The sequence below is a fragment of the Oreochromis niloticus genome, linkage group LG22 (assembly GCF_001858045.2).
Source record: "Oreochromis niloticus isolate F11D_XX linkage group LG22, O_niloticus_UMD_NMBU, whole genome shotgun sequence".
NCBI lineage: Eukaryota > Metazoa > Chordata > Actinopteri > Cichliformes > Cichlidae > Oreochromis > Oreochromis niloticus.
This window is the reverse complement of record NC_031985.2, coordinates 6,586,989-6,658,039: the sequence shown is the minus strand read 5'-3', so window position 1 is coordinate 6,658,039 and position 71,051 is coordinate 6,586,989. Positions and strand designations below refer to the sequence as shown.

The 71,051-nt window shown below is 39.0% G+C and overlaps 5 protein-coding genes across 12 annotated transcripts; all 5 read right to left on the bottom strand.

Annotated features, from left to right (window-relative positions):
• Window positions 1–23,734: 23,734 nt before the first annotated feature.
• Window positions 23,735–31,665, bottom strand: LOC100690051 (formyl peptide receptor 2). Of its 3 annotated transcripts, none has more exons than XM_013276077.3 (3): window positions 31,459–31,665; window positions 27,211–27,397; window positions 23,735–25,491 (listed from the first exon to the last, which is right to left on the bottom strand). In XM_013276077.3, exons 2-3 carry the CDS (start codon window positions 27,388–27,390, stop codon window positions 24,661–24,663), a joined length of 1,011 nt encoding a protein of 336 aa, XP_013131531.1. In that variant the 5' UTR covers window positions 27,391–27,397; window positions 31,459–31,665; the 3' UTR covers window positions 23,735–24,660. The 3 variants fall into 3 exon arrangements, with proteins under 3 accessions (XP_013131531.1, XP_025757945.1, XP_019206001.1); XM_025902160.1 differs by lacking the exon at window positions 31,459–31,665 and adding an exon at window positions 27,798–28,580; XM_019350456.2 differs by lacking the exon at window positions 31,459–31,665 and having other exon boundaries at window positions 27,211–27,496.
• Window positions 31,666–38,982: 7,317 nt separating this feature from the next.
• Window positions 38,983–46,680, bottom strand: LOC100712403 (C3a anaphylatoxin chemotactic receptor). Of its 3 annotated transcripts, XM_025902513.1 has the most exons (5): window positions 45,772–46,680; window positions 42,893–42,948; window positions 42,445–42,518; window positions 42,192–42,323; window positions 38,983–40,377 (listed from the first exon to the last, which is right to left on the bottom strand). In XM_025902513.1, the coding sequence occupies exons 4-5, from the start codon at window positions 42,306–42,308 to the stop codon at window positions 39,559–39,561; spliced, it is 936 nt and encodes a 311-aa protein (XP_025758298.1). In that variant the 5' UTR covers window positions 42,309–42,323; window positions 42,445–42,518; window positions 42,893–42,948; window positions 45,772–46,680; the 3' UTR covers window positions 38,983–39,558. The 3 variants fall into 3 exon arrangements, with proteins under 3 accessions (XP_025758298.1, XP_019206651.1, XP_005457638.1); XM_019351106.2 differs by lacking the exon at window positions 42,893–42,948 and having other exon boundaries at window positions 42,419–42,521; XM_005457581.4 differs by lacking the exon at window positions 42,893–42,948 and having other exon boundaries at window positions 42,445–42,521.
• A 945-nt stretch (window positions 46,681–47,625) lies between these two features.
• LOC106096422 (C3a anaphylatoxin chemotactic receptor) lies at window positions 47,626–53,357 on the bottom strand. The gene is made up of 3 exons (XM_005457580.4): window positions 53,127–53,357; window positions 51,414–51,600; window positions 47,626–49,458 (listed from the first exon to the last, which is right to left on the bottom strand). Exons 2-3 carry the CDS (start codon window positions 51,591–51,593, stop codon window positions 48,640–48,642), a joined length of 999 nt encoding a protein of 332 aa, XP_005457637.1. The 5' UTR covers window positions 51,594–51,600; window positions 53,127–53,357; the 3' UTR covers window positions 47,626–48,639.
• An 800-nt stretch (window positions 53,358–54,157) lies between these two features.
• LOC100712131 (C3a anaphylatoxin chemotactic receptor-like) lies at window positions 54,158–58,814 on the bottom strand. Of its 3 annotated transcripts, none has more exons than XM_005457576.3 (3): window positions 58,735–58,814; window positions 56,332–56,515; window positions 54,158–55,298 (listed from the first exon to the last, which is right to left on the bottom strand). In XM_005457576.3, the coding sequence occupies exons 1-3, from the start codon at window positions 58,809–58,811 to the stop codon at window positions 54,480–54,482; spliced, it is 1,080 nt and encodes a 359-aa protein (XP_005457633.3). In that variant the 5' UTR covers window positions 58,812–58,814; the 3' UTR covers window positions 54,158–54,479. The 3 variants fall into 3 exon arrangements, with proteins under 3 accessions (XP_005457633.3, XP_005457634.1, XP_019206013.1); XM_005457577.3 differs by having other exon boundaries at window positions 57,232–58,809; XM_019350468.2 differs by lacking the exon at window positions 58,735–58,814 and adding an exon at window positions 56,754–57,217.
• Window positions 58,815–62,993: 4,179 nt separating this feature from the next.
• Window positions 62,994–70,563, bottom strand: LOC100711862 (formyl peptide receptor 2-like). 2 transcript variants are annotated; one of them, XM_019350512.2, is made up of 3 exons: window positions 70,531–70,563; window positions 64,415–64,601; window positions 62,994–64,014 (listed from the first exon to the last, which is right to left on the bottom strand). In XM_019350512.2, the coding sequence occupies exons 2-3, from the start codon at window positions 64,592–64,594 to the stop codon at window positions 63,211–63,213; spliced, it is 984 nt and encodes a 327-aa protein (XP_019206057.1). In that variant the 5' UTR covers window positions 64,595–64,601; window positions 70,531–70,563; the 3' UTR covers window positions 62,994–63,210. The 2 variants fall into 2 exon arrangements, with proteins under 2 accessions (XP_019206057.1, XP_003452777.1); XM_003452729.3 differs by lacking the exon at window positions 70,531–70,563 and adding an exon at window positions 65,509–65,598.
• Window positions 70,564–71,051: the final 488 nt, after the last annotated feature.

The window sequence follows — 71,051 nt, the reverse complement described above, 5'->3', positions numbered from 1 at the left end:
TTGTTTGCTACATGGATCATTTTAGTTCAGTTGGGTGTCTTTCCTTTTGTTATATTTCTTTAAGAGTTCAAAATGTGTTAATTACGTAAATAAAATGTAATTTTCTCTGTAGCACTTCATGGATTTCATAAGCAGCACACCTTAGTTGTTCACACAAAGCACAAAGATAAAAAACAATATATACAGTGTTATCTTCATTTTAGATGTCAAAAAGTATTTGCGGCTCCCAGAGTTTTCTTTTGCGTGGAAACTGGGTCCAAATGGCTCTTTGGGTGTAAAAGGTTGCAGACCCCTGGTCTAGGGTGTATTTCTGGGATTTCACACAACCCAGGATTCAAATCATGAATACATAATAGGCTTGGATTTACAACATTATGAATGAAATGTGCTCTATTTGGAAGCAGCAGGTCTCCCTCCCCTTTCGACGGGTTATGTGTGAGACTTTAAATCATCAAACTGTAAATTATAAATTTTAAATTGTTATTGATCCCTTTACCCCGAGTCCTAAAGTGTATATTTATTTTCTTACTCTACTATATTTATTGTTCGTTTATTTGCACTGCTGTAACTGGAGCCTCGTCGTCTCATCTCTCTATATACTGGACTGTATGACAATAAAGTTTACTTTGACTTCAGCAGTGAGCAGGCGCACCGAGGGCTCTCGCGCTCAGTTTTCGTGTATAGAATTTCGAAAAAACATCGGTGCAAATTCTAAGTCTGTATCACAATGTCCGGTGTTTTCGTGTTTGTTGTTTTGTTTTTATTTTGTTTTATTTTGCGAGTTGGTTATTAGATGCTGCTCCAGCCAGCCAGAGAATCCCCCGCCGCCCCGCCCTCTCCTCCCTGTGCCGCAAGCAGCAGGCGCACCTCGCAAACGGAGGGCGCCCTTACTCCCAGCAAATGGGCGATAGAAAACCGATCAGTGCCTATGACATTCCCAATATGCGCTGGCTGCCATCGGGGCAGCATGAGTACGAGCATTTTTAAAAAAAAAAAATGTTTTGCCGATGCCCGTGATGCCGCCCCCATCACGATGCCGCCCCGGGCAACCGCCCGTGTCGCCCGTATCTAAAACCGCTACTGGCTCTGGCTCCAGCAAACATCAGCTGATACTAGAAATTAATTTTAAATAAATTCTAACAGCTTATCAAGCTTGAACGTGCTGCTGTTGTTTAGCGCGACATCCGCTGGTTTCCTCCTTCTGGCGCAAAGTGGGAGATAAACAAACAAGAAAGACGATCAGCTGATCATTGATCGGTTTCATGATTGAAGTAGCAACAGGAGAGGGAGGGAGGGGGAGAGAATGAGGGGAGAAGAGGCAGCTGTGCAACGTAAAGACAGAATAACTCCAGCTTTGTCTTTTTTCATTCTAGCTGAAGTACGGGACTAATCGCGTTGTTTTTCCTCTCAATACGGATGTATTGTAATTGGTCCAGCCCAGAGTTGATCATGACCAATTGGCTAATCCACCACCTTTCATTGTTTATACCATTACAAAAACAAACAAACATAAGAATGAAAAATCACCATCTGTTATATTGTGGTTTTGTGGCACAATATAACAGCGTACACAAAGAGTTGAGCGCGCACGGGCAGAAATGTTGAGAGCGTGAGCGCAAATACAAAAACTGAGCGAGAGGGGCTGCTATTGTGTGTGTATGGATAATAGCAAACACTGAAATACATTTTTTGCACGCGGCAATGAATTTTGTTCGCTCAAATTCAGCTTTTCTTCGCTCAAAATAAATTTCTCCTCTCCGAAAATGTTAGAGCACTTATGGAAATATGTGATGTCTTGATGAATCAAGCAGATATTTGAAGTTTACACAGCACCATTCTCGCATGAAAATATCTTAAAAGTTTATTTTGTGACCTATGGCGTTATTTTTGTGCCACAAAACCAGCCAATCACAGACTTGGATGCAAAAATATCTGATTGGCTGTTCTGGTCTCCAATCAGCTCGAAATGACGAAATGCAATATCCCAGAATCCATTTCGTCCAAAAGTCAAACGAGGCAGTGGCAGAGAAGAACAGAGTGGCGGAGTTTGAAATATTACTCTTTCTGGGTTACTGTGGCGTTATTTTTGTGCCACTATTCTGAGCGCACGTAAAAAAAAAGTGACGATCAAGTGACGAGGACAACGATGTGACCGTTTCAGGAGATGATAAAATATTTCTTAACACCCCGATAGCTTGCTGAAGAACTCGAGTTTCTTCTCCCCCCTCAATGCTGTCAGACACTTGAAAGTGACCCGCGCGTGCTTCTCCGCCAATCACAGCGGTACAGACACCCAGCCTTCCGTTTCCATTAAACTCCTTCCGTTTCCACTATACTCTTTCATTCACATACATATATTTTCTTCTGACATGTATGCATTCTCTGCTTACATACATATATTATTTGTGAGATTAAATGCATATTGAATGCATGTAAATGAGAGCAAAATGTAGGAATGCATAAATGAAAATGTATGTATGTGAAAGAAGAATGTATGTGTGTGAGAGTGAAAGAATGAAAATATATGTATGTGAGAGTGAAAGAATGAATTTTGGCTTGTACGGCCCCTCATACTAATTGGCAGACATTTTCTAATGCAACATTCCCATTAGCACAACAAAAATCAGCAAACAGACCAAATGTGTCACAAAGCATGTAATTAAGACCTAAGTACAGATACACAGGAGACAGATGGAGTGAACAAAAGCTGAGCCATTTATTCACACTGATGTAGAAAACGTCAAAATCAGGCAAAGGCACACACAACCTGAAACACATAAGGGAAGTTACTGAGACAACGGCTCAGGGGAAAAAGAATTAATATTTAGTGAGCATTCTCCTGATTTTTTCTACCTCTTGGAGAAATTATGACCACATAATTTCCTCTGGGATTAAGCTTATAGATAAATGTAATGTGCTTTTTTCAGCATTACATTTATTTGTACTAAATTGCATGCCACAAGTATTAGTAAATCACCCATCTGATACATTCAGATTTTATCCATGTCGAAGGGAAACTCTTGCAAACACATATGCCATGATGCCAGAATTAAAGGTACTTCAGTTATCTGTATGCCATAAAAAGAAAAAAAACCCCATCAAAATACAATTCTCTTTTCTTCCTGTGCACTGGGGAAACAACCAGGAAATTTCAGTATGTGTTCGAGAAAAGGAAAATGTTGCAGTGGTATAGTGATTCAGCTTTTCAGGAGTGGAGATATGAATATTACTTTCATTTTTAATGCACTTAAGGATAAAAATGCAATGGTAAAGTGCAAACAGCATCCAGTACAGAAACAACCACATTATACTGCTAACAAAACCTCAGCTCTTTGCCAGGATCTTTACAGACAGCATACTAACGCAAAGCTAGCCAAGAACCAAGAGTGATGATAACGCAGTGATGAGCAGTCGGGCTGCAGCCTCCGTGTATGTTCTTGTTTTTAAAGTAGAATCACTGTGAAAATCACTTTGAATTGTCTTTAGGCCAGTTGTCATCTTTACTTTGTGTTGTTGGATTTGTGGTCATATGTAAACACTAAAAGAAAGATCCTATTTGTGTCCTCATTAGTATTTGTGTTGCTTTGCGTGACTGTACCCTCATGTTTATATTGTTAACTTATGAGACAGTGTTTTTCAGGTCATTTTATTGAGTAATGAGAACGTAATGTAATTAATTATTTTCTCTGGTGAGTAATTAAGTAACATACTGGAACATACAAACGTACTTTTAAGAAGATTAATGCAGTAGATTACATTACATTGCCATTTATTACTGAAAACATTATCGAGGTCATGAAAAGGAGGTAGGAAAAGGAGATAGGAGGGACTTTAGGAAAGCACCCTTCACTGTGAAATTGGCTGGATCTCATTTGCATTTAAAAGTGCAGACAATAAAAGAATGAATTTGAAACAGAGATAAAACTATACAGACACGTTAGAATTAAACTGTGTGATCCTTTGAGAAAAGGCACATTCTGAACCTCCATTAATATGGTAAAAGGAGTATAAAATGGCCTTGTTTAAGTTGGTGGTTAAGTGTTGGACACAGTCACCACAAAGAAATGACTCTGCATTAACTGCGCTCTTCTTTCATTATACAGTCAAATTATATAAAGAAAGAAATTGAACACTTTTGATACTTACTATTTGTATCTGTGCTTAACATTTTCTATACTGGGCATAGTTCATGTACATTACACGGAAATACTGTTTTGTACCACAATTGTGCAAGTGATGCCACACAGTCATCCTCTTTCCCTCAAATATGTGCATGTTGTACAAGATAATGATAATATCCAAAAAGCAAGTTTATGAAAACCACAGTAATACATGTCTCTTGTTAAAGTCACAGTATTTAAGATGAAATGTATTAATGAAATTTTCAAAAACATTAAAATCCTTTTGTAGCATCTAATGAATGATCAGATCTTTTTTTGTTAGGTTTTTTTTAGCCTAACTTAGTTATGCATTTTATCAACACTACCTCTGTAATATGACTTCAGTGAACACTACCAAACTCCAGCTTATACACTTACATCAATAAGAAAAACTTGTGAGGAAAAATTAATGAGAATCATGCTACCAATATTACATGGAGTATTATATAAATTATTGTTAAACAGATGGGCAATCCTGAAAGACACAAACTGTGTAAAATGTACACAACTGTAACTCTTAGTCATAAGTGGGAGATATTAAGTAACAATCTTATCCGAGGAACCAAAACTAAAAAAAGTTCAGATTTCTTACTTGCAGAGTTTGAACAGAGCTGATGAGGACTGCTTTAGTCTTAGTAGCCAGAGGCAGAAGTGAAAATGCATCTCCTGATGTTTATCTGTGTTACTGTTACGTTAGATTATTTAGTTTGTGTCATGTCTGTCTACCTCACACACACAGACTTCCTGTCTTTCTTCATGCCATGTGTCTGGCTTTGTTGTCTTTTCTGCATATAGTTGTTGCTCTTTTTCTCACACAGTCACACTCATGTTGCCTCACTGTTTGTCAAACACACACATACAGATAAATACGTATAGACAGAAGATGAACAACATGTTAATCATACTTTAGATTGGTTGCTTTTCTCCTCAGACCTGTCGTCCAATCAGATTCGTCATGAAGGAGCATGATGTCCCAAGCAGAAGCCTCATGTGAAGTGATACATATTCAAGCAGTCTCACTTCAACATGTACTTGGCTTGCTAAGTACATGTTCATGTACGACTATTGCTGATTTCCACCAAAAATACTGAGTAGTTGATGTAGAGTGCACTGCAATGTCTTTTTCTGCCATAAACTGGTCCTCTTTGGCTCATAATAGGGATCTACTGTTAAAATGGCATCATGTTTACTCAAACAGGAAAAAGGATAAAAATCGAACCTGATTGTTGTCTATTAAATTAAAAGTTGTTTTAACATTCCTACCCCAACCATTTTTTATACTGATATAATATTTTTTTAAAAAAAGGAAAAACACGCACAAGCAGCTTTACTGAAAATCCCCAATAAAGGCTAATGAGTGGTGATTTCACTTATTTAATTAAATGTAACAAAGCTGTACTTTAATGGTGGTTAAAAGTTATGTTGCTGAGAAAAGGGGTTTTAGTGAATGTTTTCAGGTATGACCACAAACAATCTTTAACCAAAGTTAAAAAAATTAATAAATTTAGAAGCCTCTATTAAACCCTGACAGTGTTACCCACAGCAATGCTGGCATATTTTAATCTGTTCCTTTGGCTCCCTCTACTCAACAACACATGAAACACAGGGAGGGGCGGCCATCTGCCCCAACAAAACTGGGATTGAGGGGAGGATGACAGGACAAAAGACGTGCTATGGAAAAGAGCCAGATATTAATAATAACTAATGATCAAATGCAAAGAGGTGTGTAACACACAATGAGTGAGAAAGGTGACTGATGAAGAAATACTCAATGCATCATGGGAACCCAAAAGCGGCCCATACCTATTGCAGCTTAATTATGCGAGGATTCAGGGTCACCTGATTTGAGGCTCTCTTTTTCATAGGAGCTACAGTATCAAGAGTCATATGTAGTGAGGAAGTAAAATTATTAACAATGTAATCAGCCTCTGTTGGAGTAGCATTCAGGTAGCTGCTTTGCTCTGTGTTGTTTTGGCTAAGTTACACACCCAATTCAATACAAATTTTTCGACCTCCAGTTGATGTAATCAGGTGTCATTACTGCTGGCATGAATTATAATTTTACTGAATTTACGTACCCTTAACCAGCAGTTTTAAATATTCTTCAATGCCGCCTGCTCTGGCCCCTGGAAGACAGTTGACTATGGTTGCTCCTGTCTCTAGCTTGTCTAGAGACACCAGCTTGTCTATCATGTCTCACAACAGAATCGACAATTACCAGAGTTTGATCCCTGGTGGGTGTGTTGCAGAGTGGGGAAAAAACGATTAGAGACATGAACGGTTGGTGGTGTACCAGGGGCTTCTGTTTAAGACTACGCTCCCTCCTCCCCGTCACCCAACCATCCTGTTTTTCTGGCTGTTTGGGACAATCTGCCAGGGGGAGAGCTGACGCTCTTGGTTGCTACCTTCAGCTACAGCCTGAAGCTAGCTACAGGTTTTTCGAGGGTGCGAAGTCGAGTCTCCAGTTCAGTAATCCTAGCCTCCAAAACTGAAAATATTCGACATTTATTACAAGTATCATTACTAATAAAGGAGGCCGACTATCTGACACACTGAGCAGGAAAGTGCAGGAGGAACACATGAAGAGGACATGCTGCTAGTGAGTCAGCTACAAGCTAAGCTAATGAAACTCTAAAGAAGTAGTAAGTGAATATTGTGACTATAATTACAAATACACAGAGAATGTGCTTTGGAAAAAGTGCATGAAGATTATAACTATGAAATAAGACATTATCTATGAGATTTTAATTGAGTTGGCTATGCACATAAGCTACACAAAAACACCATCGTGTGTTGGAACCAATGACTGTAGAAAATACAGTCAATACTTCCTCCCATTGTGCAAAAATGAAGCCAAAATATCACGGAAATGGGAGACGCCATCTTGCAAATTTGGAGCCAGAGTCTGCGCAGTAGTAACCACAACAGCTAAAATTCATACTTTTAATAATGATGGCATGTTAAGATGTGGGAATTTCAAAGATAAGGAACTTTAAAAAAAAAATCAATATCAACATACCTGTTAAAACTTGGTGCATAGCTAAATTATCAGTATATCTTGTGTAGTCTTTGGTTTGGTGTCTCAACAATGGGCAATTAATGCTACACCCCTGCTTTTGCAAACTGAACTGTTATTTTTATTCTGCTGTCAGACCAAGAATCAGAAATTGAGATGTCAAGATCAGCATCTTATGCCCAAGCAAAGAGTAAGTGTAATATCATGGCTATAGCTAGAAATCAGATAGTCTTTTAAACTTGTTATTTCTACTTCTTTAAGACCTAAGCATGTTTAAATGTTTAAATTAGAACTTAATAAAGTGACACTAAAGCTTTGTTAACTGCAAAAATAGTGAATATTACATTTACCAAAAATAATTTAAAAAGAAAATCAGCACACCATATTATACAAAATTGTTTATTAATTTCTCAATCAGCAGGACCCAAGATCTACATCATTGGTGACATCCACCACAGGGAAGCATGAGCGAGGGAGACCATTGGGACCAACCTAGGAGGACTAGATGTGCAGGTCCAGTGGTTTGGCTGGTGTGGGATGGTTTGAAAAAACCTGATCACTTTTCTTTTTAAATGCCTTCGAGGAAGAGTCGTGTCAGATGTCCTATTGATCCACTGTTGTGGAAATGAACTCGACAACGTCAAAAACATCAGGATTGTGGCAGCAATCAAGCAGGACCTGCACGATCTCCACTGGCAGTTCCCACAGATGAAAATAATTTTCTCTGCTATCACCCAGCGATGCCAGTGGAGTCATGCTGATCCAAAGAAGGTGGACAAGGCTCGACGCTTTGTGAACAGTGTGATGACTACTTTTATTCTGTCCATTTGTGGTTGTATTGTACAGCATCCACAGATAAAGCATATTAGTGACTTTGTGTTTCGTTGTTCTGGTAACAGTGACAATCCAGATCTATCTCAGCACATTACTCTTCCATGCACTTCAGGTTTCACTTAAGATACTGATGATGTTGTATTTTAGCCTTTGTATTTTTTAAAATCATTGTTATTTTATTAATTAAGACAATATTATTCAGCATTTTAAATAGATGGCACGTCCATCATGTTATTAACTGGCACTGAGCCTCCATTGCAACTCCATTGCATCTGCTGCACTTCTGCTCAAGAGCTGTGTTGTCAGGTGGATTTGTAGCATGTTACCTAGTCGCAGACCCTCTTCCTCTTGGAGTTTATTAAAGGCTTCAAAGTACTTCCACTTACCCTTTCTCCCATCTTCTGTCTCAAATTCCATCCAAGATGCAAAGGCATTTCGAAGAAGCTTTAGCATATGGCATGCATCCAGGATCAGATGCACTTTTTGTGTGGAATTCTCTGGATGAAAGAAGTAGGGCTTCATATTATCTGCACCAAGTTCCCTTATCTTGGCGAGGTTACTTGTAGGGGCATCACATGTAAGGGAGACAACTTTAGCAGCATGATGATATTGGCCTTCTCTGATCCATCCATACCAGCTGAGACACTACTGTACCAAGTGTGGATGTTTTTGACTGTGTGGAAGCACTTTATTAAAATTCTCATGCACATGTTGATATGTATTTGGAGAGTAAAAGTGCAGTGCTGTGGTAAACCGTTTCAGCTCTACTGTTGTACTGTTGGCATTGCAATCTCAGCATTTTCCCTGTACTTTGTTGGCATCTCTTCTAAAGCCTGATTTTTCCACTTTAGAGATTTTGGAGACTCAATGTTGTAGTAGTGATTCTCTCGAATACAGTCTTTTTGCTAATGTAGTTGTTGATAACACATACTTATGGTCCTGATTGTCAATATCAACTGTTATGGCAGTGTCATTTTTAATCAAGATAGCAGCACTGTAATTGGCAGCAGATGTTATGTTGTGGTGGTATTTTGCAAGTGTTTGACCAACATTACTTTTCTCTGGCAGCTTGCTTGATAATCCTGGAGAGCCACTGAACTCTGTGTCAGCACTTACCAAAATGTTACATCTTGCTCCTCTCCCAGGTGACCTCACCTGAATACATGGAAAACATAAAATAGTTGGAACTGCTGTGCTACTGAGGCGACAGTTTCCTTAAAGCAGCACAAAAGAAAGAATGAGGAAATTTATATTTAATGTTATTTTTTATAATACAGTGGTCCCTCGCTATAACATGGTTCACCTTTCGCGGACTTGCAATTTTTTTTTTTTTTTTTTTTTTTACATTGTATTGTGTTCTGCGTCCTGATTGGCTGAAAACTGTTGTCAATCAATCTCGTGCTGTGTCTCCTGTACAGTGCAGAATGGGTTCAGCTTGTCAAATTTACATAAATCTTAGATCGCTAGCAGTGTGACTCTGAAGTGCTGTACTGCATGTTTGTAAGTTTTCTCCCCAACAAACACAACAATGTCAACGAAACGTTTTGCACCATCAATGGCACCTGCGGTAGCACCCAGAAGGCAGAGGAAGATGCTAATCATCGCACCAAAAAAGTTATACTTCTGGACATGCTAAAGGAAGGTAAAAGTTACTGTATTTTTTAGAGTACAAGGTGCATTAAATGAAACGAAACAGATAAGTAAAACTTTACTTAACTCATTCTTCTTGTTTCCTCCACTTCCATACCATGGATTCATTAATGTTGAATTCTCTGGCAGCTGCTCTATTCCCATGTTCTGTAGGGCTGCTACAAACGATTATTTCGATAGTCAACTAGTTGACTATGAAATTATTATTTTTACAATTAGTCGACTAATCAGATCATGCATCCATCAGACGTAAAATGTACAGCTTATTGCACCAGCATGCAACTGCTCTTATACAACTATCATTAGCTTACAGCTTGAAGTGTTTAAGGTATGTGCTAACTAAAAATAAAGAGAAGATGATAGTTTATTAAACTTTTAATGAAATTTGCAGATTGTCTCAGTGGAGTTTAATAAATTCAGCCGTCGGCTCCTTGCTATCTAAAATAGAACACTGGAGTAAAATATCGACCATCTCACATTTCTGTTTAATCAGTTTTCTGTTTGACGTTTATTCAGCTGTGTGAAAACTACAGCTGAATAATGCATGTACTGGCATCCTTGTACATGCATTGCTGTTTTCTTCTGTTTCAGTCTGTTATTACTAGGGATGGGTATCGAAACCCGGTTCTTGTTGAGAACTGGTTCCCACTGTTTCAATTCCTTGGAATTGTTTGCCATTTTTGCAAACGATTCCCGTCGCCCCGAAAGACGTCGCCACGTTGCGGAGCGTCATTTACCTGGCAGGGCGCCTAAGTGGCTCAAACGCTCAAAAGTTTGGTTATACTTTACGAGAACGGATGACAATGGGGCAACTTGCAATACTTGCAAAGTAGATATTTCATTTAAGGGAGGAAACACTACGAATATGCAAAAGCATTCGCTCACAAAACACGCGATAACCTTAAATGAATGTCGTGTTTTTAATTCCGCTCCGGACTCGTGAGCGGTAACGTTTGCACGTCCTCTCCCGTTAATGCGGCAGGTAAATAATCAGCTAACAGTGCATATTATGTTAGCGCGATCTGCCTTATTACAAAACCTGCCATTACTGTGCGCTGCATTTAGGTGACCATGATGAGAGAGAGAGTCTGGCTGGCAGTTCTCGCTAGCGTCTCCTTTCAGGCCAGGATAGACGAATGTCACCGAGCAGTGACTAAGTTTGTGGTAAAAAGCTTGCACCCATTTGCCACAGCAGATGCCCCCGATTTTCGGTAAGTGAATGTGTTTAATTGTAGGCAGGGACATTACTGGATATTCTTGTGTAATTGCTACAGAATAATTTATGTTATTCTTTGTTATTGCTACAGAAGAATATTTATTTTATTATTTTACATTTACAATTTTTTTTTCCTGGGGACCCTGTGACACCCCATTGAAGAGCTGTAGGCTGTGGACCTCTTAAGATCTCACTGTTGGGTTTGTAAGGCCATGTTACTCCTAAATTTCTATCTTGTTCAAAGAAAAAATATAAAACAAAGTTCTAAGCTAATCGACCTTAAAAAAAAAAAAAGAATCGATAAAGAATCGAATCGTTAAACAGAATCAAAAATGGAATCGGAATCGTGAAAATCTTATCAATACCCATCCCTAGTTATTACACTCTAATCCTAATACTTATTCCTGCGTCTTTCAGGATCTTATAAAGCTTCAAACGACCCATCAACTATTAAATTAGTGATCGTGACTAGTCAACAGCTGTTCTGAACCTGAAAACAGGGTTTAATGTTTGGTTTTATTCTATAATACTGACTTATTTTTCTACAAAGGTTTGAACTTTGAGCGTGTTTAAACAAGAGAAAAAAAGTGTGAAAATGTTCATGCCTATCTGAAAAAAGTGTATAAAGTGTGTTGTGAGGGGTTTTACAGTCTTAAAACATCTATAACAATTGTAAAAAGTAAAGCTGGCTACTTCACAGATTTCATCTATCACAGGTTATTTGTAAAACATAACTCCCACAATAAACAAGGGACCACTGTGTTACATATTGGATAGTTATATCATCATTCTTACTTAAGAACCTTGATATTTGGTGCATTAAAAGAAGCTATAGAAAAGAAAGCACCGATGCCAAGTATGAAATAAGGGTTAATTACCCTGATTTGTAAATTGGGTAAAGACAAAAAGAATTTTAGACAATTTAAGACCAATCACCTTACTAAACACTGATATAAGATCCTGTCAGGGGCTGTAGCTGAGAGGTTGAAAAAAGGCATCTCAAACATAATTAGTGAAACAATCAGGTTTTTTGAAAGGAAGGCTAATTCATAATATTAGGCTGGTTTTGGACCTCCCTGACTACAGTGAAATAATCCAAGAGAGGGGACACATTCTATTTTGGTATTTTTATAAAGCATTTGACTCAGCTGAACATAAGTTCATATTTAAAAACCCTGCAGTCCTTTGGTTTTGGAGAGGAATTTCTCAGTGTTATAGGGATGTTATATAATGATATCAACAGCTCTGTTTTGCTAGAATATGGCACCTTTTCAAGATTTGAGGTTAATAGGAATAAGACAGGGATGCCGCAGCTCACCACTTCTGTTTATCATGATTGCTGAGCTGTTATCTATTGTGATTGAAAACAATCACATTGACTGGGTGAAATGTGACAGGTGAACAGATAATAATAAATCAGATGCCACCTTGTTTTTAAGAAATGAGGACCAGATCCCTTTAGCCTTAAGCTGGGTATACACTGTGCGATTTTTGGCCCATTCTGAGCCTATTTTTCAGTCGTGCGACTGTTTTGGGAATCGGTCCGAGGTTCGCCTTAATCGTGTGTCGTGCATGGTCGCAAGAAAATAAAACCTGTTTGAAACACAGAAATGGAAGTGGAAAAGAGAGAGTAGCATGGCAGTGCAGATCTGGACACAAGAGATGGATGCCCAACTTGTAGAAGTTCAGCAAGCTCATCTGAGCCTTTTTGATGTGGCCTCACAGAATTATCACGACCACAACAACCGTGAAAATAGTTGGATGGACATTGCTGCTCAATTGTAGCTGCCTGGTCAATGTTTTTCATTAGCAATTTAGCAAAGTTGATGGTGGTGGTGGTGTGTGTTTGTCTATGTGAGTGAAAGACAGAGAGGAAGAGCGAGAGACAGATTTTGTGTTAGGGAAGGTGGAGTGAATATAAATAATCTACAACTGCTGCCTGCCACCACAGATGGACAGAGAATTAATTTAGCTCTCTTAAACACAAGATCGGTATCAAATAAAACTCATGTTCTTCGAGACTTTTTCGATACGTATAAATTGGATATCATGCTCCTAACCGAGACATGGCTGCGCGTTGGGGAAGTGGCACCCTTGTTGGATCTGTGCCCCACTGATGCCAGCTTTTTCAGCTCCCCCAGGTTGTCTGGGAGGGGAGGCGGGGTAGCCTCTATCATCAAAAGGAGTTTTAAATGCAAACAGATACAAAGTCCTGGTGTTTTTACCTCATTTGAGTCCCAACTCCTGATCTTAAACTGTCCTGTGGTTCTAATTATAGTCATCTATCGTCCACCTAAATATAATGATTTGTTTATCTCGGAATTCTCAGACTTCTTGACATGTTTTGTTGTTCACTATGAAAGGATTCTTATAGTGGGGGACTTTAATATCCATTTGTGCTGTGAGGATAAACCCCTGGTCAAAGATTTCTTAAATATAATTGACTCCTTGAATTTTACACAACTGATGTCTGGGCCAACACGTATGGGCCACACCCTAGATCTTGTCTTAGGTTATGGACTGAATATATCGATGACTGAAAACTGTGTTTTACCTATTTTAGACCACTCAGCAATTTTATTTGATATTCTAATCCCTAAATCTCCAGCTTTTGAGAGGGGAAAATTGCCCCTCAGATCATCTCGTTTTATTAGCCCTGAGGCATTGCTTGGAGTTAAACTACATCTACCTGATGTGTTGGACCCCATTTTTACCCAGGGGTTATGTGTGGACTCTTTGACTGTGAATTTAAATAATACACTTCTTGAGCTATTGGACTCTGTTGCTCCCGTGAAGAAGCTAAAATGTCAAAAAAAGAACCCTATGCCTTGGCTAAACGAGGAGCTCTTGAATCTAAGGAGAAACTGTAGAAAGGCAGAGCGTCACTGGAGATCTTCCAGATTAGAAGTATTTCTTCGGGCTTGGAAGGACTCCCTGACTTCTTTCCAATCAGCAATGTCGACAGCGAAAGCAAATTACTTCTCAAATCTTATCATGAGTCATAAACATAATTCAAAACTATTATTTAACACAGTATCACAACTTACAGAGAGCAAGTCAACTCTCTGCTGTTCTAACTTGATGGCTCATGATTTTCTTGTGTTTTTCAGTGATAGGGCGGACACACTTAGGAATCAGATTACTCCTTCCTCAGGTAGTTTGTCAGACTACTCAGATGTCTTGCCTGTTGCTGCTGATAAACTGTTCTCTGACTTTAAGGTCATTTCTCTGTCTGAATTAACCAAGGTTGTAAAAGCAGCTTGTAGTACAACCTGTTCATTGGATCCTTTACCAGCCTGGGCTATAAAAGAACTGTGGTCAACATTAGGACCCTACATTCTGTCTCTTCTAAATATTTCATTGATGACTGGAGTCTTCCCTGAATGTTATAAATCAGCTGTGGTAGTACCAGTCTTGAAAAAGCCTGGACTAGATGTTGACATGGTTGCAAACTATAGACCCATCTCACATCTGTCTTTCTTGTCTAAAGTCTTTGAAAAAGTGGTTTTTAAGCAGCTCACTGAACATTTGTCAACAAACAATTTGTTTGAACCATTTCAGTCTGCTTTTAGACCAAATCACTCCACAGAAACAGCTTTACTAAAAGTGGTGAATGACCTGCTGGTACATGCAGACAATGATCGCACTTCAGTTTTATTACTACTGGACCTAAGTGCCGCATTTGACACTGTTGATCACGGCATTTTATTGGATAGGGTTGAACATTTTATTGGAATTACAGGGAATGTTTTATCATGGCTGAGATCTTACCTGTCAGGGAGGTCTCAGACTGTTAATTTTAATAATGTTCTTTCTGAGACCTGTGTGGTGAGGCATGGGGTCCCTCAGGGCTCTGTGCTTGGACCACTGCTGTTCTCTATGTATCTGTCGCCTCTTGGTGCTCTTTTACGTTCTTTTAAAGTAACCTTTCACTGTTATGCTGACGACCTGCAGCTCTATGTTCCTCTAAAAATTGGAGATTGTACTGAAATTTCTAATTTGGAATCTTGTCTATCAGCAATTAAGGGCTGGTTATCTGATAATTTCCTGTGCTTAAATACTGATAAAACAGAGTTGATGGTCATTGGACCGTCTAAATTTCAGCACTCGTCCCAAAATTTTACCCTGAGAATTGATGATAGGGTCATAACTTGTAGAGACAAAGTAAAAAATTTGGGCGTGTGGTTTGACATGGTGCTCTCTTTTGAGTCTCATATAAAAGAAATAACAAAAACTGCCTTTTATCACTTGAGGAACATAGCTAGAATTAGACAAGTTTTGTCAAATGATACTGCAGAGATTCTTGTTCATGCATTTGTGTCCTCACGCATTGATTACTGTAATGCTCTTTTCTCAGGGCTACCAAAGAAAAGTTTTAAAGGTCTACAGATGGTGCAAAACGCAGCTGCTCGTATTTTAACAAGAACTGGAAAATTCGAACATATTAGCCCTGTTTTATACTCTCTTCATTGGCTACCTTGTCCGGTTCGAGCTGATTTTAAAGTCCTGTTGCTCACTTACAAGGCTTTAAATGGATTAGCACCTTCGTATCTCTCTGACCTTTTACACCGGTATCTTCCATCTCGTGCTCTCCGATCCCAGGACTCTGGTCTTTTAAAAGTTCCTAAAGCCAGGAAAAAGAAAATTGGAGAGCGTGCTTTTTCTTTTCGTGCCCCGTTTTTATGGAATAACCTCCCTCAAGATGTTAGGCAGGCATGCTCTGTTGAGGTTTTTAAAGCTAAGCTGAAGACACACTTGTTTACCTTATCTTACATGTCTTAACTCTATGGCTTTTAGGTTTTAAATGTTTTCTTCTTTTTATTTTGTTCTTAATCTCTCCTTTTTATTTCTGTTCTTAACTTGTACTGTGTCTCTTATCTGTATTGCCATCAGTTGTACAGCACTTTGCTTGAAGGTGCTTTATAAATAAAGTTATTATTATTATTATTATTATTATTATTATTATTATTATTATTATTATAAGCTTCATGTTATGGATGCACTTTGTGAGCACTCAGGTTGCATCAGAGCATCGGGCCATATGCATCGTGACCTACGAACTTCTAACTCCTGCGATTCAATCGTGCAGTTTGAGCAGGAGCTGAAAAACCCAACTGGAAAAAGAAAAAAAGGAAAAAAAAATATCGCACAGTGTATGCCCAGCTTTACAAGTGATTAACCACTTCTCCAAAGCATCAGGTCTACAGCTTAATATAAATAAATGAGTGACACTTGCTCTACATGAGTGTCCCCTGCAGTCAATAAGCAATATACAGATTAAAATGGAGGTGAGATATCTAGACATTGTAATTTGCAAGAATAAGCTATTAACAGAAAATAAGAATATCTCTACCAATATAGGCTATGTCCACACGTACACGGGTATTTTTGGAAATGCATCTTTCTCTATGCGTTTGGGCCTTTCATCTACACAAACGGCGTTTTGGGTCACTGAAACTGAGATTTTTTAAAAAGGCCTTCCAGGGTGGAGATTTTTGAAAACTCACTTTTTGCATTTAGGTGTGGACGATGAAAATGGAGATTTAGTCATGAAACCTCAAAAGTGTCCACCGTTTTTGACTTCCCGCTGTGCGCAAAGGTAGTTTACATGAAATTAATTTCTACAATGGCGGATATAGACAAAATACTGTTGCTGTTAATCTTGCCATCTGCAGTGTTTGACTTCATTTTTGATGTTTACATGTGGACGGAAATATTTTTTCAAAACTGCAAGTGTGGATGGGATTTTCTCTGATTTTCAAAAATACCCGTGTTCGTGTGGACTTAGCCATAGAAAAATGTAAGTCAATTTTAAACACGTTGCTGCAGAGGGACATAACATTGTTTGTGTCATGGCTGGGTACGCTGGTGTGTGAGTTTAACAGACCCAAGAGCAGACACAGAGGGACACTGAACTTGACTTGAAAGCGAGCCTTTATTTCGGCTGAACACAAGAAACAAAACAAGTAACATGGACTGTGGTGAAAAAACCTAAATCCTAAACTGGGTACACTAGAACAACTCTGAACACTATGAACATGATTTTGCACTGGAGCATGAGAGGAACTATGACATCAAAACATGAACAAGAAATGTGAACATGCCCAGAACAAAAACATGAAAATCCTAGACGTGACGAGAGGGATGGTAACGCAGATGATCCGACACAGACTTGTCGTGTGCAGGCAGGATAGGAGGAATGATGGACCCAAAAGTGTAGACTTGACCTCCTAGGACCTGGCGTCCATATATGTGGACATCACATTTTGGGTTATTTAGACCAAAATACTCAATTTTGCTCTACAAGGGCCTGGTATCCACTTATGAGGACATTATACTGCTACTGTTCTATCGAAATTTTAAACGAATATCCTCATATGTGGCTCTCATTTTATTTAGAAACAAAAATTAGGTAGAAAAAAAAAAAAAATCTGGTAATTCTTTGTTTTTACATTCATCAGGACCAGTGTTGGGACTAACGCGTTATTAAGTAAGGCGTTACAGTAACTACGTTATTATTGTGGTAACGAGCACGGTAACTAGTTATTATGTCAAAACCAGGAATGTGTTACTCGTTACTGGGATTTAGATAGGCTCGTTACTCGTTACTTCGTGTGGTGGATATCGCGGAGCTTCCACAGATTCAGTAACATTAGCAAGTGGTGGAGGCCAGCAGGTGGATGAAGGAAAAGGGAGGCAAGAGGAGAGACCCGAAGCGGCCGCCGGTCCGCGTGTCAGGTGAACTGAACTTCAGGTAAGAAGTTATGACCTGCAGTCTATCTGGGTCAGATATAAACCAAGTTTAGGTGGAGTTTATTTTCGGTATGCTGACATTTTCGTACTGCGTGCTAGCTAGCATGACGGAGTTTCTATACAGCTGGGTGGGTGCTATGTTACTGATGTTGAACTTTATTTTGTTCATACGGTTAATTATTAGAGTTGCCAACCGTCCCGTAAAAAACAGAATCGTCTGGTATTCAGAGAAAATATTATGCGTTTCGTACTGAGGTGAAAAGGAACAGTTTGTCCCGGACTTCAGCTACAATGAAAAAGACACAAAGCTGAAGCTGCACAGCTGCCTCTTCTTCTCTCATTCTCTCCTCTCCCGTTTCTACTTCAATCACGAAACTGATCAATGATCAGCTGATCGGCTTTTCTCTCTTGTTTGTTTATCGCCCACTTTGCGCCAGAAAGAGGAAACCAGCGGATGTCGCGCTGAACAACAGCAGCACGTTTAAGCTTGATCAGCTGTTGTTAGAATTTATTTAATATTAATTTCTAGTATCAGCTGATGTTTGCTGGAGCCACAGCTGTAAAGCTGCTGGTCATGATATCGGTTTGGTTATCTGGTGAGAGGGAAACATGCAGATGAAACCAGGAGATGTCCTTACTGAATCATCAGAGCTGAACAGGTGATGGAGAAACAGGTTTACCTGTTAGGTGACATGGATGAGTTGAAGGGAAGTTATGAACTGTTTCTGAGAGACAAATAACACCAGGATCCTTTTCTAAGTAGCTGACAGCTGGTAACTGTGCAGGGGCGGGTCTAGTACAGTGTTGCCAGGGGGGCAGGTAGGGCATTAACAGGGAAAGGGGGGCACAAGGAAATACTTTTCTTTATTATTCTCATTTAAAATGTCTCGCTTTAAAAAAAATAATTATCTGAGTCTTACAACAAACAATTGATAGATTGATACATATATACCATCAGAACAGTGTACATCACTGTCACAACAGTGTTTATTTTCATTCAAAGGCTTTATGATTTTTCCTATAATGGTGGGCCGGTCTCTAGTCAAAATTCCCGGGATGATTTTTTTGTCCCAGTCCAGCTCTGTATGCAGCTCATCTGCAGTCTGGTGTTACCTACATCTTCCTATTCAGAAGGCAGAATTTCCAAGTTCTGAGTACAATCAAAAGCACCACGACTGCAGTTTTTGTGTTGGATGTAAAAAGCAGGCTAGAATCATGGCGGCGGTCAACGACGGTCCAGGCGTGGGATTTCTCTCGTGGAAATGTGCACATTATTTTTCCTTTCTATTGGTAGGTGGCACAGTGCACTTGTGGCAAGTAAGCAAGCTAGAAGACTGGCAGTCTGGCTGGTATCCAGTTACAGAAGCAACACATTAACAAGAGAATTCTGAGTAAAACCAAAGTTACTTTCCCTAGTAACTAGTTACTTTGAAAGTAACGAGTAACTTGAAGTAACTGAGTTACTTTTTTAGAGAAGTAACTAGTAATGTAACTAAGTTACTAATTTAAAGTAACTTACCCAACACTGATCAGGACCCAATCAGCCCAAATATCAAAGAGAAATTAAAAATGCATCCAGTGGAAGAGTTCGGGTCTTAGGAGGTTAAAACAAAGATTTATTACTGAATGACAAAAACAGAAAACTGGGAATACAGAAACTAAACTGGCAGGGAGGTAAACAGACAGACGGACGGAACACACAGCATGGGATTATTAGTATTATTCCAGTGTTTTTTTCTCTAATTTTTCTATGCAACTTTGCACTGTCCACTGCTGTAACAAAACAAATTTCCCACGCGTGGGACCAATAAAGGTTATCTTATCTTATCTTATGATAGAGATCACAACACAGACAAAGGGAAAAACGGCTTAAATACACAGAGGGAGCAATCAGGGAATGGGAGCCAGGAGGGAAACAGCTGGGACAAATCAGGGCTAGCGAGACAAGGGAAGCAAAACCAGATACATTAACACAGGACACAGACTACCAAAGTAAAGCAGGAAACATAACACAGCAACGCGAACCTGACACTGAGACAAAGACACGAAAAAGGCATATGACAGAACACAGGGAAGGCATATAAAAAAACCTAAGATGGAAATCGGCAGATAATAAAGAACTTAAGGAGCACGAAATAAAGAAAGTAGATAATAGAAATACTAAGTCAAAGAATATAACATACAAACTCAAAACCACTGGGTCACTAGACCCAGGTACCCTAACAAGACAGAATGAAACAGAGACTAAATACCCACAGGGATTTTTAGGGGAGTGGAAACACATGAGGGCAAACAGCTGACATATATGAACCTACTGATGGGACAGGGGAAGTGAAACTAAATACAATGAACAAAGAACACCAGACTCTCTTTAAAAACAAAACAGGAAACATGACGGAGGCAGACATAATACTGACTTGACAATATGAACAAGGGGGACTGGAACATACGGGGTGACAACACGAAAGGATCTAGATAAACAAGGACTAAAGACTGAGCAACTAAGGAACTTTAAGATAACTAGATGACTTAACATAAAAGAATGTCAATATACAAGGCAACTCAAATCCTAACTAATAATAGAAACAACAAGAACTTAGCATGTCTTCAACAGTACATGTCAATGATGCAAAATAAACAAAAAATGCTGGGTTCCAGACCCAGCCCATGACAGGTTGGGAGAGTTTTGCTAACCAAAATGGACAGTCTGTGTAGACCAGGGTTCAGCAACCTTTAACACCCAAAGAGCCATTAGGACCCAGTTTCCACAGAAAAGCAAACACTGGTAGCTGCAAATAATTTTTGATATCTAAAAATGAAGATAACAATGTATATATTGTTTTTTTTACTTTTATGCTTTGTATAAACAACTATAGTGTGTTGCTTATGAAATCCATTAAGTGCTACAGAGAAAATTACATTTTTTTGAACACAAAGATTTTAAACTCTTTATAACAAAAAAGAAATACGCTGAGTTGAAGGTCTCTTTTAAATGAATTAAAAAGCTGACCTTAAATTATCCATGTAGCAAACAAAAAATGTCGTGAGCTGTCATCCTTATATCGCCTTTGGGCTTTTGGAGTGTGTAGCGGAGCATTGACCTGAATTTAAAAAAGCCCTATGTTACTAAGCATTGGAAAATAAATATTTATTTTACCTGGTTAATGTGTGTGGCAGGGCGTGGTCTGCGGTGCTGGTACAGGGGAGGCGGACCTACCTGAGCGGCATCTGCAATACTATATTTACAATGGGACTACTGCTCCTGAACCTCTGCTCACAGCGTCTGCAAATCAGGGCTGTACGAAGTCACTTTCATCTTTACGCAGAACTGTAAGCTGTCATCTGCGAGGCGTGAACAATGTTTGTTTTTAACATAGCTCATGGTTGAGAATAGCTGCACACATTCGTATGTGGATCCGAAGATCGACAATCCACAAATTAGGCATGCTGGTAGGCCACTCTCGTCAGAAGTAAATGCAAATGAATCTGGCATCTATGTTGCACACGGCTTCCACGAGTGTGACGCTTATTTTGAGCAACAAAATATTATAAAATATAATTTTATTTTTATATTTCAAGATCACAATAATCTTCCAATTTAGAACTACAAGTTAAAAAAAAGAACTAACACAAATAAAATAAACTTCAGTTATATACTTATAGGTTATTTGCCCAAGCCACACAAAGCCGCAGTATAAGGATGAAAGAGCCGCGGGTTGCCAACCCCTGGTCTAGACTAATCTATCCAGCCTTTTCTTTGCCCATATCTCCAAAACTAATTAAATCTATAAATAATCTTAATTTTAAATTCATATGGAGGAACAAGTGTCATTATATAAAGAAAAATGATATGATTAAAACTTATGCAGAGGGTGAGGCTAATGCCATTGACTTTGATGTTATGAATGGTGTGTTAAAATTGAAATGGTTAAGATTCTTCATTAAGAACAAACATTCCTTTTGAAATGTTATTCCCAGTGTGATGTTCGTTACCAGCAGGTCCTTCTCTATTGGAAGTTAGTTTATAAACATAACTTTACTCATCACAGTACCCCTGTATTAAACAACAGGTGTATTCGTCTTCCTGGATCTCCATGGATGACTGGAGAGCCAAAGGGATTTGGGCTGTAGCTCATTTTATGAATGAGAATGGGGTCTTATTAAAACATAGACGTTCTGTGAGACGTTTGACTTAAGATGCACTGCTAAGAGTTATAAAACACTAATCATTGATCTCAAAGGGACTGGGATGGCTTTTGTTAAAGAAGACATTGTGCACTCTAAAAAAATTTCTCCTAGACTGAGACAGCTCTGCATAGCCGGTGACAGCAGGTTTACAAACAAGGCGACCAGAAATATTTTGATAAACAAAATCTGTCCTAACCCAGTTAAAAGAAATTATACTCTACAAGAATTTGAGGCCATGGAGGTTAAGGTGATACAAAAAAGTATACTTCACTTCCCCTTCCCCCTAAAGCACAGGAGGTTAATTTTAAACTCATAAATGAGATTTACCCAACTAATGAATTCCTAAGACTGAAACTTAACCTAGGCCTCCTCCTTAATTGAGATGTGGATCATGATTTCCCTTTCTATTAACACTGTTTGTGCCTTTGTTCTCAAATTCTACATTGGCCTTTTTTCTTTCTGTCTTTTGTTATTTCTCTTGCTTTTTTAAATATCTCTTTTTGTATATGCATGGAAAACTAAGGGTGCCTTATACGTTTATATTGTTGTCAAATAACGTTCATTTAAAAAGAAATTAAAATCTGTTAAAATGGAGGAGGCTGGGTTTATGACCTATACTGCAGCCAGACACCAGGGGGCGTTAGAGACGTTTTGGCTTCATTTTAGGGAGCTGTCAGGTCGTCCATGTTTTAAACAGTCATTGGTTGTAACAGGAAATGATACTCGACCGCAGAGAAAGCCAACACCAAGTGAGAGCGCCACCCAAAGGACGAATTGATGCAAATATCCACAAAGTAAATACAAACTCACCATCTTTGTTTATTTAGTACATATTTAATATTCAGTAATGCAGTTGTAGGCAAATACATTTTCATAATTATTTGATGCAAACAGCAACAGTAGTTTCCTGATGAAAATCATTATAAAGAATTTCTACATGAAAATTTTGTCTAGATGATATCATGGAAAATAATGCATACATGTTGACAGTATGTTGTTATTTATTGGATCCAAAGGTTGCAACAGCAAGTTTTATGATAGTTTTGGCCTTCCTTTTGATCATAATTAAATTAAAAAAACAAACAAAAAAAAAAACATCTAGTGCTTAGCAGAATTAGACTTCAAATCTTATTGTCTTACTGACAGAAATATTAAGCTATAGAAAGAAAAAAAGCCTTTTCAGAGTAAAACCTATTTCCTGTCAGACTGCTGATCATTAGCTTGTTTGCTTTTAATAAAACGTTTTTACAGCCTGGTATAAAGTTTTGTTTACAAAGCCATTTTTAACGTTCACAATAACTGCAAACAGTGGATCTGTTTCCCCCATAACTCACTCATCAAAATTACACTGACACTTACATTTATGGGCATGCCAAATGACAGGCAGATGCTGACATAGGCAACTGTGACCACTAAGTGAGCCATTTTTCTCATATACCTGGATTTCTAAACCATGTTTATGATTTTGTTACTCCCTGATGTTAACTTTAAACAAGGGCTCTCACCTCCACTCCTGTTAAACACCTTAGATTCAGTACCCAAGGAAACAGTAAATACAATAAAAAAAAAAAAAACTCATTTAAAAAACACTTCAAGCTCTAATTCTCTGTTCTTTTGACTTGTTTGTTGATAGACATAAACCTGTCCAGTTAAATTTGATGTGTCAGTTCATGGGTAGGCCTAGACCAGGGGTGGGCAATCTCAGTCCCCGAGGGCCGGTGTCCCTGCAGGTTTTAGATGTGTCCTCGAACCAACACAGCTGATTTAAATGGCTAAATTAGCTCCTCAACATGTCCTGAAGTTCTCCAGAGGCCTGGTAACGAACTAATCATGTGATTCAGGTGTGTTGACCGAAGGTGAGATCTAAAACCTGCAGGGACACCGGCCCTCGTGGACTGAGATTGCCCACCCCTGGCCTAGACTATCATGACATATACGCTCTCAAAATATTTAAAGGAACACTTTCAAAACATCTCAATGGTATCAATTCCTTCATTCTCTGGGAACTCCCTGCATGCTCTTGCTTCATGAGACCGGGCATTGTTCACTGAGAGGAATCCAGGACCCACTGCATCAGTGTAGGGTCTGACAAAGGGCCCATGGATACCCAATGACAGTCAGGGTGTTGCTGCGTAGCCTGTCGAGTTCTGTGCATCCCTCCATGGATATTTCTCCCCAAACCATCACTGACCCACCACCAAACCAGTCATACTGAGTGATGTTGCAGGTAGCAGAATGTTCTCCACAGCTTCTCCAACCTTTCATGTCTGTCATATGTGCTCAGTGTGAACCTGCTGTCTTCTGTGAAAAGCACAGGGAGCCAGTGGTGGACCCACCAATTCTGGTATCACCTTGTGCTACAGTTAGTGACAAATACCCTAGCCGAGTACAAAACTAGTAAAAAACTGTCAGAAAAAGATTAAGAAGCGAAAAATGTCAGTGGCCCCCTCCTGTAAAATCATTCCTGTTTTGGAAGTTGTCTAATTGATGCCCCTGTAGTGCACCTGCTGTTAATTTTATTACCACCAAAGCAGCTGAAGCTGATTAACAACCACCTCTGCTACTTAACTGGATGGATCAATATCCCCAAACTGAGCTGATGCTATGCTATAATTAAAGTTTAATTTTTGAGTAGTGAATACTATATATACTATGTACTATTTGTAATATAGCATGACAAAATACATTTTAATTTGCTGTAGGGATGTCAGAATGTATTAATTTCACCCTTGACTAACAAAAAGCACAACTAAGGAAAGTTAAGTGGAAGCTCACATGCCTGTTTTGTTGAGCTTGAATAAATACTATCAAATACTGAAATGTATTTTCTGAGGACCACTGGCTTACTTGCAGCTTAAATCCAAAGAGCGATCAGTGGACTGAGTAGTCTGGCCCTCCATTTCATCTGCCAAAGCTCTTCCATAAACTCTTGTCACACTCTGTCTAAACCCCTCACTCACTTTTAGACCCATACAAAAGTACAACAGCGGGTTCACACAGCTGTGAAAGTAGACAATTCCTTTTGCTACAGGGTACCAGATTTTCACCACTGCATTATTATTGTCCACCATCTTCACCAGTAGGAGGCAGTGGTAAGGTGCCCAGCACAGGAAAAAGGCAATGACCAAACATGCTAGTATACGCAGGGGGCGGGACTTCCCTGACAGGCGGGTGCGTCGGATTCCCACCCCAGCCAGGATGTAACAGACCAGAATGACCACAAAGGGAAATATGAAGACGCAAAGGAAGCGTATGGAGTAGAGAGAAACTTTAGTGCTGTTGTACTCCTCGGCCTTCTCTTTTGGGTCCACAGAACACTGACTCAGGTTGTTGTTGTCCACGTACATTTGGCAATGAATGAAGTAGGGAATGCTGAGAAGGATCGCTGCGATCCAGACGCAGACTGCCACCATCCTCGCTACCCACAGGGTCCGTCGACGCTTTGTGAGGACGGGCTGCCAGATGCAGAGCACTCGATCCAGACTGATCACAGCCAGCAGGAAGACAGAGCAGAACATGTTGGCATATTTGAAGAAGCCATAGAACTTGCAGAGGAAGAGGCCAAAAGGCCAGTGGTCGAAGAAGAGCATCCGAGTGAGGAAGAAAACCTGTGTGAAGCAGAAGATCAGGTCTGCTATCGCCAAATTCACCAGCCACACATTTGTGACTGTCAGCTGAGGAGGACGAAAATAAAACAAGATGGAAAAAAGAGAGAGAGTGAAAGACATTATTTACGTTGCAAATTTCATTGCAAGCTAGCAAACTTGTTACACTGTCAAATCGTTTATTTTAGCTCAAACCCATTTTAACCTTTCACAAGCGCTTTTGGTGCATAAAGCTAACCAAGTCACTTTTGATAAAGAATGAAACGTCATAACATGAAATCAAAAACATTACTTCTGACTCTTCTGGCGCAATGTGTCATATTTAAGAGTTGAGTGATTTAAACCACTGCCACGCCTTCTCTCTCTCGATGGGGAATTTTGTTTCTATTTTAACTAGAAATAGAATAGAATGCAACTAAAATAGCTTCACTGACATTGCATGTGACACATACAACAAAATGTGTTGTTTACCTTGAGGCAAAATGAGACAGATTAAATACGAATGGTGATTGAGTGCTATTGAAATGCTGCTATAAAGAGAAAATTGAGTTCAGTTATGGCTGTTGGATAAAAAAAAAAAAAAAAAAAAAAAAAAAAAATGTTTTACTCTGGAATTGCAGGTCTTTAAAGCCTTATAATGTCTTCCAGATGCGAATAAAGATGACAGATGATGTATTAGATGGGTAATCTTGCTGCAGGCCCTGCTATAATAGTGGGACCATTAGATCCCACTTTTCTTTTTGCAGTTTTTATGATTTTCTCTTTGAAGGCTGTTCTGTCTGCTGTTGTATAGTTTCCATATCAAGCTGTTATCCTATTGAGCAGCGCTTAAAAGACTCAGTTTTGGTGAAATGCAGACTTTCCTTACTGATCTGACAAATTAAAGTCTCAGTTGAACCTTTTTTACTAGTGCCTTAACAGTCTACTTAAGATTCTTATTAACCTAGACACTCAGGAGCCGTAAACCCCCATCACTTCCTCTCCTGCTATTTTCAGTGGCTGAGGCTTCCTCTGATGATGTCTGAAATCTATAATAAGCTTTTTTGTCTTCTTGATATTTAGTGTTAGGTGAAGTCAGTTTTGCACTTCATCTATATAGGCAGTCTCATTGTTATCTGAGATGAGCCCCACAGCTGTCTTGATATCTGCAAATTTAACTATACTCGTGAGGTAATCAGAAGTACATGCAGAAGATTATCATGTACCCCCATGCACAGTTATTTACTTACAAACATACCATCCATTACTACTTCTGTTCAGCACAAAACACATGTGAAGATAAACTAGGCAAAAGAGTCATATATTTGACACCAATGTTAAGCGATCATGGCCATTCAATTGGCTGATACTGTTCTAATTGAATGTAGCTGCATTATCAATACTGACTCCCAACAACTGTCTGACATAAAAGGTAGAGTCAAAATTAATCTTGTAACTAATTAATATACTTTTTCCCAAAGCTTATCAAATCTCACCATACCATCCAAAAAGTCTGTGAAGAGTTTGATTTCCTTCTCTGCTGAAAAGTTTAGAAATTATTTTTAAAGATTTTTTTTAAGCTCAGTGACATTTGATAAACATTCAAACCTTTTAAGTAATGTCCCCATTCATTTTATTTATTTATTTTAACCAACTGTGGCTTTCCTGGATACATGTTGAGAAAGTCCTGTTTAAGGAAGCTACCTTTATGACGTTATAAAATATGGTACAGAAAACTATAATAGTTTCACAGAGACACTTGAGACAAAACTCAGAATGTAGTTGAACCAGATTATGCATAATATCTACCTTAAATTTGAATCCAGCCACAAAGATCACCACAGAGTTCCCTGTGATGCCGAGTACAATGGTCAGTGTGTAGAGGATGATGCTGAATTTTTCCATCGTGGCATCAACATCCACCGCAGTCACCTGAACCTCCTCAGAAGGCTTAAGTGCCTGGGTGAGCAGAGAGGGACTGGGAGACATTTTTTGCCTGGGAAAGAGAGAACAGAAAAATGTTACACTATCATGTATCTCCTAACCTAACAGACTGTGAGGAAGAAATTGTAAGATTATAGATTCAAGAAGTTTATTGTCATGTACACCGCAAAACACAAATGGTTATGCAGAGCAATAAAATTCTTACTTTGTGGGTTCACTTCAAACAACTAAAACAAAGTAATAATAAGTAAAACACTGCTTTGTAGATCTTGTAGCTTATGTGTGGGTGTAAAGAATTTAAAGTGCAAGTAGTTGCAACACTGTAACAATGAAAATATATATGATATTAAGATGTATATGTAAAGATAATTATTTAATGTAAAGGTAATTACAGTTGTATTATGTTGTGTATATGTGTACAAAATTGCAAATTTACAGTTATGGATAATTACAGTTTGACAATAGCCTGATGGCCTGTGGATAGAAGCTGTTTTTAGTCTGGTTGTCCTTGCTTTCACACTCCTGTAGCGTCTGACACATGGTAGGAGTGTCAGACGCTGTGGGTGGGTGTCATCCTTGATGATATTGTGTGCTCTTTTTCTGACCGGAGTGCTGTAAATGTCCTGTAGTGGTGGGAGGGGTACTCCACAGATGAGTTGTGCCATTTTGATGACACACTGGAGAGCCCTCCTGTCCTGAGTGGTGCTGTTCCTGTACCGGACTGTGATGGAGTTTGTCAGGATACTCTCCACTGTGAATCTGTAAAAGTTGCTAAGAATTTTGGAGGTTAATCCAAATTTTCTGAGCTTCCTTAGGAAGAAGAGTCATTGTTGAGCCTTCTTAATCATCTGCTGTGTGTTATGGGTCCAGGTGAGATCCTCACTTGTGGTCTTCACCCTCTCCACCTGAGTCCCGTTGATTCATCGTGGGGCTTGCTTGTCTCTCCTCATTCTTGGGTCAGTATTCATCTCCTTAGTCCTTTCAGCATTTAAGGAGAGGTTATTTTCCAGACACTAGGACACCAGCTGAGCCACCTCCTCCCTGTAGGCAGTCTCCTCTCCACTAGTAATCGGCCTGACGATGGTTGTGTCGTTAGTGAACTCAGTGAACTCATTTAGCTCATCTGGTAGCGTGTTGCAGCTGACCGTGACCCTGCTGCTCCTCTACTGGAAATCAGTGATGTGTTGGAGGCCCTGCCACATGCGTCGGAAATCTGAGTTGTTGTAGTATCCTTCCAGCTTCAGTCTGTATTGTCTCTTGGCTTCCCTGATGGATCTACATAGGTCATATCTGGCCTCTTTGTAGCCCTCTGCGTCACCAGAGGCAAATGGAGTGGAGCATGCAAGTAGCATGGAATATCACATGTAGCTCTACATTATCATACTTCCTAACACTATTTTAAAATGAAATTTTCTAAAACCTAAAATCAGAATAAAGGATTTTTGCTTCACATCAGCTGCCTTCATGTCATGCATTTGGGTCCTCCTCACACCGTTCACCATAAAACATGGATAACATGGATTCTTCACTCATCCTCTTTTTTTGTTCAGTCAATGTGTTTATGCACCTCTTTGCGTTCATCTGTCTCTCTGATAGTGTTTCTTTTGTCCTACATTCATTCCCTCAATCCCAGTTTGTCTCGACAGACTCCTGTCCATGAGCCTGGTTGTGCTGGAGATTTCTTCCTGTTAAAAGGAAGTTTATTCTTTACACTGTTCCATCTGATTTTTTTGGTTTTCTCTGTATTATTCTCTGTACCTTACAATATAAAGTGCCTTGTTGGCAGTTATTGTTGTCATTTGGCACTTTACAAATAAAATAGGATTCTATTAAACTGGTTAATACTGAACAAAGATAACATCTCCACCTCTACCTTGCAAATACCTCTAAAATAAAATGTAATTCATGCATTTGTTACTTCTAGATCCTAGAAGGTAGGTTTAGTATGTACATTGAAGGACATATCTTTGTCAAAAATGACTGAAAAATTCCTAGTGTCACTGGATGCCAAGTTAATCTCATCCAAAGTATCTAGTTACAAGATTTTAAGAGCCAAGTACAACAACCTAAGTTTTATCTGAATTTAGAAGTAGGAAAATGAAGGTTACTGTGATGATCTCTGACACCTGACTGGAAATCTTCAAATAAACCCTTGCTCTGCATATGATCAGTTAGCTTTTTTACAACTACTCTTTCAAGAATTTTTGAGATAAAAGGAAGGTTGGAGATTGGTCTATAATTAGCAAAGACAGATGGGCCAACTAATGGCTTTTTACAAAACTGTTTAATTACTGCCATCTTGAAGGCCTTTGGTACATAGCTCATTAATAGAGATAGATTGCTCATATCTATGGCTGACTCAGGCTGTGTCAGCCTGGCTACAGTCTTGAAAAGAAACCTGAGGTTGTTCTTATTTTCTTTAATCAATGATGAGTAATATGTCCTGTTAGAGAGGACTTTTCTTAAATAGAGGAAAGTCTTTTTAAATGAAGTTCTTCTAAATTAGTGAGACATCATTTCCTTTCCAGCTTATTTGTTATTCTGAGACTTTCCTTTTTTAGAGAAGACACAGTATCCAGGATGGTGATGTTATGATTCAACATTATTAATAAGACAATAGAACTCTGTGGGCGAGTTTAGGTACCTGCTCTGTATTATGGTGGAACATGTCATTGAAGGGTTTTTATTTAATTGTAAAATTTTCAGTTTCTTTGCCATACATTAGAATAAGATCCCAAGTGTGATTAAAGTGGTGTGGACTTATTTACATTTTGAAATGGTCTATAATCTGTAGTATCTCTGACATTTATTAGAAATTGTTGAATAGCTTATTTATTTAAATTTATTTTCATGTCTGGAAATGTTTTTCTTACTCTGTCATAACAAATATCAAACAAATCATATTAATATGCACTTGTATGCTAATAACCCATCGCATTTGCTCATTCTTTATGTGGGCGTAAGTTGTCTCAGAGAAGGTTTGCTGAATTCCCCCTTCCTTCTTGTTGTCTTTTTTAGCACAGAAACCTACAACTAAGAATTGCCTTCTAATAATATTTTCGAAACTGACTTGTCTCTGCACCAATGCAGTGTGAATTCAAATGACAACTCTGCTAAACATTACTGGTGTGCAGATTGATAGTGATATATCAACTTCCCCAATACCAAATGTTTATGAATTGATTCATATTAAAATATCTATATTTTAGTCATTTGGGTCCCAAAAGTTTGATTCTGGACGTAACATTTTCAATGGAAGAAACGTTTCATCACTCATCCCAGTGACTTCTTCAGTCTCAGCTGACTACAGGTTTCCCCAAACCTTATAAACAGTACATTTGCATAATAACTGAAACCAGCCCACTATATGAACAATGGGCAGTGAGGTCAGTTCCTTGATCATTAATATGCAAAAAGGTCATGGGGTGGACCAATTTTTGGCACAGTGTGTTTTGGGGTTTAAAAGCCACATAGACATGGTGTTTGGAAAAATTGGTCCACCCCAAACATCGGGTCCCCTGACACAAACAGACTAATATAGTGTACACTGTGCCAGGAGGATCGCCAGGATTTATACATCGAACACCAAACAACCTCTGGCGAAGCGGATACCACAACACAGAAGAGCTAACTTGCCAGGCCAGGACTCTGCAGTCTATTTCCACCTACAGGCCAGTGGACACTCTTTCAATGATGAGGATGTTCACATCATGGACAGGGAGGAACGCTGGTTTGAGCAGGGAGTCAAGAAGGCCATTTATATGAAAAGGCAAAGACCATCTCTGAATTCAGGAGGGGGCGTAAGGGTGCATCTTTCACCATCTTACAATACTGTGATTGCAGCCATCCCCCAACTCTCTGTGAATGGTACTCATGCCCATTGATCTTAGATCAATGGTCTATGATTAATGGTCTTTGATCAGTGGTTGTTGATCAATGGTCATGACAGTTTACATATTAATGATCAAGGAACTGACATCACAGACCATTGTTTATTCAGTGGGCTGGTTTGAGTTAAATGCACTGTTTATAAGGTTGGTGAAACCTGCATTCAGCGGAGACTAAAGAAGTCACTTGGATGAGTGACAAAACGTCCAGATGAAAAGAATTAACCTTTTTGTCACTGCAGGGTACGCCGGTGTGTTTATTTAACGGACCCAAGAGCAGACACTGCAGGAGATGGAACTCAACTTAAACCAAAAGCAAGCCCTTATTTGGGCTGATGACAGAAGCAAACATGAAAGCTAAGGAAAAACAGATACAATAACTAAACTGAGAAACTGACTGAGAACACTGTGAAAACTATGAGAACAATGGCGTGGCATAACAGATGACCTGCCAATGAAAAACAGAAGACAGAGGACTTAAATACACACAGGAGGTGATCAGGGGAAGAGGTAACACATGAGGAAACAGCTGATGCAAATGAACAAAATGACACCACAGGGGAAGTACAATAAAACACACTGAACATGGAGACACTGAGAAAATAACAATAATCAAAGAATACTAAAACACAAAACACTGGGTTGCAGATCCAGCACTGTGACACTTTTGGGATTTACTTAACTGGATGATTGAGCATGCATCAAGACATTTTAGTAATTTGGGGTTTTTTTTCCTAGTTAAAACCTGGAGGTGACGGGGCTTTCTCCATTGCCGCCCCGAGACTCTGGAACAGTCTTCCCTCTTTTATAAAATCCTCTTCCTCCTTGGAAATCTTCAAATCAAATCTGAAGACCTACTTATTTTCCAAAGCTTTCAGATCTCTCCAACACCACTTTTATTCTGTTTTAGCTATTTTGGTCTTTTATCTCACTGGATGGTATAGAAGTATAGAATGCCTTTAATGATCCCATATGGAAAAGATATATATAAATCTTATAAAGTTTGTATCTGTCTTGTGTGAAACTTGTATGAAAAGCATACAAGAGTGAAAACAGATATAAGATCCCTAGAAAAATCATATAAATGAAACTTGTATGTTTTGGATACTTACTAAAACAATATATGAAAATAATAAGAAAGTGGCCACTTTGATGAGCAAATCATATAAGCCTTATATGATTCACTATATGAAGTAGGCCACATCTTATGCAAGTCTTTTAGAAGTTTTTACTATTTCTTTTCCATATGGGATATATGCATGTGTATACGAATACACGCATTTTATGTTCACGTATGTGTGCTTGTGTGTGAATGTGTACATTTTTGTATATGTATGTGCATATTTGCATGTACACATATATTTTTACAAATGTATATGGATGTCTCACAATGTTTTCTATAATGTTTTCAGTTCAATTCAATTCAATTTTATTTATATAGCGCCAAATCACAACAACAGTCACCTCAAGGCGCTTTATATTGTACAGTAGATCCTTTCTCTGTATTCTACAATAATAGGTACCCCAGAAAAAAACCCAACAATCATATGACCCCCTATGAGCAAGCACTTTGGCGACAGTGGGAAGGAAAAACTCCCTTTTAACAACTAGGCTCAGGGAGGGCGGCCATCTGCTGTGACTGGTTTTCATCTTACCTATTTTAATTATTTTTATTTGATTATACTATCCATCTGTTCAGCACTTTGGCCGACCTTTAAATGTGCTATATAAATAAAGATGGCTTGACTTGACTTTGTCATTATTTTTCCATGTTTCCATCTGCTCACCTCAACCGATCGCAGCAGATGGCCACCCCTTAGCAATTGAATGTTGCTAATTTATTATATATAAAACATCTGTGGAATGGTTATCAAGGAGGAGGTCAAGTACTGTACATCTGAAAAGTGTTCAGTGCTTCAGAGATTTTACACTTTGTAATGTTACAGGATTATTCCACAATGAATTCAATTCATTATTCACTTCAAAATACTACATGAAACATCCCAACATGGCAAAGTGACATAAGTGAAAAGTGATATATACGTACATATGTGTGTGTGTCTCTCTCTCTCTCTCTCTCTCTCTCTCTCTCTCTCTCTCTCTATATATATATATATATATATATATATATATATATATACATATATATATACGTATATATGTATATATATATATATATATATATATATATATATATGTGTATATATATATATGTATACAACATGTACATACGTTTTAATAACTATGGCTTACCTGAATACTTTATTAAAGCAGCAGCTTTGACATCAATTACAGCATATTTGAGGGTGATGATACAAGCTTGGCACACCTATATTTGGGAAGTTCCTCCAATTCTTCTCTTTAGAACCTCTAAAGTTCCATCAGGTTGGATGGGGAGCATTGGTGCACAGTCATTTTCAGATCTCTTCAGAGATGTTCAGTTGGGTTCTGGGCTCTCTGGCTGGGCCACTCAAGGACATTCACAGAGTGGTTCAGAAGCTACTCATTTATTATCTTGGTCTGTGCTTAGGGTCTTGTTGGAAGATAATCTTTCGCCACTGTTGAAGGTCCAGAGTACTTTGGAGCAGTCAAACAACCCGGACTAGTCTCCCAATTCCTGCTACTGAAAAACATTCTCACAGCATGATGCTGCCACCACCATGCTTCATTGTAGGGATGGTATTGGTCAATCTTTGTTTGATCAGAGCAGAGAATTTTGAAGAATTCCAGAGTGCTGTCATGTGTATTTTACTGAGGAGTGGCCACTACAGAGGCCTCCCCTGTCTAGGAAGAGACCTGGTGGTTCCAAACTTTTATCATTTACAGATGATGGAGCCCACTATGCATTTTGGGACCTTGAATGCTGCAGATATTTTTCTGTCCCTTCCCCAGATCAGTGCCTCAATACAGTTCTGTGAAGATCTACATACAGTTCCTCGGACTGTACAATTTGGTTCATCCTCCAACGTGCACTGTCAGCTACGGGACTTTATATAGTCAGGTGGGAGTCCTTCCAAATTGTGTTCAATAAACTAAATTTGCCACAAGAGCAATCCGTCCAAGTTATAGAAACAACTGATAGATGATTAGTGGAAACAGGATGTACCTGAGCTCAATTTTGAGTCTCATGGCAAAGGCTGTGAATACTTATGTACATATTATAGTTTTGCTTTTCATTTTTAGAAACTCCACAAGAATTTGAAGCAAACATTTTTCACTTAGTCATTAATTGGAATTGTGTGTAGAATTTTGAGGTGATTTTAAAAAAAAATTCAATCTATTTTGGAATAAGGCTGTAACACGACAACATATGGAACAAATGAAGTGCCATGAATACTTCCTGGATGCACTGTACTAGTCTATAAGTCTCCAGAGTAATCAAATCGCTGTTATGCAGATGATATTCATTATGCATCTCTAACAGTTACAAAGTGATAATAGTAATAATAACTGAAGTCTTACCAGTAGAAAGAAAAAAAGTAGCACTTCAAAAGAAAAGATCCAGAATGGTTGAGAACAAAGGTTTCTTCTGCTGTTTAGAGACGTAAAGCTACTGGAGTCAAATTGCAAATAAACGTGGGACTGCAGGGACTGTACAGTTTTCTTCAGCCCCACACAGTTAAAAGAAGAAAACTGCACCACCTTGTGGTTGTATGTCCAACCATTCAAAATAACGTTTACACCCATGTCCATACAGACATCACTAATATAGATTTAAATATTTACTTTGAAGGAAGAAACCCAAAATTTTTTATAAAATGGTAATTAATTGATAATTAAATATATACGTCATTATTTAAATGTCAATTAAATTCATTTAAAACAGTTTATAAATTATTTCTATTTCCAATTTTAATTAATTGACACATTTAACTAATTATTTAATTTTATATTTAAGTTATTCATATTGGCGCTTGAAACCCTCCATAAGTAGGCTCATGACATATTTTATGCAAGATGTTTTCCGTGATGACTGTGAGACACAAATGGCCTGTAAGTGTTAACACATCATTTTATTTAATTCTATTGCTGCTGGCTTGGATGGTTAACTTCACAGCAATAACATAACTCTTCACAATACTTCTTCAAAGCGTCCCCCATCAAGTGGATCCTGACAAGTTTAATCTTGTTAATTGTTTCCTCACACATCTTTGACAGTCCCAACACATGCTGCAAGTCACACGGTGATGGAGGTGGAAGAACAACACCGAAGGGGGAAACTCAGGGGTCCCACAAAAAGAGTAAATCTGTTTTTTGTTTTTATTTCAAAATGTACTGCTACTGTCACACACACACACACACACACACACACACACACACACACACACACACACACACACACACAAACAGGCACACAACCTACCATTTTGAGGTTTTCTTAGTAGTCAGTGTGTTTGATGATATTTGGCCTGGCATGACAGATTAAGTATCTTTGATAAGTATAAATATGATAGTGATGACCAGATGAAGCCTTGAAGCTTTCCATCCAACTGGATAAAAATAGTTTCTTTTCTCGAAGCTTCATGTGCACACAGACCCCCCTGCTGGTCAACATCTTTACTGTCATTTCAACTAATTCTGACCCCCTCTTGGCTTTCTTACAACAGTGTCAGCATGGGAATAATCACTGCGTGTTTGTGTTAAAACTGAAGTGTTTTCAAATGATGGAGCAGTGATTGTGCTTATAACTACTGGGGTGATTTTGACTTGTCAATATTACAGACGTAACACATGACATTATTTACAGGAAAATTATGTGTGAAACTTTATTGAGTGAGATCACCTCAAAGTTTTACCACACAGGGGGAAACGCTTCTCCTTTCAGCAGGCTCCATGAAAACAAGCTCCTCATGTCACAACACAAACACTAATACACAAATTTTGGGGGTAATCCATTGTGCTCCTGAATGTTTGTGAATCACATCAACACTCAAACCACTTTCTGAAACAGCGAGGCTTCAAACATCACCATTGATGTCACTTGCCCTTAAAGAAGGAAGCCTTTATATGCACTTCATAAAAGATTTCCTGGATTTCTAACACATGCTCCAAAGCCTTGGCACAATGCATCCCATCACTAGTGAATGGTGTGTTTCTTTCCTCAGAATTTACTATTGTTCTGTCACGATGAACAGGGGGACTCAAGTGCAGGGATTTATTTACAACACCAAGTGATAAATATACAAAAGTGCACGGGGTCAGGGCTCCAGGGAATCCAGGGGAACAGGGTAGGTCACGCTCACTCCTCTTCAGCCACACAGTGCGATCTGCCAGCCACACACCAAGTCACTAACGATCACTTCCAAGAGGTCTATTCACAAAGAGAACAGGTTAGGATGCAGGTAAACACAAACGAGTTCAAAAAAATTACTCATCCTAGATCCAGCGAGGAGTAGCAACGCATCCTCGTCTTAAGTAGTGAAAGGAAAAATGGGTAATGAGCCTCAGGTGGGTAGAAACCTCGCCAGTGCGTGGGCCAAGGGCAGGAATCCATAATGAGTTCTGCCCAAGCAGGGGAGTGGCAAAGCAAGAGACAAAACAATAACAAAAACAATGTCTCAGCTGATCATCCTCAGGCAGTCATGCCAGACCGTGGCATGTTCTTTTTGCAACAGTTTTAGAATGTTCCCATGTCCACAATGCTAACCTGAAAGCAAGCATTTACTGCCCTAGTCCTGATTCTTAGTGTTCCAAGAATCTGCAAAAGCCTGTCTCTGTAAAGTTTTGCGCATTTGAATACTTGCAAATGTTACGTACTCTTAAAAATAAATAGATAAATAAATACGCTTCGCTCCCCATGTACATCAGTGAGCCTTGGCCACCCATGTCCTTTCTGTCCCTTCCACTTTTGATCGATACTGACCATTGCACACCAGGAACAAGTTACAAGGGCTGTAATTTTGAAGATGCTCTGGCCCTGCTGTCTGGCCATCACAATTTGGCCCTAGTTATACAGGGGTGCCATGATGAAGAGATAGTCAGTGTTATTCACTTCAACTCTAAATGGTCATAATGTTATACCTGATCAGTGTAAGTAAAGAGTATAGCGTGCTTATGTTCTAAACTACTGTATGCTACCTGCCTACTATATATACATATATGTATGTATATATATATATATATATGTGTGTGTGTGTGTGTTTGTGTGTGTGTGTGTGTGTGTGTAGGAACATGGTTAACCTCATGTGAAATGGGAAACGTAATGATGATGGTGTAAGAAAGATGCCTACACCACTTTTGTTCTGTGAGATCTACAGTTAAGATCCAGTTTACAGTTTTCCTGTGCAGACCACAGCTGCTGCAGCTTTTAGCTATTAACCAGAGCGTACTATGTGCTGTAGCCTGAAGACAGAGCTGTTTTTTTGAAGTTGTCTGGGTCCAGCCCTACAGAGTGTTGGGGAGGACAACAGCTGCAACAAATCCCATGGAAGATGAAGGCTTACTATAGTGTGGAAGATGATCTGTGTCACTGCTGGTCCTGGCCTCAGACTGTGTGTTCTGTCTGCTTTGAAATACTGTGAAGGTTTAAAAAATAATAATATTCAAATAGATGGGTCACCAGAAAAGCAAAAATAATGGAAATGATTTAGAAATCATTTATTTAAAAATACATCATCTACACATAAAATAAATAAATTTTGCTTTTTTAAAATCATTGATAAGATCATTATTTCTGTTACAATACATTATATTATTCATAATAAATCCTATCAAGTACAAACTGATGATTTAAATATAATTTCACATAAAGGAATTTTTATTTAATAGATATAAGTGTTAAACATAGTTATTTATTCAAATATTACCTTTGCTTAAAAAAATATTATTGCTGTAATGCAGTATCACTGTACTACATTTAAATTTACAATATTTGCCTTTAAAAACATTTTATATTATATGTAAATTGACCTTCAAAACTGTGGTTGAATGACATAAATTATAGAATGATGAGATTTAGGCTACATCCACACATACACGGGTATTTTTGAAAATTGAGATTTTCCGTTTTTTGGGGTTTTTTTATTCCGTCCACACGGGGAGCTTTGAAAAAATATCCCTGTCCACATGTAAACGCTAAAAACGAAGTCAAATGCTGTCAAGAACATGCCAAATCCTAACTGTGTAGAAATGTTGGCCAATCAGAATTTTAGAAGCCTGGGAGGGAAAGAGTAAACAGGGTTTTGTGAGGGCACAAAACTTTAAGCACTTCTGAAAAGTTTTTGTGTTGTTCTGGGAAGGCAGCTAATTTTGTGTTTCTGTTCAAGTGCTGTCATCATTTCAAATGTTAATAACTAAAGACACTATTTTGGCTGGTGTAGACTCACAGCTTAGGAATGAACAAAACGCATACAGCACACATAAATTTAATTTCTAAAAAATTAAATCTATTCCAAACCGACATCAGGATTTGGGTTGTGAGAGAGTCTATGTTGAATGTAGAAGCCACATCTGGTGTTCACTCTGATGCCTCTGTCTGTCTACATGGAGGGACAGTAGCTGTGTGTGTATGTAAGCGTGTACAAACTGCAGGTAGTCAGATTAACAGCAACAGTATTTTGTCTCTATCCACCATTATAGAAACAATAACGTGGCGCACAGCGTGACGTCAAAAACGGCGCACACCTTTGAGGTTGCGTGACTAAATCTCTGTTTTCCTCGTCCACACATAAACGCAAAAATGGACTTTTTGAAAATCTCCACCTTGGCAGGAGTTTTTAAAAATCTCTGTTTTCAGTTACCCACAAAGCTGTTTACGTGTGGACAGCTGTTTACGTGTGGACGAAAGGCCTAAACGCAGAGAAACAGCTGCGTTTTCAAAAACACCTGTGTACATAGCCTTAGCTTAACATTGACAAGTCTTAAGCAATTAGCACACTGTTCAGTGAAAGTATCCTGTGCTAAATGGCTTTGAAAGAGTCAAAAAACAAAACAAAAACTCAGAAAAAATGAACATGGCAAGTCCCCCTGGTGCTGCAGACACCTCAAAAAGAAAGGTCACTTGTGGACACAAAAACACTGTGTTTCACTAAAGTGTGTCAAATGTATGTTTTCTTCACTGAGCACAGAATGAAAGAAAAAGCCTTTTCACAGTCATACCTACTACTTCTTGTGGCACATAACCTGCGATGAAAATCCACAGATAACAAATCATATTAACAACTACTTTAACTATTTTAAAATGCGACTGCCATTTCACTGTTAAGCTAATGGTTTAAAACAAAGATATGAATTTTTCTGAGCTTTAGGATCATTGGGGGAAACTTTAACTTTAGCTACACCCACTTATTCCTGCCATCACAACAATTCTGTGTTTCAACCCAGAGCTTTAATCCAAAGAGCGATCAGTGGACTGAGTCATCTGACCGTCCATATCATCTATCAGAGCTCTTTTATAAACTCTCATTACACTCTGCCTAAAGCCATCACTAGCTTTTAGCCCCATGCAGAAGTACAACAGCGGGTTCACACAGCTGTTAAAGTAGGCAACACCCTTTGCTACAGGGTACCAGATTTTCACCACTGCATTATTATTGTCCACCATCTTCACCATTAGGAGGCAGTGGTAAGGTGCCCAACACAGGAAGAAGGCAATGACCAAACATGCTAGTATACGCAGAGGGCGGGACTTGCCTAACAGGCGTGTGCGTCGGATTCCCACCCCAGCCAGGGTATAACAGACCAGAATGACCACGAAGGGAAATATGAAGCCGCACAGGAAGCGGATGGAGTACAGAGCAACTTTGGTGCTGTTGTACCCTTCTGCCTTCTCTTTTGGGTCCACAGAACATTTAGTAAGGTTGTTGGTGTCCACGTACATTTGGCGATGGATGAAGTAGGGAATGCTGAAGAGGATCGCTGTGATCCAGACGCAGACTGCCACCATCCTCGCTACCCACAGCGTGCGTCGGCGCCTTGTGAAGACCGGCCGCCAGATGCAGAGCACTCGATCCAGACTGATCACAGCCAGCAGGAAGACAGAGCAGAACATGTTGGTGTATTTGAAGAAGCCATTGAACTTGCAGGGAAAGAGGCCAAAAGGCCAGTGGTCAAAGAAGAGGTTCTGAGTGAGGGAGAGAACCCGTGTGAAGCAGAAGATCAGGTCTGCTATCGCCAGATTCACCAGCCACACGTTGGTGACCTTTGGCTGTGGATGAAGAAGAAAATAAAACAAGATGGAAAAGAGAAGAATGGAAGAAAATAAAATATATTTATATGAACCAAGTCACCAGATTGTGATATTGTCAGCATATTATCAATTTTAAAATATCACTATTTGGCATCAATCGCAATCTTATATGAAACTCAGCAGGCTGTCATTATCAGTAGCAATCAATAATAAACAGAGCAACACATATTATGCACACATCTAATGTTTATGTGAAAAAATACATGAGAAGACTGTTGGCAAATTTCATCACAGGGTAATAAGTTGGTCAAGTAAATTAAACCTCTGTCCACCCTCCAGCCTCCAAGTGGGAATTTTTGTTCCTATTTTAACTTGCAAACACGGCATCCGTTACTACTTCTGAAATGGCTATCACTGAAATTGTGACCAGCTCTCAATAGGAGGAAGAGGTGAGACAGATATTGACTGATAATGATCACTCATTGGGCTGATAAGGTTCGAGGCTGATAGTTGAGGATACACTTATTAAATTTAGCCACACTGTGCATCAAAGTATACAGTCATAATCAGTGCATTAATTAATTAAGTCAAAACTGGTAGAAAAATAAATAAATAAAAACAAAATACATTTCAAAAGGCTGTTGTTTAACCATACCATGTCAAAAGATATAAGTTCATTAACAGCTGGGTTTCCTTATATCCTGACATGATCAGAAACTAAAACATAATCAGTACACTGATAGGATTGATCTGTTCTGGGTTTATTAACAAAACAGAAGAAAAGAAAAACAGATGGTTACTTAGAGTTATTTAAGCCAGTGGGTTAATTCGTCAAGAAATCACTGTATTTGCATATGTAATCATGTGTTCTACTTAAGCCAACAGATCCAAATTCATTTTAAAAATATAACATGTAAAGAAGTATTCATAAGTATTTTTTGCTCAGTACTTTATTGAAGCACCTTTGACATCAATTATAGCCTTACCTACACCTATTTTTGGAAAGTTCCTCCCTATCTTCTCTGTAGAACTTCTCAAATTCCATCATGCTGGATGGGAAGCATCGATACACAGATATTTTCAGATTTCTTCAGAGATTTTCATTTGGCTTCTAAGCTCTGGCTGGGCCACTCAGGGACATTCACAGAGTGGTCCTGAAGCCGATTAGTTACTGATTAGTTATTGTGCTGTATGCTTAGGGTCTTGTTCTAGTGAAAGATCATCGTCCAAGAGAACAAGACCCTAAGCAGGAAACCAGAAGCTGTTCATAATGATATACAGAGACATGCTTGATGCTAACCTTCTCAAGAGTGACTGGACATCAGCAGTGCGCGGTTTCCTACAGATATGAGGTTTGGCATTCAGCCCAGTGAGTTCAATCTTTCTTTCCAGAGAACCAGATAATTTTATTTTTCATGGTCTGAGAGTCCTTCAGACGCTTTTGGGAAACTTCAGGTCGGGTATAATTCCCTGGACTTCATATCTTAGTTTGTGCTCTGACAAGCACTGTCTGAGACTTGAATCTGACAGCTGATCAGTGGAAACAGGATGCACCTGACCTCAATTATGAGTGTCAAAGGCTGTAAATATTTATGTACATGTTATATTTTTGCTTCTTATCTTTAAGAAATGTGTAACACTTTTAAGCAAACCTTTTTGAAGAAGTTGAATCTATAATTCAACTCTTACCTAAGTATTTTTATAATTCAAGTATTTGTACTTCTACTTAAGTGATGAATGTATGTTCTTTTGCCACTTCTGCCTTTTAGCATGAAAAAGGAAATATTTCCAAGTCTACTAAGAGGCGAATACATTTTATATTTTACATCTACCTTAAGTTTGAATCCAGCCACCCAGATCACTATAGAGTTCCCCGTGATGCCGAGCACAACGGTCAGTGCATATAAAATGATGGCAACATTATCCACTATGTCACTGATGTCCACCATAGTTGCCTGGTGTGGCTGCAAAAGAGAGAACAGAAAAAGAACAAAATATTACTCATCATGTAACTCCTGACCTCCCAGACAGTGAATAGGAAATCATAAGATTAACTCACATGTTGCTCTATGTTATCATACTCACTGACTCTGTAGATGATTTTTCTTCGGCCAACTAAGGCGTTTGCTCTGCTTCACATTGGCTGCTTTCTTTTCGTCACACTGCTCACCATGAGACATATATTACTTTTACAGGCATTGTAAAGAATATATCTTTTTTTAATGTTATTGCTTTATATATCAAGTTACAATAAAAATAACCAGGCCAGTGGGTCTTAAAAAGGTACACAGGTCAGATGAACCAAAAAAATATGACATCATTATTTATTTAACAAAAGTCAACATGCAGAAGCAGTGAGTCAAAGATTAAGTACACCATTACTGCTTCCATAGAAATTAAAGGATAAGTAGCAGGAAGGTGCTGGAAGTCAAGTGCACTTGATTGGGCGTCAGCAAGTGTGATCATGTCTATAACAGTAGAGAACTTGGCAGTTTTTTGTTGTGGAATGTTAAAGTGTGTGTTCACACACAGTGTAGCAGGAAAGACTCGGCAATGATCTCAGAGAAGCAACTGTTGCTACCCCTTAGTCTGCGAAGGGTTACAAGGCAATTTTCAAACAACTCATGGGTGTGTATGGTTCTTCCACATGCTACTGAGGCCCCTGTTTCTTAAAGTTATTACATTTCTAATATGTTTTATTTCATCACACTTCAATAATCCAATTCAATACACAAGACTCAATGACAGTATAAGTTGTTTGGCATTGGCAGAAGAAGATTTGGCAAGTTTTTTCAGGGGCGCAACCCACACACTCAACTCTACTGCTCAACCCACAAATGCATTATCGTCACAAATGTGGCACCATTTATGGGGGTAATAAACTGGTTTTCTAGTGGTGTACATTTATTAACACGAAGCATTGTCACGAATGTCACAAAGATGCAAATATAAATTTACTATCTGAGTGGCTGACTGAGCTTTACTTTTGTCTGACATTATGTTTCTGTGAAACAATTTACTTCAAGCTTTTGTTGTATTTTAAAGTGTGTGTGTGTGAAATGTTTAAACTTATCGAAAGAGGAAGTATGCTATGGAAGTAGGTCAGGTCAGAAAAAAAATATGTGACATTAAGCACATTTCATCATCTGATAAAGATCATGTTACAGAGTCGAAAGCTCAAAAACAAGTAACAAGTGGCCTACTCTCACACTTGTAACACAAGCTATTCCCTAGTTTTAAGGAAAAATTGTTGCATTTTCAATTCGTCCACAGGTTAGTGGCAACTACGTTCACTCTGTTGAGCCGTCAGGACATATGGTGACACATGGTTTTTGTTATCGCTATATTTTTGACTGTTGCCCAAAAATGTATCAAGCTACAACTTAATGTGCTGTTTTGGGTATTTTGACCCTGAAGTTTTGACCCTTAATGTAGTTAAACCTGATGGATTTGAGTGAGATGAACACATTTTGAACACTAACTACAAATAAAATCATAATATATGGAAAACTGAGTTATAGTATTTGTTAGTTTGGTAAAAAGTTGTTATTACAGCTTGCATGATCATGCTTTGATGCACATGTTTACTTACAATTTAGATGCCTACAAGACCGTGAGTCAGCTGCTTTAGAAGAAATTCTAGTTTTATTGTTTTATCCATATTAAGGTTCCTAAAACTTTCTTGCCTGTGGGATTGCCCGCCATACAATAATAACTAAAAAGACTAAAACTAAATTAAAAAAGTTAATGTGAAATAGAAAGAGATACTAATTTGAAAATACAAAGGTAGAGCAACACATAGCTCCTGATCCTGATTCTTTACACTGCACTTCACAAATCTATAAATTTAGAAGTTATTATTATTACCCAGTCAGAACATAAATGTGCCACTAATACCCAGAGCCTGACTTTTTTGATGTGTCAAAATTGAGCTGGAATTGAGCTGTGAATGTGACATGTTGAGAATCTTGAAAACATTTTCTTCTGTTGTGCCAAACATGAAAAAGTGAAGGGCGTGATCAAATATCATCTTAACCTGACAACCAAGCGGGAAGAAATATAGAGGTCTGCTACTGAACAGCAGGTTAGGGAGGAGTGCTGAGCTCTCCTCTCTGAGTCATTGGTCAGATATGTCAGCAGAGCAAAGATGTGATGGACTTACTCATGTGCATTATGTAAGAACTAAGTCATCTATGCTCTCATTTGTCTTATCTGTAGCTAAGTGTGACAAATGCAAACCATACTAGGTGTGAACAAAAACAAACAGCATGAGGATCTCATCTGAGCAAACCACTATGAGCTGAATAGAATGTCTCTCTCAATATGTTCAGTGTTAATTGTGTTTTCTAATTTTAACTGTTTTCCTCTGTTGTGCAGTACTGTGCCTTACACTCATGCTACTAGGTTGACTGACCATTATTTGTCAGTCCAGTATGTCTGAAACTGGCAACAGCCTGGCCTGTACTTCACTCTTGACTGGATCCCAGCTTATCATCTAGTGTATGATGAAGAATCAGATGTTTCAGTTTAAATGGATGTTTTGTCTCCATTTTAGTGTTTCATAAGTATTGCTACACAGTAATGGTAACTAGGACACATGGAAACAGTAACATGCTTTCTGTATGTGTCACCGAGATGACCTAGACTGAACGTGTTTAGGTTTTCATATATCTTGTTTGTGGTATTTTTGTTGCCATGATTTACCTGTGTGGTCAATAAATGACCAGAAGGGAGAAATGTGATATTCACATCTGTGACCTTCTCTGTGTTAAGTCGATATAGCTGAGTTGAAGGCTCTAGACCATCATGCTTTGTCTGTATATAGTCCTCAATTGCAAGATATACATGTCTATACAAGCTGTCATTTCCTTGGTTTTACTGGAAAGCTCTGCCTATTCAGTAAAACTTGGCTGGTGGATAATGTGTTAAATCATTCATCGCGCATATTATCATAAGTTTTGGCAAAAGCAATGCAGACTGCAGTAATGCTCTATTGTTGTTTGACACCTTTGCAAAGGCAAATTAAAATCTCACAAAAACATCCTGTTTGTTTAGGTTAATAACTTTCATTTCTATCAAATAGTGGAATGAATGTGTTCATTCCTAACACATTACTTAGTCAATATCAGTATACATATTGGAGTTAGATTTTCTGCCATTGAGATCTGACTTGTTTTCAGAATATTTCTTTTTTTTGAACACTGTATGTAAACAATTTAACACATCATAACCTCCAAAGATTTTCAATCAGCTATACAAAACCCAAGCTTTCTATTGAGCAGAAGTACCTAATATTGCGTAGTTACTTTAAACAGGCTAGAAAAACACAAACTGCAAAAACACAAATTAAAAATGTAAGAATTTTAGTATCATCTGAGGAATATAACCAAGAAAAAAAATCAAATTTCTTACCTGAAATATTGAGCTGATCTCACAGGGCTGAGGTGAGTAGCTTCAGTCTTGGTGGTGAGAGGCAGAAGTGAGGATGTGTTTGTTTGTCTGTCTTGCAGTTACTTTAAGTTTGGCTGTTACGTAGTTTGTGTCATGGCTCTCACACATGTGAACACACACTCAAAGACACATTCACACACCCTCCATTTCCTCTTTTTTTCATATCATGTGTCTGGCTTTATCTTCCTTTCCAAATATAGTTGAGGTTTTTTTCTCACACAACCACACCCACATTTCCCTCCCCCACTTTTCTCAGACACAGATTCACACACCAATTCAGCAGAAGTGTGAATAAGTGATTTAAACTGAATTGCAACCTTGTTTTCTGTTATAACTTGTTCACAGCTGTTTCCAAGAAACAAGGCCCTAATTGGCATCCAGTAATGGAAAGTTGATTCATCCATCCATCCGTCCATTTTTATCCACTTATCCAGGGCCGGGTCACGGGGGCAGCTGTTAGGGTACCTGGGTCGTTGACCCAGTGGCTTCAGTTTTGTACCTTTTATTTGTTTTCTCATCTTAGTTTATTTTTGTGAAGGTTTTGGTTTCTGTTTTGCATTTCTATTTTTTTCCCCCAAGTTCTTCTTGGTGTGTGATTATTTAGTTTTCAAGTTTTGGTTTCCTTACTCCCTCTATTCTGTGTCCAGTCAGAGTCTGTGTCTGCCCTGGTCCCACGTCTCTGTTCCCTCTGTTGCAGTGCCTGCTTGTGAGTCTGTGTCTGTGAGTTCAGTCTGTGTTTCCTGTTTTACTTTGAAAATCCGTGTCTTATGTTAATGCGTCTGGTTTTACTTCCTTTGTCTCATCAGCCCTGATTTGTCCCAGCTGTGTTTCCCTCCTGTCTCTCATTTCCTGATTGCTCCCTCTGTGTATATAAGCCCTGTGTTTTCACCTGTCTGTGTTGTGATCTACCCTCATCTTACTGTGTAAGTTTATTTTGGATTCTCAGTTTTGTTACTTTTTTGGAGTTCAGCATTAAAGCTGTTTGAGTTCACGTTTGTCTCCGCAGTCTGCACTTTGGGTCCTTTTCCTGCCTGCACACAGCCTTCACTTGACGGCAGCAGCCTAAGGAGAGCAGCCAGACCTCTCTCTCCAGATTTGGAGGTGCTTGTAATTCCTGCTACTTCACACTCAGCTGTGAACTGCTCCATTGTTAGCTGGAGGCCACCACCATCTGTGAAAAGCATAGACAATATTCTGACGTTGAAAGTGGTGGTGAAAGGCTTCCACGCAAGTGGGATTAAGGAGATCCTCAAAGTATTCCTTCCACCGCCTGACACACACTATACACCATTTGTGTGAAAAGTGCTGCTTTCCCCTCCTGAGTCACCTGACAGTATGACAGAATCACTTTGAGGTAGTCCAAAAGTCTTTTTCCGTGGCCTAACCAAACTCCTTACAGTTTTTGCTTCAGCCTTCTGGCCGAGTCATTAGGTACTGGCAGGCCATTCAGCTTGGCCTGTTACCTAGGCTGCCTCCGAAGCCTAGGTAAGCTTAGGTTGATCAGGTGACAGCTTACTCCCTCTCTTGCCCAAGTGTACAGAACATACATCTAATGATAAGATTACAAAAATCAATCATCAGCCTGCAACCTTAGGTGCCTGGTGCCATGTGCATTTATGGATAACCATCAACATGTTCAAACATAAGGGTATGTTTAAAAAAAAAAAAAAAAAAAAAAAAAAAAAAAAACTGGTTCAGATCAGAGAGGCTGGTTTTCCCAGGCCACTCAGGAAAGGAAGATGCCTGAAACAACTTCAGTGTGTGAATGAAGGGTTAGGATTTAGTTAATGAATAACAAAAACAATAGAAAACATGTGCATGGAAAAACAAAGCGTTTTAATAACTTACATGTACAGCTACATGAGGAAGTAAGCCTTAAAATAAGTCTGGAAGTAAATGGAATAAACTCAGGCAGAGACGAGGGGAACACATGAAACCAATGAAAATGGAAAATTATGATAAGAGCACAGGACTACAACTCCAGCAACAAACTCCAAAAACCAGTAAGAAAAAAACTTTTCAATGAGGCATCTTCCCCTCTGCAGGGCAAGAAGATCATTAAAAGCACTCAAAAGTAGTTGCTTCACAAGTGTATCAGAGATTTGAAGTTAAAACAGTTAAAACTGTTAGTTTGTAATAAATGCCCCCAGGTTTTCATTTTAGACAATTGTGCTAGTAAATAATCATATTTTATGCAGTAACTTGTGTCCTGCGAGGTGACTGACTCCAGCAATGCCTTCAGCAACTAGACTAAAATGTAGTGAAGAGACTAGACTGAAGGCACTTAAAACTTCTGCAAACATCTGCTTTCTTTCTGTTAGCTAAACAGAACTCTAAAAAACATTTTTCATCTACTTATAGTCTTGCTTAATAGTTGAGTGAGTTCCATGGATGATTAGATTTTTCAGGTAAAGCTGTTAAAATATATTTTCAGGCACTGGAGGGAGAGTAAGGATTGATCCAGGAGAGTTTTATCCATTAAGTGTGTAGACTTATTAATTTATGTTACTAATATTTAGACATAGCAATTGTATGCATTCGTTGTATTTACAAACTGTAATCCCCTACTTCATACACAGGTGGCAGTGTGTGCATGTATATCTGATACATACAGACTGAAAACATTGTAATATATCTACATATATAAATCTTAGTGTCTTGTGAAGCATTTTAATTTTATTTGTATTAAAATGGCATTACTAATTTGGTTTTCTGTGCGGAAACAGACTGATCACAACATGCATATGTATTCTTCTGAGCTTCAGGATAACTCGGAGAAACACAAACCCACTGCTGTCAGACTCTTGTGCTGTGTTTTAAACCAGAGCTTCAATCCAAAGAGTGTTCAGTGCACTGAGTAATTTGGACATCCATATCATCTGATAGAGCCCTTCTATAAACTTTCATTAGACCTTGTCTAAATCCCTCGTTCACTTTTAGACCCATGCAAAAGTACAACAGCGGGTTCACACAGCTGTTAAAGTAGGCAATGCCCATTGATAAAGGGTACAAAATTTTCAACAGTGCAATGTTATTGTTCACCATCTTTACCATTAGGAGGCAGTGGTAAGGTGCCCAGCACAGGAAAAAGGCAATGACCAAACATGCTATTATACGCAGAGGGCGGGACTTCCCTGACAGGCGGGTGCGTCGGATTCCCACCCCAGCCAGAGTATAACAGATGAGAATGACCATGAAGGGAAATATGAAGCCGCACAAGAAGCGTATGGAGTAGAGAGCAACTTTGGTGCTGTTGTACCCTTCTGCCTTTTCAATCGAGTCCACAGAACATTTAGTAAGGTTGTTGTTGTCCACGTAAGTTTGTCGATGGATGAAGTAGGGAATGCTGAAGAGGATCGCTGTGATCCAGATGCAGACAGCCACCACCCTCGCTGCCCACAGGGTGCGTCGGCGCCTTGTGAAGACCGGCCACCATATGCAGACCATTCGATCCAGACTGATCACAGCCAGCAGGAAGACAGAGCAGAACATGTTGGTGTATTTGAAGAAGCCGGTGAACTTACAGAGGAAGACGCCAAAAGGCCAGTGGTCTGACAAGAACAGCCGAGTGAGGGAGAAGATTCGTGTGAAGCAGAAGATCAGGTCTGCTATCGCCAGATTCACCAACCACACATTAGTGACAGTCGGCTGTTGAGGAAGAAGAAAATAAAATATGATGGAAAAGAAATAAGAGGAAGAAAAACAGAAGCTGACATTTGCATGATGCAAATAACCAGACTGGGATTTTATCTATGGAGATTTGTTTATGTTAAAAGCTGTGTGTTAAAAACACATAAATACATAATATAGTTTCATAGGTTTAGGAATTCACGAGTACACAAACTTAGACATGTCACTTCTAAAAAAGAAGAAAAGTTAAAAAAGTCTAAAGGATGTCACAATTAGGAGTTGAGTAAACCGTCATCCTCTCAGCCTCCATGCGGGGATTTTTGTTCCTCTTTTAACTTGCAAACACAACATCCATTACTACTTCTGTTTAACAAATTAAAATGAAAACCACTTAAAAAGTGATGACAACCTCCCAGTAGACAGAGATGTGAGACCGATACTGACTGATAATGGCCATGCAGTGGGCTGATAGCAATTAAAATGGGGTGTGCAAGTGGTAAATAGACTAAACACACTGTCCTCATTGAGAAAGAGAGCTGCTTTTTCATCATAGCATTGCAAAAGTTACAAGAAGTGTATCAATAGTTGGATTTTGTAACATGCCGAAATGACAAACTATGGCATCCAGTTTTGAAGTGTTAAATGACAAATAAAAAATAAATAAATAAATAAACCACCTGTTCAAGGCTGTGTGATTCAAAGGATATCTGTCAGTTCATGAATCTGTCTGATCTGTTGCTTTTTAACATAAAAAAAACAAACAAAACCTCAGATCTAAGTGTGAAGAATGTGTTTACACAGATCCCTGTTGCATTTAAGCATTAGTCACTCATTTTAAACCAGGGGTGAGGAACTCCAGGCCTGAGTGCCGGTGTCCTTCAGGTTTTAGATGTGTCCTTGATCCAACACAGCTGATTCAAATGGCTAAATTACCTCCTCAACATGTCTTGAAGTTCTCCAGAGGCCTGGTAATGAACTAATCATTTGATTCAGGTGTGCTGACCCAGGGTGCAGGACACCGGCCTTTGAGGCCTGGAGTTCCTCACCCCTTCTTTAACCTTAGGATAGCATGAGAGACAGCCAATCTCCCTCTCCTCTCTTCACTTCTCTTTCCCCTCATCCCCAATCTTGGTTGTTGTGTCCAGACATCTGATTGTCAGGGTTTTCTCTCTATTATTGTACGGCCTTTACCCTATAATATAAAGCAGTGTATCCCAACCACTGTGCAGCGGCACATAGGTGTGCCATGAGAAATGATTGGGTGTGCTGTGGAAGATTATCTGGTTCCCCTTGATAAGTACTCTAAGTGACTGGCGTGAGTAATGAGCAGAACAATTACATTCTCTTCCACTAAAGGGAAGGTACAGCTACCTGCTCTAATTAAATGGGTTGCCAACTGCCAGTAAAAAAAGAAGAAGACAAGAAGAAATTACATAATAGTCATGCTGTGAGATGATGCAGCGCGTAATAGCAATAGATAAATATTTGAAAAGAAAAAGTAGTCAATCCGACCTGGGTCCTAGAGAAAATTGCGACCCAGATGAAGGCCCTTGCATGAGTAGTGGTCAGAAGAAAGCAAAAAAGGTATACTTGGGACAAACCGGCCAATTCCGCATGTTGAAAAATTATCCATATGCTTTTTGAGTCATTTTTGTTTGGTGGTATGCAGTGTAATTTTTCTAATGTGACATTTGCGCCGTGGCTATAAAAAGTTGGGAAACACTGATATAAAGCACCTGTTATCCTGGTTACAGTTTTTCTGCACACTTTTTGCACAGCTCCCAAAGACTGTGGCTATCACCTTTACTTGACTGAAGGTCACAGTTTCCTAATACTGACTATATTTACTGTCTTTGTGAGGGGTAGGAAAATGTGGTGCAGAATAAATATGATTGTTTTCAGTGAGGTTTTGTTAAACAGATTACTGACAATCTCAGAAGGTATTTCAAACATATTGTACACTTTATATCTACCTTAAGCTTGAATCCAGCGACCCAGATCACTATGGAGTTTCCTGTGATGCCGAGCACAACAGTGAGCGTGTACAGGATGATGCTGACATTGACCAAGCCAGCACTCACGCCCACCTTAGTTGCCTGGTCATCCTTAGAAAGGGTGAGTATATGCGTGGGAAGAGAGGCATTGAGAAACATTGTGTGGCTGAGAACAAAAGAAAAGAAGAAGAACAAAATCTTACTAAGCATGTCTCTCCTGACTTAACAGAAAGCACCCAGCATTTTGAGGTTATTGTTTTTTTGTGACTTTTTATATTTTAAAGATGGGTTAAGTTCCACTTTTACAGTCAGAAACATAGAACCAACTAAACTGGAGGCTAAGTTTTCTTGTATATCTAGTTTGTTTTCTTGTGTTAAGTTCCTCTTGTGTCTCCATCATCTCTGTGTCTCATCTCCCTTTTCTGTTCCCATGTTCCCCTCCTTGTTTTTCACTCCATGTCTCCCCTGTCTGTCATGTGCATCCATGTGTGTTCTCCCCAGCCCGCCTTGTCTCTTGTTCTCTCACCCTCTCCATCTTCTCAGTCTGTTTGTCCCCATGTTTGTTCTCCCACCGGTCCCAGTGTCAAGCCTGTGTGTTTTAGTCTTCATCCCAGTATGTTTCCTGTTTTATTTTGACAGTCCTTCGTCCTGTGATACTTCCCCTATGCCATTACGGCTATTCGTCCCAGCTGTGTTCCCCATGTGTTCCCTCGTCACGCTCAAGTTTATATATTGTGCGAGTTTCCCTGTGTTCGTCTGGCACAGTTTTCCATGTGCCTCCATCTCTCACGTATTCATGTATTTACAAGTATTCCTGGTTTCATGCATTTAGTTCTTCCCAGTTTAGGTTTTATGTTAGTTCTCATCTAGTTGGTTTCCTCATTTCGGTTATGTTTCTCATCAGCCACAATAAAGGCTCACCTGTGGCTAAGTTCAGTCCCAGTTTCGTTGTCTGCATTTGTCCACACCTCGCACCAGCCACCTGGCCGTGACCGGCTTCTACTTTGCTTCATATGAGCCGACTTCTTGCCCTACATTTGAGTGCTCCTTACACTCCTCACAGTTACACATGGATTACTTGTAAGGCATTGTAAAAAAAAAAAAAAAAAAAAAAAAAGAAAGTACAGCCTCTTTCAAGGTTCAACCCTGATTGATGGATTATTTGTAGTTGAAAACATTCTTCTCCAGTCTTCATAGGCGTTGGAAATTAAATATCAGTCCTTTCAGCTACTACAGTTTCCAAAAGTTTAAGAATTATTTTTTCATGACAACTCCTACATGTTTGATAGTTAATACAAGATAAAAAAAAAAAAAAAACTCTTGCTGTGAGAGCTTAAAGGAGTAAATAATGTTCTACAGTAGTCCTAAATGACCTAAAATTCCCAAAAAGAGCCACAAAGATACGATAAAGATGTTAACAAAGCTTTTGTTGGTAAAACAAGATATGTTCAGAAAGTTAAAATGTTATAAACAAAGGAAAAGAGCTTCTAAGTAAAAATGCGGTTTCTGCAATCAAAGAGGAAATCCTTTGTAAGTTCTGTGAAAATATTTTGTTTTTCTCATTTCTGTGTAGTGGACAAAACCATGAATGCCACAAAAATCAAATCCCATCACCTGCTCACATTACCTTTTTAGTCCAAATATCAAACCACAATCTGATCTTAGAACTCTTACCCAGAAAGCATTTCTTACCTGAAATATTAAGCTGCTCTCACAGGTGAGCTGGTTCAGTCTTAGTGATAAGAGGCAGAATTGGAAATGCATCAGACGATGTCTGTGTCACAGGAGCTCGAGTTTTATAGCTATTAGTTTCTGGTATGTCGCTCACAAGCACACAGCTTCCCCTTTTTACTGTTTCTGACTTTGTCTTAGTTTTTGCATAGAGTTGTTTCACTTTAGTTTACACAGAAACACATTTACATCACTTTCCCATTTGTCAAACACTCACACGCATAGATGGCTGTCAGATCCTGCAGGATTAGGATCTGACAGCACTCTGAGACTGATGGAATAACTAAACTTTTTATTACACACTTGACAGACGGCAGATTTGTTATACATTTGTTATAACTGTTTCCAGTAAACTTGGGACTCTATTTTCTAATGTTTGAGAAAAAAAGAAAAAAAAACTGATGGGCTGAATATGACGTATAATCAGTAAGAAACAAAGGTCAAGTAACAAGACTAATATAAAAACGAAAATGTTGAAGACAGACAATGGGGAAGTGGCACATTTTACCATAAATACTTAAGAGTTAATATTTATAGAAAAATCTTCTGACTCCTGAAAGAGATTTTACCAGTGGAAGCAAAAACAGGAGCATTTCAAAAGAAAAGAGCTGTTGAGTAAAAATGTGGTTTCTGCAATCAAGTAGGAAATCATGTCCTCAGTCACATAAATCTGTCATTTCTCCGAAAATATATTGGGCACTGGGTACATCTTTCGCCATCTTGCAATGCTGTGACTGCAGCCATTCCCCAACTCTGTGTGAATGGTACTCATGACCATTGATCATTGGTCTTTGATCAGTGGGCTTTGATCTGTGATGACTATCCAGCACATCCACACTTGTACTTGCAACAGGTTGCTGCCCCATAGCTGTTGCATTTAACAGAGTTCTGATGGTCTCTGCTAAGGCTTAGCACTTAGCTACCAGCAGCATTATACTCTTTCATAAATTTGGAAGCATTTAAAAAAATGGTCTGCTAAGTTAAAAAAAAAAAAAAAAAAAAAAAAAAAATCTAGATCTATAACATATTGTTTACATATGTACATTTTTTTCTGAGCTACATTTGTGCCTTGTAATTACAATGAAGATTCTTCACATTACAATGAAAATAAATAAAAAAAAATAATAATTTGATTTCCTGTTTAGAGATAGACAGATCAAAATGTCTACACTCCGGTTTACATTTGTTAAAAACTAAAACATGGACACATAATCTTCCGAGCATCACAATTATTCAGAGAAACTTCGACTTTAGTTACATCCACTGCTGTCTGACTCCTTTCTGCTGTTAAAAGAGTGCTGTAAACACAGAGCTTCAATCCAAAGACTGATCAGTCCATTGAGTAATTTGGCCACCTGTATCATCTGTCAGAGCCCTTGTATAAACTCCCATCAGACCGTTTTTAAACCCATTCCTCAATTTTAGCCCCATGCAAAAGTAAAGCAGTGGGTTTACACAGCTGTTAAAGTAGGCAATACTCTGTGCTACATAAAACCAGTTTTTCACCACAATATTATCAACATTGATCATTCTCACCAGTTGGAGGCAGTGATAAGGAGCCCAGCACAGGAAGAAGGCAGTGACTAAACATGCTAGTATACGCAGAGGCCGGGACTTTGCCACCAAACGGGTACGTCTGATGCCCACAGCAGCCAGGATGTAACAGATGAGAATGACCATGAAGGGAAATATGAAGCCGCACAGGAAGCGGATGGAATACAGAGCAACTTTGGTGCTGTTGTACCCTTCTGCCTTCTCTTTTGGGTCCACAGAACATTTAGTTTGGTTGTTGGTGTCCACATAAATTTGGCGATGGATGAAGTAGGGAATGCTGAAGAGGATCGCTATGATCCAGATGCAGACTGCCACCATCCTCGCTACCCACAGCGTGCGTCGGCGCCTTGTGAAGACCGGCCACCATATGCAGAGCACTCGATCCAGACTGATCACAGCCAGCAGGAAGACAGAGCAGAACATGTTGGTGTATTTGAAGAAGCCGTTGAACTTGCAGAGGTAGGGGCCAAAAGGCCAGTGGCCTGACAAGAACAGCCGAGTGAGGGAGAAGATTCGTGTGAAGCAGAAGATCAGGTCTGCTATCGCCAGATTGACCAACCACACATTGGTGACTGTCGGCTGTTGAGGTAGAAGAAAAAAAAAGATGGAAAAGAAATAAGAGGAAGAAAAAATAGAAAACAGAATTTGCATGAAGCAAGAAACCTGACTGGGATTTTATCTATGGAGATTTATTTATGTCAAAAACTGTGTGTTAAAAAAAAATATAACCACAAGCAGATAATATCACTTCACAGGTTTAGCTATTATTACCACATATGAAGTTACATTTAAAGTGTGTCAGTTCAAAAACCAGTGCATGCATAGAACTCAACCACAAAGAAGCCATTGCACACCCCAGAGTGTCTGCTTTGAGAAGGCTACAACATTCATGCTCTGCAAATGCGTCCGTCCCCAAACACAATCCCACTCAGAGGGGTGAGAGGGGTTTTCATCCACCCTAGACATGCTTCCATGTACTTCTCCAAAATCCTGACTACATGTCACTGAAAGTGGATGACATAAGCAAGCACTTAGGGACAGTGGGATGGAAAAACTCCCTTTTAACAGGAAGAAATCGCTGACAGAAGCAAGCTCAGGGAGGTGTGGCCATTTGCCACGACCAGTTGGAGGTGATGGGAGCCCAAACTAAGCCTGTGGGCTCTCTTTGAAGCACCAAACTAAAGGACGATTCAGAGTCACCTGATCAAGCTCTAACTATATGTTTATATAAGCCAATCTTGAAAATAGAGATTATTCAAGATCTGATGATTATTCAAGATCTTGTATGCAAGGAGAAGGATTTTAAATCAGGTTCTTGATTTAACAGGGAGCCAATGAAGTGAAGTTAGTCATTGTGTTACTTTGTACTGTAAAAGGTTGTATTTTGGTCAATTCTTAAACCTAAACAAGTACTTTTGATACATAAACCTGAAAGATAAGGGCAGCGGTAGATCAGGAGGTAGCAGGTTTGATCCCTGGCTTGCTCCATGCCACATCTCTTTAGCCAAGATATTAACCCCAACTTGTTGTTGTTGTTTTCACTGAGCTTTTGTTAAAAAAAAAATGACAAGCCCATAACGTATTTGAAACATATTATATACTTTACATCCACCTTAAGTTTGAAGCCAGCCACCCAGATCACCATGGAGTTCCCTGTGATGCCGAGCACAACGGTAAGCATTAAGAGGACGATGGTGACAGTGTGCACTATGGAACTGATGCCCACCGTAGCTGCCTGGTCATCCTCCGGTTTGAGTGTGTAGTTGATCAGAGAGGCATTGGGAAACATTGTGTGCCTGAGAAAGTAAGAACAGAAAAAGAACAAAATGTTACTCAGCATGTATCTCCTGACTAAACAGTGTAGAAAGACAATAAAATTACCTCATTGCCTCAATAAAAAACTGTTCAAGCATGTTTCAGTTTTTATAAAGTGGTGGGGACAAACAAAAAAAGCCAATCACTTCCATAGAAAGAGGGTAAGTAGCAGTGATTGCTGCTAAACACTGATTAGCTGATGATCAAAAAGTCAAGTACCTCTGTAAAAGCAGACTTTTTGGCAGTTTGCTGGTCTGGAGCATTCAGGTGTGTTAACACAATTCCAAGGAGGAAAGACTTTTTTGCTGCCCATCAGTCTTTGAGGGGTTACAAGTGACACAACAGTTGGAAAACTTCTTTTCCAGTCTTCCCAAGGGTGAGCGTCCCAGCAAATTAAACATTAGTCCTTTCATCTTCCACAGTTTACAGAACATCAGATATTTTTTTTCATGAAACCTAATACATGTCTGGAAGATACTTCAGCAAATAATGTTCCAACCATTCTCTAAATTTTCTCATAACTGACCAAAACACAAACAAGACCAATCAGTAATATTTGAATTTATTAGCCACCGCAGTTTGGCTCCTTGTGTACTGAAACCATCAAAAAGCTACAGCCAAATGAATCAATGTGTTGACAAAGATTATGTTGGTAAAACAAGATATGTTCAGGGAGGAAGCAAATAAAAGATCTTACCTGTGGAGGCAAAAACACTAGCACTTCATAGGAAAAGAGCTGTTTAGTACAAATGTGTTTTCTGTAGGGAAGCAAAGCTGCTGCAGTCAAAGGCGAAACAAACATCGCACGATATGACCATACGGTTTCCTTCAACCACATAGATAGAAGAGGCGAGGGAAAAAACTGTGTTTTTTGTTTTTTTTAATAAACCTGTCATGTACCGCAATTTTAGCAAGCAGAATTATGGTTTGAATGCAGATTAGCAAAAAAGAAGAAGTGACAAAGAAGAAAGAAGAGAAAAGATATTATAAAAGCACAATGGGTCACCAACTGCTGCATCTGGAACAACACATTCCAGAAAAAATAAAAAATGGCACCTGAAAGACATAAACAAACAAAAAACAATGCACAAAAGAAACATGCAACTTTGGCTTCCGGGTGGAAGATATGATAAATGCAGAGAGAGGCACTCAGGAAACGCAGCAGAGTGCTGACTAAACCATGGTGCAACAAACCTCTAACAGCCTTTCCTGTGCCCCACAGGAAGACAGATGTGTGCAGATCCATAGGCTGGATCTTATGGGCTAAGGCCTGGCCACCAGAGAGAAATCCTCAAGCCCCCATTTCAGGGCTTAAGCCTAGACTGGGACGGGGTTAACTGTACAGAACCAGTTAACCCGAGTGACCAGTTTAGCAGAGTGAACTGCTGCCTTGATCTCTCTATTGTCATAGTTTTTTGGTTTTTTTAGTTTTTTTTTTTTTTCAATCACTCTTTGTCTGACCCCTCATCCATGACCAATTTGCCTTGGGAGACCCTAAAGGGACCCAACTGGGCCTGAGAACATAGCTCCTGGATCCTTAGGACACACAAACCCCTCTACTACACTTTGCCAAAAATATCAGTTCAGTCTGTTAAAGTCCAGTAATGGACTTGTTGTGTTCTTTGGCTAACTAATGATATTTTCTCAGTTGTCATTTTCCATGGATTTTGGTACAGTTTCCAGGAAGGACAAATGTAATGTCCACAAATATTTTTCAATGAATAAGATATTATTGGACATCTATCCTCAATGTAACAATATATTAGTGACTGAGCGAATGTGCCGACAAAGTGTTTGTTTTTCTTCCCCCAAAATCTTCTAGCATGTAATGCAAGATCACACATGTCTGATCAAGCATTAGATGTTCCACACATATATTTTTTTCAGTTTTTTTTAAAGCTTGTGGTCTCTGTTAAACTATAGTGTAAATTTTCATAATATCTTTCTATTTTTTCTTTTTAACTTATTGTCAATTAAATGTGTGCCTCAATCAAAGAAACAAAACACAATGTCTCCCTTGGTTAGTTTAGGCTCACGGTGAGCATCATTTTTCTGATATACCACAGAGTGGAAAATTATTTTAAACAGGTGAATGACGCAGGAAAACTCACTGTTAATAAACACTACAGTAACTGTAGCAAATATTTGTCTTAATAGAAGAATAAAAATTGAGAAATCTGCCCAAGACAAAGTTTCGTACCTGAAATGTTGAACTGATGTTAGAGCTGAGGTGAGTTGCTTCAGTCTCAGTGGATAGAGGCAGAAGTGGAGATGCATGCACTCATGTTCATCTGTGCCGTGGTTACATCAAGTTTGGCTGTTATCTACTGTCTGTCACATTCGTGTACTATACACGTACACCACTTCCTCTTTTTTTCTTCTTATAATGTGTTTGTCTTTATCTTCATTTAAAGAAAAAAGCTAAGAAACCTTCCTTTCTGCATGCATAGTGTTTTTGTTTTATTTTATTTTTTCCTGTATATAACCACATTCATGCCACCTCCCTGGTTGTCAAACACAGCTGCTCAAGCATAGATACTGTCAGAGGTTGCAGAATTGAGACCCAAGTGTAGAAAAGTAATTAAAACATAATCCCTTTTTCCCCACAGCTGGCACAGAAGCCACAGAATACAAACATACACAAACAAAAGAAAACGGAATCCAAGACACAGACAAACACACTAGGAGGGGAAAACAGGATGCACGGAGAACAACGAAAACGATAGACAGGGCTTAAATTCTCAAACTGAGGTTATCAAGCGAAGTGGCGATGGGTGTGTCTCAAGACACAACCTAGATAAGTATAAGTAACAGTAAATACTAAATATTGAATGTCGTTGTGCAGCACACAAGACCGACAGTGCACAATGTGCTTTGAGGTAGCAGCCAAGAAAGGTGTAGTTTGTGTCTGTGAACACCCGTGTACCTGTGTGTACACCTGTGTGGATCAGTGCGCTTGTATTCTTGTAACGATCTGCTAGAGGGTGTGGGGAGCTCCCCACAGCCCCTCGCAGCTAGAACAATCATTGAACTGAGTTGTCTTGTTCATAGGCCTCCATACCTTGGAGGGCCTGAGAAATAATTTTATTAACTTACATAAATGATAAGGACAGTGAAGTATAAACACTGAAAGCTACACGAAAAAGTACGCTTCAAAATAAAACACAGACACTGTAAGAAAAATACTTTATTCTCACTGTGGCATTTTTCACCCCTGCAGTGCTAGAGGATTATTAAAAAATATTCCCCTGAGAAGAGCATCAGACATAAATTTAAGGATTTGAACTTAAAACTAATCTATTTTAAAACTATCAGCCTGATAATTACAAGAGCATATCTAGAGGATACACCCTGTTACAAGGCTTGTTCTAAAACTTAGAACTGGACAAAAAGACGCTTTGAAGCATGCATGGGTTGCAATAGCTTTTCTTTACTTGTCTTTTGTTCTGCAAACACAGAAACAACAACAACAGGAAGCCCTCCAACTCACTCTAAGGACCCCAAACTGCCCCACCCAGTGCCTTTGTGAGCTCCAGTCATGGTAACCACAACTGGTTTGCCAGTGAGTATAATATGTGAGAAAGATAAAGTATTAATGAGATAATTAAGCAGTAACGGGCTATGAGAACAAAGGCAATGGTTAAGTCAAGTCAAGTCAAGTCATCTTTATTTATATAGCACATTTAAAAGACATCATGTGTCGGCCAAAGTGCTGAACAGGGGATAATATAATGAAAGAATTAAAATAGAAAGAAAACATTTTTTAAAAAAGAATTGTAAAACATGTAAAGGTATATAGCATATAATGTAAGTGCAAATATGCACATACATATACAAAACTGTACACATTCACACACAGGCACACATATGTGAACAAGCATATATACACATACACCGCCATCCAGTAAACTAAGTTTTAAATTACTTAAATTACTCGGGTTAAAATTACTCAAACCCAGTGACTGCTCAGAAATTCTTGAAAGAGTAGTTGTAAAACAGCTAGCTGATGATCTGCAGGGAAAGTGTTTATTTGTAGAGTTTCATTCAATATTCAGAATTCATCACAGTGCAGAAAGAGCATTAGTCACGGTTACCAGAAGCCATGGGTGGATAAAACCATCTGCGACGCTCTGAGTTCCCGCACCGCTGCCTTCAACACGGGACTCGCGACGGGGGACATGGACCCGTACAAAGCCGCGTCTTATGACGTGCAGAAGGCGGTGAAAGAGGCGAAGCAGCGCTATGGGAGGAAACTAGAGTCACAACTCCAACAGAGTGACTCTAGGAGCCTGTGGCGGGGATTAAGGACAATAACAGACTATAAAGCACCAACAACCGGTTTGACGAACGCGGACGTGACTCTGGCAGACGAGCTGAACACTTTCTATGCTCGCTTCGAGGCTGCAGCCAAGGACTCCAACAATGCTAGCGCTAGCGGCGCTAATGGCTGCAGACAGGAAGATACTGCCAACACCGGAAACGTGCTCGTCATCTCTGAGCATGACGTGAGGAGAGCCTTCAAGAGAGTGAACACCAGGAAAGCAGCAGGACCAGACGGCATCTCAGGTCGTATCCTCAGAGACTGCGCATACCAGCTAGCACCTGTGTTCACTGAGATATTCAACATCTCTTTATCTCAGTCGGTGATCCCCACATGCTTCAAGGAGTCCATCATTGTTCCTGTCCCGAAGAAACCCCACCCTGCTTCTCTCAATGACTATCGCCCTGTAGCCCTCACCTCAGTAGTGATGAAGTGCTTTGAATGCCTGGTCAGAGACTTCATCATTTCTTCACTACCAGACACACTGGACCCACTACAGTTCGCTTACCGTCCAAATCGTTCCACAGACGATGCTATCTCTCATCTCCTCCACACATCACTCACTCACCTGGACACCAGAAGGGGGAATTATGTTAAAATGCTCTTCATCGACTACAGCTCTGCATTCAACACCATAATTCCCTCCACACTCACCACCAAACTGGAGCACCTGGGACTCAGCTCATCTATGTGTCAGTGGATCTCCAACTTCCTAACTGGCAGACCACAGGCAGTAAGGATGGGCGGACATATCTCAGCCTCCACCACTCAGCACTGGAGCCCCCCAGGGGTGTGTTCTGAGCCCCCTGCTGTACTCTTTGTACACATATCACTGTGTGGCCACTACCAGCTCCTCCACCATCATCAAGTTTGCTGACGACACCGTAGTGGTGGGCCTTATCTCTGACAACAACGAGATGGCCTACTTGAAGGAGGTTAGGAATCTGGAGACCTGGTGCCAGAGGAACAACCTCCTTCTAAACGTCAGTAAAACAAAGGAGTTGATAGTGGACTTCAGTACTAAGCAGGAGAGGAACTACCAGACCCCCGTCATCAACGAGTGCCCAGTGGAGAGAGTGGACAGCTTCAAATACCTCGGAGTTCACATCACGCAGGACCTGTCATGGTCCTGTCACATCAACACCGTAGTGAAAAAGGCCCGACAGCGCCTCTACCACCTCAGACGCTTGAGAGACTTCCGACTGCCCTCCAAGGTGCTCAGGAACTTTTACTCGTGCACCATAGAGAGCATCCTGACGGGAAACATCTTAACCTGGTTCGGGAACAGCACCATGCAGGACAGACGAGCTCTACAGAGGGTTGTGCGATCAGCTGAGCGCACCATCCGCTCCGAGCTCCCTGACCTGCACTCAATCTACAGCAGGCGGTGCTGGACCAAGGCCAGGAAGATCGTGAAGGACCTCAGCCATCCCAACAACGGACTGTTCTCTCTGTTGAGGTCAGGAAAGCGATTCCGCTCCCTGAAGACCAACACAGAGAGACTGAGGAGGAGCTTCTTCCCGCAGTCGATACGGTCTCTCAATCACACCACCACATAGAACGGTCCCACACACATGATTCTTACACACACACTGGACAGTCTGGACTTTGTTTACACTTAATCACTTTAAGCATATTTGCACTGCACAAGACACCTACAATGTGGTTTGCACAACACTGGACATTATATTTCTTCATTTCCATTTAATACTTGTAAAATGCTGCTGTTATTGTATATATATTCATATTTCTTCATACATTCTTATATATTTCTATACTGTGTATTGTGTATTTTGCTGTACAGTTACCTTATTTTAAACTTTAATTCATATATATTTTATCTTATTCTTTCCCAGTTAATTTACCCTTCATTCTAATTTGTGTTGTACAGTTATTTTTATTTTCAACAAATTCATATATGTATTTTATTTTATTCCTTCCTAGTTAAATTTACCCCTTTTAATTTTCATATTTATTTCCTATCTTACTCATAGCCTTTTCTTTTTTTTTCCTTAGGTCACGAGCAGTTGTGTAAGCATTTCACTGCATATCGTACTGTGTATGACTGTGTATGTGACAAATAAAATTTGAATTTGAATTTGAATTTGATTATTATAATGATCTACTAAAGTGGAGCTTGTCCTGCTAGACCTTGATTTTTATTATTTACATTATACTTAGGCAGTATTATTAGAAGTATTCTATCCTGCACATGGGCTAAAACATGATATGGTTAGTCTTCTGAGCTTCACTCACAGTAACTTACACTTGAGCTACACTCTCAGCTGTCTAGACTCTAAGTGCTACTAAAAGAATGCTATGTTTCAACCCAGAGGTTTAATCTAGCTAGAACAATCATTGAACTGAGTTGTCTTGTTCATCTACATCATCTCCCAGAGCTCTGCTATAAACACCCATCAGATTCTGTCTGAACCGGCCTCTTACTTTTAGACCCATGCAGAAATACAACAACGGGTTTATACAGCTGTTAAAGTAGGCAATGCTCTTTGCTACAGAGTACCAGATTTTCACCACTGCATTCTTTCTGTCCACCATCTTCATCAGTAAGAGGCAATGGTAAGGTGCCCAACATAGGAAGAAGGCAATTACTAAACATACTAGAATACGCAGGGGGCGGGACTTCCCTGGGAGGCGAGTTTGTTGGATTCCCACCCCAGCCAGGATGTAACAGACCAGAATCACGATGAAGGGAAATATGAAGCCACAGAGAAAGCGAATGAAATAGAGAACAACTTTGGTGCTGTTGTACCCCTCGGCCTTCTCTTTTGTGTCCACAGAGCACTGACTCAGGTTATTCTTGCCTATGTAGACTTGGCGATGGATGAAGTAGGGAATGCTGAAGAGGATCGCGGCAATCCAGACGCAGACAGCCACCACCCTTGCTGCCCACAGCGTGCGTCGACGCTTTGTGAAGATAGGCTGCCAGATGCAGAGCACTCGATCCAGACTGATCACAGCCAGCAGGAAGACAGAGCAGAACATGTTGGCATATTTGAAGAAGCCGTCGAACTTGCAGAGAAACAGGCCAAAAGGCCAGTAGTCAAATAAGAGCTTCTTAACAAGAGAGAAGATTCGTGTGAAGCAGAAGATCAGGTCTGCTATCGCCAGATTGACCAACCACACGTTGGTGACGGTCGGCTGAGGAGGAAAAAGAAAATGAAACAAAAATGAGAATATGAGAGAGCAAGGAAAATGAAAGTAGTTATTTACACAAAGAAAGTAACCCAATCATGATTATATCAGCCCACTCAAAGACTGTTATCAGTTTTACATTGGTAGTTGGCACCCTCCTCTACCTTTTAACTGGCTCAGTGGGCTGTTATCATCATTGTGAACTACTGATAAAAAAGAGCAATTTGTCTTGTAAGTAAGTAATTAAGTGACTGTTTGCTAAACTCAAGTGTTAACCATTAGGCTGTCCCGGTTGTTGTCCTACCGAAAGACAAGAGGTAGATTTCTTTATATGCTGATACATTAAACTGTAACACAATTAACAAGCTCAGATGGTATTTGTACTGATTAGACAGCCTTTAATCACCTTAAGTCTGAATCCAGCCACCCAGATCACCACAGAGTTCCCAGTGAGACCGAGAACAATAGTCAGCGTGTAGAGGATGATGCTCACAATATCCAAGTTGGCACTGATGTTCACCTCTGTTGCCTGGTCATTCTTCAAAGACTGGAGTGTGTGGGTAGGCAGAGAGGTACTGGGAAACATTGCGTGGCTAGAAAAGAAAGAACAGGAAAGAGCCAACATGTCACTCATCATATAATTGCAACTCTATTTTTAAGATACAGGGTGTATGGTAATATAAAATGTTATAGAGAGTGGTAAGTGTGGATATGCTCTGCCCACACAGGCCCACAGTTCAGCCACAGCTAATAAAACTGGGCCCACACACACATATAGGTAGGAGAATTTATTTTCCCACAAGCAAACTGCTCAATGCCAGTCAGGTTGTTTTTGTGTTGTAATATCTAAACAATATAAATTGTGTAGATATGATATAAAAAATGCCATTTACAAGCTAACCCATTACTAGAGTCATTATATTTCTGTGTGCATATTTCTATATGCATGTTGTTATTGTATTTTAAATCGATTATTTGGATAAACTTATTAATACAAGTGCTCAATTATGTATGGAAGTAGGTCAGAAGGAAACTACATTTCAATGATCCAGGCTAATTTCATTAGGTGATGAAGATTATGTGACATGCTCAAACACACAAAAACAGAAGTGGGTTAGCATTAATATCTGCCATGGTAAAACTGTATCCTCAGACCTAAGCCTTTGAAACATTGGATGAGGAGTCATGTTAACACTGTAGCCACCTTCTTACATAAACCCTGCAACCTTGCGTCACCACTGGCACCATCCGGAGATAATCAGATCAAGGTTTGTTTGATGTTCCTGATCCAAAGTTTTAAAATAAAATGGTTAAAAGTTTTATTATTATAATTTTTTGAACAAAAGTTATAGGATGTACCTGATTTGATTCTCAGAGATGAAAATTACATAATTGTTTTTATAATAATTAACTGTTTCCAGGAGAAACATGAAAGTCTTGGTTGATTAAATAAGACATGTTCATGGAGGTGTTATGTCATAAATTAGAAAGTGATCTTACCAATGGAAGCAAATACTGGAATACTGGTCCCTGGTGTTGAGCACAAAGACTGTCTCTGCTGTTTAGAGAAGCAAAGCTTTTGCAGTCAAGCAGGAAATGAACATGGCTCTGTAATGACTGCACAGCCCACTTCAGCCTTAGCCAAAACCGCATTATTGTGGCTGTGTGTCTTTACCAACCAAATGACCTGCAGCTTTCACCCATGTCGTCATGTATCATAGGTGCTGAACACTTTGAAGGAAGTGAGTAGAGCACCATAGATTAGTGCCATCAATTCAGTATGCAAGTGTGAAATAAGGTCAAAATGCTATTTTGCTCAAATGTAGAGTTACATTGATGCCCAGAAAGTGTTCTAACAGAATCATTTAACAAGATGCCATCAGTCTAAACAATTTATTCTTTTTCTTTCTTTTAGTGTTTTTTTCTTTCTTTTAGTCTTTTTTATACTTATCACATATTAAGTATTTTTAGAGCATAGTGATTTTGACCCAGTTTATCCCTCAACTGTACATTTGTGTTGGGCCCTGGCCTGCTGGTGGGCCATGATCATATCCTGCAAAATCTAAACAAAATAATTATTTTTTCAGTAGAATTTAGTCAAATGTTAGTTTTATAAATTTAAAACAGAAATGGAAATAATGCAGCAAAGCCATAGGATTAAGAATTGACATGAACACCTTCATCTTCTGACCTAAATTTTTTAAGCTGTTGTATAATATCTTGCAGATATCTGGTACCAGATGCAAAGCTGTTCTTGCAAATGATTCATTGAGAACACAAAAGAGGAAATGATCATATCTTGCATTTTGATCTGAGTTTTGGTTAAAGTTTTGGGTGGGCTGCACAAGCAAGACCATGCTACTTGGAGACTGTAAATTGGCCATAGTTATGAATTTAAGTGTTTGCCTCTCTGTATCTGTTAGTCTTCCAGCAGATTGCAAACTTGTGAACAAACAAACCAGGGTGTGCCTGTGCCTATTGGCCTGTGACCACTGGGATAGATTCCAGTCCAGCTGTGGACTGTGAACCCTGAATTGGATAAGAGAAAGAAAATGGATGGATGGGAAATTACTTTCAGTATTAATCTATCTAAGAGGACTAAACCTATTATTACTTTATTTTATTTTTTTTATTCCAGTGATGTATTTGCTACATTATTGGGTTTTGATTCCCGTTTTAGCTTCATGATTTTCCAAGAACTGAATTTCACAATTCTCTGTTTTGGTTCCTATTTATTTGTATGGTGTATTTGTATGGTGACTTTCAGTTTTTTTGATTAGCTGCCTCGGTTGTACCACTGTTGGGGTGGTTATAGCTCAGGAGTAAATAGGTCATCTACCAATCAAGTGCTAGTTTTGCTGTTTTTCTTCCATGTTGCCCTCTGAATTGGTTTATTCTTTTCTTTTCTTTTCTTTTTTTAAAGATGTAATAGCTGACTCCATTTGTGGTTTTATAATTCACAGAATTTGGGAAATGATTTTTGTTACCAGAAACTGCGACGCATATCTGTTTAGTTGTTTTTCATTTACATGTCTTTATCACTGCTGTTTCAGAGAAATGGCTTTTTATCAAGGAACCATCTTTGCAATGCTCTGCAATTAAGGGGGTAAACAGAAAGTAGGCTGCTCATCTCATAAAACTTCTGCAGAAATTCTTCAGAAAAGCAAACGGCTTTTAATGCAGCACCACCAGTTAAAACGTTTGTCCATTCCATCCATTTTGATGAAAATGCAAATTAACTGTGCAGAATCTAAAATGTAATTTCCTCACATATAAAGTTTTAAATAACCAGGCCCCATCTTATCTTATAGATCTCAAAGTATCATAGTATCTAACATTTCATTTCTCTCAGACTGCAGGCTTACTAGTGTTTGCTCAAGTTTCTAAAAGGACATGTTAGCAGCTGATAAGTGATCCTGAACCATCCATTAAATATGCTGCAACAAGCATTGGCTCCTGAGGGACTTCCCATGACGCAGTGAGTATTTCTTCATTAATAAATCATTATTAAATGTCCCTCCTCATGTCTGTCTTTTGTCCTATATCCTTCTGCTTGCTATCTTCCTAACTGATGATGGCAGACTGCCCATCCATGACCCTGGTTCTGCAGGAGGTTTATTCTTCTTAAAAAGGAGGTTTTATTTTTTATTGTTTGCCTTGGGAGTGTAAGGTAAAGTCAAGTGTTTTGATGCAGCTGTTGTTGTGAATTGCCACTGTGTAATTAAATTGAAATAAATTGATTTAAAGAAGTGTAATAATTTGCCACAGGATGTGTTAGCACACCACCGCAGCTCTTTGAATGGTAGTTCACCACAAACCGTTTCAGATCTGTCCTGCTCGAAAGCCACAGATCGCTATCGGAGCTACATTATTCTGACCCCTCACGTGTCACAGTATTGTTTTGGAATTTGCAAAACCTAAAAAAGTTGTTTGAATGCCAATCAAGTTTCCAGTATAAACCAGATTTAATTACATGTAAATACAGTTAGGTCCATAAAGATCTGGACAGAGACAACTTTTTAAAAATAATTTTGGTTCTGTACATTACCCCAATGAATTTTAAATATTTCAGGGGCTCTAAAGTATTTGGACAAATTAAATAACTGAAAATAAAATGTTCTTTTGTAATACTTGGCTAAAAACCCTTTGCTGGCAATGGCAAGCTAAAGTCTTGAACTCATAGACATCATCAGATGCTGGGTTTCCTCCTTTTTAATGCTGTGCCTGGCATTTACTGCAGCAGGTTTCAGTAGTGACATAATGAAGGAATTAGCCACACCTACCGATGAAATAGCCTTTGAGTCAATTGTCCAATTACTATTGGTCACTTTAAAAAGAGGGCGGCACATGTTAAGGAATTGAAACTCCTCATCCAATTTGAGTGTGGAAACCCTTACATGAAAGCTGAGAGTCCACATATTATGTCCATTTCAATTATATAACTGAAACTGAATTATGTTTCAGTTTCAGGTATTTTTCAGTCATTTTTCAGTGTGTTTATTATTATGCCCAAAGTGTCAGTGTTTAAACTTAGTTTCCAGAGAACTTGAAGTTCAGTGATTTGAGAAGCTGAGGATACATATACAACATGTGAAGGCTAATCATTTTTGGATTTTTTGCTTTTTGCCTTTTTAGCATGCTAGCACTGATCGACACTCCAACATTTTTTCTGGTAATTTTAGAAAATGAGTTGTCTTAATGTGTTAGTGTAACAGTGTTTATGTTGTCTGTGATTCTACTGTACTCGATGTTTTTTGGCTCAGTGGCACCCTCTTTCAGATAAATTTGTAAATACTGATGGCAGTGTTAAAACACTGCTAGATCTAGTGATGTGTAACACCACTGATTTTCATTCCAGAATGATATCAAGTAAAATTCAAGCTGCTATCGACGATACTGAACCAAAACTGATACTTTCTATAAAACCTTAGCACATTCATAATGAGTACAAGACATCAGACTACTTGTTCTTATTGTTTCATTATGAAGAATTATCATACAAAAATTCAGAAACTCAAAACAAATGTGACTGATAATAATAATAATAATAATAATAATAATAATAAATAATAATATTAATAACAATAGAGCTGAGAAACATTTTATATATACATGTTATAATCTATCTATGGGTATGAAATATTCTTGAGTTGTATTTTTATTTTCTAAAGCCTACAGTGCTGTTTCACTGCAGATATGCTGTATATTTTAATGATACCTATTCTATATAATCTGCTTTAAATTAAATTAAAACTGGATTGATGTGAGGCGATAGTGCCTGCAGCACCAAAGGACTCCACGAGTGACATTTCTCTTGCCCTAGCAGCACCTATGCTTCTCAGTTTAGCCCTCTGTTCAGTTTGCCTCATGATAAGGTTTGCGGTCTTGCCACATGTGTCATAAACTGTGTCTTGGCTGTCTGCAATCAGCCATTATTGTCAGCTGAGTGAGTGAGCACACGTGAAACATTTTTACTGTCATATTTTGCATATCACTGTGACAGGCAGAAGAAGAAGTGGTTCCTACCAATCATTCAGATGGTCCCAATACTATAATCTCCACTGTGTTCCTGTTAATAATAAACTACAAATTTAATCATGGTGTACCATCATTGTGTAAATGGTGCCACAAAGCGTCAGTATTGCAGAAGCTAATGCCCACAGGAACAGTTTTTTATGATTATGATTTGAATGTTTTTTTCTTGTGTGTGCATGCGCATATATATATATATATATATATATATATATATATATCTCATGCTGGGCAAAAGCTGGACTGAAAGAGAGCACGGAGGCATTAATTATGGCAGCATATGAACAAATTATAAGTACAAGATCCAGAGAGGCTGGGGTCTATCAGCACCCTTTACCCAGCCTGCACCTGGGAGAATGACCAACCTAAGATCTGTGGGACTTCCAGATACAGACAGACAAAATGGTGGTAGCTAACCAACTGGACATAGTAGAAGTTGACAAGCTGAGAAAGACAGCCATAGTGATCCACTGAATGCCCTGGACAAAGATGTATTGTCCATAACACAGGGGAACATGTTAGACACAATAAAATACAGTTTGGGAAAGCAGGTGACTTGTTTTAGCACCTGAGCCAAAGGGGATTTTTGGAGATGCATTTCTGTAACTCGACAGCATCTGAGGAACTCAGCTTTGCATAACTCGATGTGATGAAACCACTTTGGGTGCTACACAGGATGCTGCTGTTACTGTGGTGTAAGGTGGTGTGAGTGGGATTTTTGTTGTCTCAATGGTTAAAAAACATTCAGGAGAACTTCTTGTTATCTTTCTCCTCTTCTTTCAGCTGCTCCCTTTAAGGGTGACCACAGCAGATCATCTCCCTCCATCCATAAAACCCTCTGTCCTCCTTCCCTGCATCAAAGAATACTCTCACTCTTTTCCTCCCATCAGCCTCATATTCAACATCCTTTACCAAATATATATCCATTATCCCTCCTCTCTCCCTCCTTCTACCACTCTTAGTCCCAACATTTCAAAATCCTACTCTTACCTCCATATTCCTTCATTTCCTTCTCTCTCACTGCCTCCGAACACACCTTAGTCCTCTCCACTTCCTTTGTCTTCAGCCAAAGGAAAAAAGAATAAATGTATGTTTATGGTGTGAAAAAGGTACGTGTTGTGAAACAAATCTGTCAGCATTGTCTGAAACAAACACATCCTGGGCTTTTAGCCTAGAGACCCAGTTTCAATCATTTACGATGTAGTTACATTTTTAGTTTTAAGTCTCTGTTTTTACTTTAATGTAGTACATCAGATTTGAATATTCTTATTATTATTCATTATTCATTCAGTTATAGTGACTCGCTGAGAGAAAAGGCTTTCTGACATATTTATTAATACAAACACAGTAGATGCTCGGAGTACAGATGAGGACACTGCAAAAAACATTTGTTATATTGTTCAAACTTAAGAAGGAGTCAACGCTATAGATTCATCCCAGTGTCAAAATGTTAAAAGGAAACATTTCAAATACTTGAAACAACCAACCAGCTAGATCGATGGATATCTACT

What these genes read in the sequence shown, in the direction of transcription:
- LOC100712403 (XM_025902513.1), bottom strand. Translation starts at nt 42,308, where the DNA reads ATGGTGGACATCAGTGACATAGTGGATAATGTTGCCATCATTTTATAT. An exon ending in TGGCTGGATTCAAACTTAAG is followed by an intron (nt 40,378 to 42,191) that starts GTAGATGTAAAA and finishes CTTCATCCACAG; the next exon opens with CCAAAGGTCACCAACGTGTG.
- LOC100711862 (XM_019350512.2), bottom strand. Translation starts at nt 64,594, where the DNA reads ATGTTTCCCAGTACCTCTCTGCCTACCCACACACTCCAGTCTTTGAAG. An exon ending in TGGCTGGATTCAGACTTAAG is followed by an intron (nt 64,015 to 64,414) that starts GTGATTAAAGGC and finishes TTTCCTCCTCAG; the next exon opens with CCGACCGTCACCAACGTGTG.
- LOC106096422 (XM_005457580.4), bottom strand. Translation starts at nt 51,593, where the DNA reads ATGTTTCTCAATGCCTCTCTTCCCACGCATATACTCACCCTTTCTAAG. An exon ending in TCGCTGGATTCAAGCTTAAG is followed by an intron (nt 49,459 to 51,413) that starts GTAGATATAAAG and finishes CTTCCTCAACAG; the next exon opens with CCGACTGTCACTAATGTGTG.
- LOC100712131 (XM_005457576.3), bottom strand. Translation starts at nt 58,811, where the DNA reads ATGCATCTCCACTTCTGCCTCTATCCACTGAGACTGAAGCAACTCACC. An exon ending in ACATCAGTTCAACATTTCAG is followed by an intron (nt 56,516 to 58,734) that starts GTACGAAACTTT and finishes TTACTTTCTCAG; the next exon opens with GCACACAATGTTTCCCAATG. An exon ending in TGGCTGGCTTCAAACTTAAG is followed by an intron (nt 55,299 to 56,331) that starts GTGGATGTAAAG and finishes CTACCTCAACAG; the next exon opens with CCGACAGTCACCAATGTGTG.
- LOC100690051 (XM_013276077.3), bottom strand. Translation starts at nt 27,390, where the DNA reads ATGTCTCCCAGTCCCTCTCTGCTCACCCAGGCACTTAAGCCTTCTGAG. An exon ending in TGGCTGGATTCAAATTTAAG is followed by an intron (nt 25,492 to 27,210) that starts GTAGATATTATG and finishes CGTCCTCCTCAG; the next exon opens with CTGACAGTCACAAATGTGTG.